Source organism: Sesamum indicum, linkage group LG1, assembly GCF_026168435.1.
Source record: "Sesamum indicum cultivar Baizhima isolate 11 linkage group LG1, ASM2616843v1, whole genome shotgun sequence".
NCBI classification, from domain to species: domain Eukaryota; kingdom Viridiplantae; phylum Streptophyta; class Magnoliopsida; order Lamiales; family Pedaliaceae; genus Sesamum; species Sesamum indicum.
Window position 1 is genome coordinate 6,076,871 of NC_142657.1, and position 57,254 is coordinate 6,134,124.

General features: G+C 36.6%; 2 protein-coding genes and 8 pseudogenes across 2 annotated transcripts; 1 reads left to right on the forward strand and 9 right to left on the reverse strand.

Annotated features, from left to right (window-relative positions):
* Positions 1–2,655: 2,655 nt before the first annotated feature.
* Positions 2,656–3,578, reverse strand: LOC105180052 (adenylate isopentenyltransferase 5, chloroplastic pseudogene; annotated as a pseudogene).
* Positions 3,579–7,672: 4,094 nt separating this feature from the next.
* Positions 7,673–8,536, reverse strand: LOC105180051 (adenylate isopentenyltransferase 5, chloroplastic pseudogene; annotated as a pseudogene).
* A 4,132-nt stretch (positions 8,537–12,668) lies between these two features.
* On the reverse strand, positions 12,669–13,532 carry LOC148789387 (adenylate isopentenyltransferase 5, chloroplastic pseudogene; annotated as a pseudogene).
* A 4,132-nt stretch (positions 13,533–17,664) lies between these two features.
* LOC148789388 (adenylate isopentenyltransferase 5, chloroplastic pseudogene) lies at positions 17,665–18,528 on the reverse strand (annotated as a pseudogene).
* Positions 18,529–22,656: 4,128 nt separating this feature from the next.
* LOC148789389 (adenylate isopentenyltransferase 5, chloroplastic pseudogene) lies at positions 22,657–23,520 on the reverse strand (annotated as a pseudogene).
* A 3,984-nt stretch (positions 23,521–27,504) lies between these two features.
* Positions 27,505–28,276, reverse strand: LOC105180092 (adenylate isopentenyltransferase 5, chloroplastic pseudogene; annotated as a pseudogene).
* A 3,794-nt stretch (positions 28,277–32,070) lies between these two features.
* On the reverse strand, positions 32,071–32,745 carry LOC105180177 (adenylate isopentenyltransferase 5, chloroplastic pseudogene; annotated as a pseudogene).
* Positions 32,746–41,460: 8,715 nt separating this feature from the next.
* Positions 41,461–42,318, reverse strand: LOC105180178 (uncharacterized). The gene has a single exon (XM_011103839.2). It carries the CDS (start codon positions 42,316–42,318, stop codon positions 41,461–41,463), a length of 858 nt encoding a protein of 285 aa, XP_011102141.2.
* A 3,677-nt stretch (positions 42,319–45,995) lies between these two features.
* On the reverse strand, positions 45,996–46,997 carry LOC148789390 (adenylate isopentenyltransferase 5, chloroplastic pseudogene; annotated as a pseudogene).
* Positions 46,998–47,660: 663 nt separating this feature from the next.
* Positions 47,661–50,718, forward strand: LOC148789391 (uncharacterized). The gene is made up of 4 exons (XM_088885330.1): positions 47,661–47,763; positions 47,862–47,906; positions 48,007–49,855; positions 50,011–50,718. Exons 3-4 carry the CDS (start codon positions 49,514–49,516, stop codon positions 50,389–50,391), a joined length of 723 nt encoding a protein of 240 aa, XP_088741456.1. The 5' UTR covers positions 47,661–47,763; positions 47,862–47,906; positions 48,007–49,513; the 3' UTR covers positions 50,392–50,718.
* Positions 50,719–57,254: the final 6,536 nt, after the last annotated feature.

Sequence of the window (57,254 nt, forward strand, 5' to 3'; positions counted from 1 at the left end):
ACAAAAGATGTAATTCCTACTCAAACGAATCTAATACTCACTTCCATATGAGTATAATCAACGAAGGATATAATCCGTACTCAAACTAAATTAATACTTACTTCCATATGAATCTTCTACATATGTACGAACAAAATTTATTATCTCTACTTATACAAATTAAACTAGTGTTTGAACAGTTAATATAAATTACTAAAATTGTCAAAATTACAAATTTTGTTCATGCATATGTAGAAGCATCATATGGAAGTAAGTATAAATTTATTTTGAGTATGGATTACCTCCTTCATTGATCATACTCATATGGAAGTGAGTATAAATTTAGTTTGAGTAGTATAGAGTGGAAATCACTAGAAAATCCTATCCAACTATTACAAAAATTGGAGTACGAAACACCATACGATTATTACAGGCCAATATACAACTTAAATGATAATAACAAATGAAAGAAATAATAAAATAATTAAATCAACAGTATAGTGATTAACATGCTTAAAGCAGCTAGATCCAATATCTCGATAAAGGAATACGGTCACAAGGCACTGTTTCCACAATGAACCGACTCACGGTAACTCCACAAACCAAGAACCCGACCACAACTAGTATCACTCAGATCTCAGTATCACACGGTCATAGAGACCCCTACAAAATATTTCACAAAGAACTTTGGCGAATGGTGAAGGAGATAAACAGCTTGATTCATGTTTTAGCCGAAAGGGAGAATACCCTATTTAAAGGGGTGAAAACAGTGGTAGAGAAGAAAAACCTTGGTGGCTTTCCTAAACCATTAGATTTGTTTATGAAAATGGCCATGGCTTTCGGAGAACAGAAGGCAGAAAATCACAGAGAGGATTCGGAGAGGAGAGGAAGTAGACAGCGCAGAAAAAACAAATAAGAGGGAAACTGAAATTCAGGGCTAGGGGTGTGATATAAGTAGGTGGATTGGATGGGTGGGGTTACCGGGTCGGTTGTGGGCCGCCAAGTGGGTCAGGTAATTGGGCTGCCAAGGTCGGCCTTTTAATAAGTCAATAGGCTACAAATTATAACAAGTAGGGATTACATCTTTTGTTGATCGTACTAAATGTATCGGCAACTTTTAACTAGCTGCAAATATAATTAAATATATTTATTGTAGATCATGCTAATCGCACGGGCATGAGTTTTAATTAGTATAAATGGGATTACATATATATTTCGTTGATCAAAGCATTGAATATTCTTGCTTTCATACTAATTCTACCGCCATGAATTTTAACTCAGTATATAAGTAGAACTACATAATTTTGTTGATCATACTAATTGTTCATATGCAAGAAGGTACATATATATTTTCTTAGTAAAAGCATCACATTATGCTTGTAAACTAATTGTACGAACATTGGTTTTAGACTGGACCAACATAATAACTTCTTTGGTACACCACAATAATTGCACGTACACGATTTTTCACTTGATGATCATAATAAATACACGGAACATGAATTTTCACTTGGTATAAATACGTTCGCACAAGACTATATTATACTTTATTGATACAAACATCAATAATATATTCACATTTATAATTAAGACAATTTGCAACTTTTCTTGACATATTAATTGTACTGACATGAGCTTTAAATTGATATGAGTAGGATTATATTTCAAAATAATTCTATAAATAATGTTTAATTTGGTAACTAGGACTAAATATTTCATTGATGGAAGCACCATAAATATACGTATATGAGTTTTATTAACTTAGATAAATGTTACAAGAATTAATCACAAATCTTATTCCTCGTTCATATTCAAGAATATAGTGATGATTAATACGCTTTTATAGATATCATAAAAATTAACATGCAATCACAATTTGTGTTAGACATATTATACTAATATATCCGTATTACAAATTTATACATCAACCTCAAGTGCAATCGCGAATAATTTGATTTAATTTTCAACTTTCTTCAAGAACTCCAGATATATATGTGTACATATATATCCACCTACTCACCCATAGTATTTTTACTTATATTTTATTGATAACACTAATTATTTTAGTAATTTTAATTCTATTAATTCTATAATTTTTATAATTTTAGTCTTGTAAAAACTAATTATCATAACTTCTGTAGGACAAAAAATGACAGCCCCTCATAAATTACAAGACAGAAACTGTATTTTTATACCTATACAAATAAGTAGGAATTAACATTTTAATAATCACACTAACTGCTCAAACACTAGTTTAATTGGTATAAGTAGAGATAATAAATTTTGTTCATACATATGTAGAAGCATAATATTAAAGTATGTATTAATTTAGTTTGAGTACGGATTACGTCTTTCGTTGATCATACTCATATGGAAGTGAGTATTAATTTAGTTTGAGTAAGGATTACTTCTTTTGTTGATCGTACTAAATGAATCGGCAAGTTTAACTAGACGCAAATAGGATTATATATATTTCTTGTTGATAATGCCAATCGAACAGACATGAGTTTAAATTTGTATAAATTGGATTACATATGTATTTCGTTGATCAAAGCAATGAATATTAATGCTTTCACACTAAATGTACTGTCATGAATTTTAACTCAGTATATCAGTAAAACTACAAAATTTTGCTGAGCATACTAATTGTTCATATGCACGAACGTACATAATTGATCATACCAATTGTTCATATGCAGTAGGTTTCGGATCTATGTTTTCTTTGCAAATGAAACGAGCCACCATGTTCGTACTCGGCTCCAAAACCAATTTCTCCCATGCATCATTGGCATCTCCACCACATCGAAGGAATACCTCTGTGGCGTTTAACCGATAGATCTGCCACCCAAATTCCTCCCTCATCCTCAAGATCTTTTCAACTTGACGGCAAGCTAATTTGCAAGTATTCATCTTAATTTCATCTATAGCTGCCTTAAGAAGCTTAGCCCTAGTTTCACCATCGACTAGACCCTCACTCCTGAAGAATTCATCCATCTCGGGGACCCCGATTGTACGCCTAATCCCATAATCATAGTCACGAATTTTTGGGTCAAAAAATGCCTTGCCCTCCTCCACCAACCCGATATCCACCATCTGATCAACCCTTTTCGACACGTACGAGTGCAAGACCGGGATCGCCACGTCCATCCAGAGAAAGCAACACTCTTACTTGGAGGAAAACTCATTGTTGTCAGTGACAAGTGCCTGTATGAAGGAATTGGACCCTCCAGCAATGATTGGCAACCGATTCATTTGTACGATGGCATCAGTAGCCAGCAATGCGTGATGCACAAAATCATGTACAGTGAAATCCACCTCGGGATCAATGATTCCGAGCAAATGGTGCGGCACGCCATGGCATTCCTCATTGCTCACCTTATTGGTTACTATGTCAAGGCCCTTGTAGACTGAATTTTGTCCGAGTTGATGACCTCTGCCCCGAAACGGGTGGCCAGGTCTATCGCCAGGCGCGATTTGCCTGTGCTAGTGGCACCCAATACCACCACCACCTTATCCTTCCCTTGGTGCTTCTTCATCATGCCCCGAGCTGAAAAGTTTGTCATGCTAGATTGTGCTGGCTTCCAATCGGAGATCGACATTTTAATTGGTAATTACTTTTACTTTTTGTAACACCTGTCAATTTCATCACACAAATAAAAAAAGAAAAAGGACACGTGTTAGAATACTCTAAAACTAAACTTGTACCAAATACAATCTACTATTTTAGAATATCTATCTATCATAGAGTGACAAGCCCTTCTCAACTCTTGGATTAATTTCTCTTCTTCAAAACGATTTGTTTGAAGAAAAACTTCAAACATTTGTATGCTCTAGAGAGAATCACGAACAAGTTTCATTGATGTGAAAGAAATTACCTGGACAATTGTTTGAAACATGAAGAAACATAGGATGTGTAGGGGGGTATTTATACACACATACGTACACATAATGTAGAACAAATCAAGCCATTCATGGTAATAACTACACCCCTATCCCTATCCACTTACTATATAACAATTCAAATAAATCATGAGTAAGGCTCTGTCCAAATTACAGTATTTTTTACTGTATTTACAGAATAGGAAAAGAATCATTAATTATTGCGAAGCTGTCGTAAAAAGATAATACAAATACTAATCATAATTAAGATGTCAAAATCTACACTGTGCAGGTACCATAAGAGATGCAATAAATCCATCGATAATTATTTTTTGTAAAAAATTATTCTTGGGATGTATAATGAGTAATTTTACAATATTGAATGAGAAAAAAATTATGAGAAATTAAAAGATAATGAGAAAGTACGTAGTGATTATCCATATCTTACGTAGGATTTGGTTTTGAGTAAAGTCAAGTGAGTTTACAAAATTGAATTTTGAATCTCAGAAAGTATCCTCATTAATTTGTCAACCTACTATGTATGAAAAAAAGATATATTATAATGACAAAATCGATATTAATTTAACGTTAATAAATGTGTTCTACAGATTTTATCTCTTATTTAGATTTACTGAAATTTAATTGGAGCAAATTCTGAATGTTAATTATACTATTCTTGTAATTGTTACTATATGCAATTGATTCATGTATTTGGACATTTTGTGGTCCATGATTTATATTAAAGTAATTAAGTTGCAGTATCCATCCGTTGATGTTACTGATTGATCCATTTATTTAAGTTTATTTTGTTTTAGTTTTGTAATAACGCTATTGTATGCAGTAGTAATTTAGTTTCCTGAATTATTTTACATGAATTCTTCATTATATGTTACAGGAATTAATCACACAACATATTCCTCGTTAATATTCAGGAATATAGCAATGATTAATATGCTCATATGGATATCATAAATGTTAACATGCGATCACAATTTGTGTTAGTCATCTTATATTAATATATTCACATTATACATTTATTCATCTATCTCAAATGCAATCACGAATAATTTGATTTACTTTATCCCTATGCACATCAAAAAGAAATATACATAATCCTATTTGCGACTAGTTAAAACTTTCCGATACATTTAGTACGATCAACAAAAGATGTAATTCCTACTCAAACGAATCTAATACTCACTTCCATATGAGTATGATCAACGAAGGATATAATCCGTACTCAAACTAAATTAATACTTACTTCCATATGAATCTTCTACATATGTACGAACAAAATTTATTATCTCTACTTATACAAATTAAACTAGTGTTTGAACAGTTAATATAAATTACTAAAATTGTCAAAATTACAAATTTTGTTCATGCATATGTAGAAGCATCATATGGAAGTAAGTATAAATTTATTTTGAGTATGGATTACCTCCTTCATTGATCATACTCATATGGAAGTGAGTATAAATTTAGTTTGAGTAGTATAGAGCGGAAATCACTAGAAAATCCTATCCAACTATTACAAAAATTGGAGTACGAAACACCATACGATTATTACAGGCCAATATAAAACTTAAATGATAATAACAAATGAAAGAAATAATAAAATAATTAAATCAACAGTATAGTGGTTAACATGCTTAAAGCAGCTAGATCCAATATCTCGATAAAGGAATACGGTCACAAGGCACTGTTTCCACAATGAACCGACTCACGGTAACTCCACAAACCAAGAACCCGACCACAACTAGTATCACTCAGATCTCAGTATCACACGGTCATAGAGACCCCTACAAAATATTTCACAAAGAACTTTGGCGAATGGTGAAGGAGATAAACAGCTAGATTCATGTTTTAGCCGAAAGGGAGAATCCCCTATTTAAAGGGGTGAAAACAGTGGTAGAGAAGGAAAACCTTGGTGGCTTTCCTAAACCATTAGATTTGTTTATGAAAATGGCCATGGCTCTCGGAGAACAGAAGGCAGAAAATCACAGAGAGGATTCGGAGAGGAGAGGAAGTAGACAGCGCAGAAAAAACAAATAAGAGGGAAACTGAAATTCAGGGCTAGGGGTGTGATATAAGTAGGTAGATTGGATGGGTGGGGTTACCGGGTCGGTTGTGGGCCGCCAAGTGGGTCAGGTAATTGGGCTGCCAAGGTCGGCCTTTTAATAAGTCAATAGGCTACAAATTATAACAAGTAGGGATTACATCTTTTGTTGATCGTACTAAATGTATCGGCAACTTTTAACTAGCTGCAAATATAATTAAATATATTTATTGTAGATCATGCTAATCGCACGGGCATGAGTTTTAATTAGTATAAATGGGATTACATATATATTTCGTTGATCAAAGCATTGAATATTCTTGCTTTCATACTAATTCTACCGCCATGAATTTTAACTCAGTATATAAGTAGAACTACATAATTTTGTTGATCATACTAATTGTTCATATGCAAGAAGGTACATATATATTTTGTTAGTAAAAGCATCACATTATGCTTGTAAACTAATTGTACGAACATTGGTTTTAGACTGGACCAACATAATAACTTCTTTGGAACACCACAATAATTGCACGTACACGATTTTTCACTTGATGATCATAATAAATACACGGAACATGAATTTTCACTTGGTATAAATACGTTCGCACAAGACTATATTATACTTTATTGATACAAACATCATTAATATATTCACATTTATAATTAAGACAATTTGCAACTTTTCTTGACATATTAATTGTACTGACATGAGCTTTAAATTGATATGAGTAGGATTATATTTCAAAATAATTCTATAAATAATGTTTAATTTGGTAACTAGGACTAAATATTTCATTGATGGAAGCACCATAAATATACGTATATGAGTTTTATTAACTTAGATAAATGTTACAAGAATTAATCACAAATCTTATTCCTCGTTCATATTCAAGAATATAGTGATGATTAATACGCTTTTATAGATATCATAAAAATTAACATGCAATCACAATTTGTGTTAGACATATTATACTAATATATCCGTATTACAAATTTATACATCAACCTCAAGTGCAATCGCGAATAATTTGATTTAATTTTCAACTTTCTTCAAGAACTCCAGATATATATGTGTACATATATATCCACCTACTCACCCATAGTATTTTACTTATATTTTATTGATAACACTAATTATTTTAGTAATTTTAATTCTATTAATTCTATAATTTTTATAATTTTAGTCTTGTAAAAACTAATTATCATAACTTCAGTAGGACAAAAAATGACAGCCCCTCATAAATTACAAGACAGAAACTGTATTTTTATACCTATACAAATAAGTAGGAATTAACATTTTAATAATCACAGTAACTGCTCAAACACTAGTTTAATTGGTATAAGTAGAGATAATAAATTTTGTTCATACATATGTAGAAGCATAATATTAAAGTATGTATTAGTTTAGTTTGAGTACGGATTCCGTCCTTCGTTGATCATACTCATATGGAAGTGAGTATTAATTTAGTTTGAGTAAGGATTACTTCTTTTGTTGATCGTACTAAATGAATCGGCAAGTTTAACTAGACGCAAATAGGATTATATATATTTCTTGTTGATAATGCCAATCGAACAGACATGAGTTTAAATTTGTATAAATTGGATTACATATGTATTTCGTTGATCAAAACATTGAATATTAATGCTTTCACACTAAATTTACTGCCATGAATTTTAACTCAGTATATCAGTAAAACTACAAAATTTTGCTGAGCATACTAATTGTTCATATGCACGAACGTACATAATTGATCATACCAATTGTTCATATGCAGTAGGTTTCGGATCTATGTTTTCTTTGGAAATGAAACGAGCCACCATGTTCGTGCTCGGCTCCAGCACCAATTTCTCCCATGCATCATTGGCATCTCCACCACATCGAAGGAATACCTCTGTGGCGTTTAACCGATAGATCTGCCACCCAAATTCCTCCCTCATCCTCAAGATCTTTTCAACTTGACGGCAAGCTAATTTGCAAGTATTCATCTTAATTTCATCTATAGCTGCCTTAAGAAGCTTAGCCCTAGTTTCACCATCGACTAGACCCTCACTCCTGAAGAATTCATCCATCTCGGGGACCCCGATGGCACGCCTAATCCCATAATCATAGTCACGAATTTTTGGGTCAAAAAATGCCTTGCCCTCCTCCACCAACCCGCTATCCATCATCTGATCAACCCTTTTCGACACGTACGAGTGCAAGACCGGGATCGCCACGTCCATCCAGAGAAAGCAACACTCGTACTTGGAGGAAAACTCAGTGTTGTCAGTGACAAGTGCCTGTATGAAGGAATTGGACCCTCCAGCAATGATTGGTAACCGATTCTTTTGTACGATGGCATCAGCAGCCAGCAATGCATGATGCACAAAATCATGTACAGTGAAATCCACCTCGGGATCAATGATTCCGAGCAAATGGTGCGGCACGCCGTGGCATTCCTCATTGCTCACCTTATTGGTTACTATGTCAAGGCCCTTGTAGACCTGAATTTTGTCCGAGTTGATGACCTCTGCCCCGAAACGGGTGGCCAGGTCTATCGCCAGGCGCGATTTGCCTGTGGCAGTGGCACCCAATACCACCACTACCTTATCCTTCCCTTGGTGCTTGTTCATCATGCCCCGAACTGAAAAGTTTGTCATGCTAGATTGTGCTGGCTTCCAAGCGGAGATCGACATTTTAATTGGTAATTACTTTTACTTTTTGTAACACCTGTCAATTTCATCACACAAATAAAAAAAGAAAAAGGACACGTGTTAGAATACTCTAAAACAAAACTTGTACCAAATACAATCTACTATTTTAGAATTTCTATCTATCATAGAGTGACAAGCCCTTCTCAACTCTTGGATTAATTTCTCTTCTTCAAAACGATTTGTTTGAAGAAAAACTTCAAACATTTGTATGCTCTAGAGAGAATCACGAACAAGTTCCATTGATGTGAAAGAAATTACCTGGACAATTGTTTGAAACATGAAGAAACATAGGATGTGTAGGGGGGTATTTATACACACATACGTACACATAATGTAGAACAAATCAAGCCATTCATGGTAATAACTACACCCCTATCCCTATCCACTTACTATATAACAATTCAAATAAATCATGAGTAAGGCTCTGTCCAAATTACAGTATTTTTTACTGTATTTACGGAATAGGAAAAGAATCATTAATTATTGCGAAGCTGTCGTAAAAAGATAATACAAATACTAATCATAATTAAGATGTCAAAATCTACACCGTGCAGGTACCATAAGAGATGCAATAAATCCATCGATAATTATTTTTTGTAAAAAAAATTCTTGGGATGTATAATGAGTAATTTTACGATATTGAATGAGAAAAAAATTATGAGAAATTAAAAGATAATGACAAAGTACGTAGTCATTTGCTTTTGAGTAAAGTCAAGTGAGTTTACAAAATTGAATTTTGAATCTCAAAAGGTATCCTCATTAATTTGTCAACCTACTATATATGAAAAAAAGATATATTATAATGACAAAATCGATATTAATTTAACGTTAATAAATGTGTTCTACAGATTTTATCTCTTATTTAGATTTACTGAAATTTAATTGGAGCAAATTCTGAATGTTAATTATACTATTCTTGTAATTGTTACTATATGCAATTGATTCATGTATTTGGACATTTTGTGGTCCATGATTTATATGAAAGTAATTAAGTTGCAGTATCCATCCGTTGATGTTACTGATTGATCCATTTATTTTAGTTTATTTTGTTTTAGTTTTGTAATAACGCTATTGTATGCAGTAGTAATTTAGTTTCCTGAATTATTTTACATGAATTCTTCATTATATGTTACAGGAATTAATCACACAACTTATTCCTCGTTAATATTCAGGAATATAGCAATAATTAATATGCTCTTATGGATATCATAAATGTTAACATGCGATCACAATTCGTGTTAGTCATCTTATATTAATATATTCACATTATACATTTATTCATCTATCTCAAATGCAATCACGAATAATTTGATTTACTTTATCCCTATGCACATCAAAAAGAAATATACATAATCCTATTTGCGACTAGTTAAAACTTTCCGATACATTTAGTACGATCAACAAAAGATGTAATTCCTACTCAAACGAATCAAATACTCACTTCCATATGAGTATGATCAACGAAGGATATAATCCGTACTCAAACTAAATTAATACTTACTTCCATATGATGCTTCTACATATGTACGAACAAAATTTATTATCTCTACTTATACAAATTAAACTAGTGTTTGAACAGTTAATATAAATTACTAAAATTGTCAAAATTATAAATTTTGTTCATGCTTATGTGGAAGCTTCATATGGAAGTAAGTATAAATTTATTTTGAGTATGGATTACCTCTTTCATTGATCATACTCATATGGAAGTGAGTATAAATTTAGTTTGAGTAGTATAGAGCGGAAATCACTAGAAAATCCTATCCAACTATTACAAAAATTGGAGTACGAAACACCATCGATTATTACAGGCCAATATACAACTTAAATGATAATAACAAATGAAAGAAATAATGAAATAATTAAATCAACAGTATAGTGATTAACATGCTTAAAGCAGCTAGATCCAATATCTCGATAAAGGAATACGGTCACAAGGCACTGTTTCCACAATGAACCGACTCACGGTAACTCCACAAACCAAGAACCCGACCACAACTCCGATCACTCAGATCTTAGTATCACACGGTCATAGGGACCCCTACAAAATATTTCTCAAAGAACTTTGGCGAATGGTGAAGGAGATAAACAGCTTGATTCATGTTTTAGCCGAAAGGGAGAATCCCCTATTTAAAGGGGTGAAAACAGTGGTAGAGAAGGAAAACCTTGGTGGCTTTCCTAAACCATTAGATTTGTTTATGAAAATGGCCCTGGCTCTCGGAGAACAGAAGGCAGAAAATCACAGAGAGGATTCGGAGAGGAGAGGAAGTAGACAACGCAGAAAAAACAAATAAGAGGGAAACTGAAATTTAGGGCTAGGGGTGTGATATAAGTAGGTAGATTGGATGGGTCGGGTTACCGGGTCGGTTGTGGGCCGCCAAGTGGGTCAGGTAATTGGGCTGCCAAGGTCGGCCTTTTAATAAGTCAATAGGCTACAAATTATAACAAGTAGGGATTACATCTTTTGTTGATCGTACTAAATGTATCGGCAACTTTTAACTAGCTGCAAATAGGATTAAATATATTTATTGTAGATCATGCTAATCGCACGGGCATGAGTTTTAATTAGTATAAATGGGATTACATATATATTTCGTTGATCAAAGCATTGAATATTCTTGCTTTCATACTAATTCTACCGCCATGAATTTTAACTCAGTATATAAGTAGAACTACATAATTTTGTTGATCATACTAATTGTTCATATGCAAGAAGGTACATATATATTTTGTTAGTAAAAGCATCACATTATGCTTGTAAACTAATTGTAAGAACATTGGTTTTAGACTGGACCAACATAATAACTTCTTTGGTACACCACAATAATTGCACGTACACGATTTTTCACTTGATGATCATAATAAATACACGGAACATGAATTTTTACTTGGTATAAATACGTTCGCACAAGACTATATTATACTTTATTGATACAAACATCATTAATATATTCACATTTATAATTAAGACAATTTGCAACTTTTCTTGACATATTAATTGTACTGACATGAGCTTTAAATTGATATGAGTAGGATTATATTTCAAAATAATTCTATAAACAATGTTTAATTTGGTAACTAGGACTAAATATTTCATTGATGGAAGCACCATAAATATACGTATATGAGTTTTATTAACTTAGATAAATGTTACAAGAATTAATCACAAATCTTATTCCTCGTTCATATTCAAGAATATAGCGATGATTAATACGCTTTTATAGATATCATAAAAATTAACATGCAATCACAATTTGTGTTAGTCATATTATACTAATATATCCGTATTACAAATTTATACATCAACCTCAAGTGCAATCGCGAATAATTTGATTTAATTTTCAACTTTCTTCAAGAACTCCAGATATATATGTGTACATATATATCCACCTACTCACCCATAGTATTTTTACTTATATTTTATTGATAACACTAATTATTTTAGTAATTTTAATTCTATTAATTCTATAATTTTTATAATTTTAGTCTTGTAAAAACTAATTATCATAAGTTCTATAGGACAAAAAATGACAGCCCCTCATAAATTACAAGACAGAAACTGTATTTTTATACCTATACAAATAAGTAGGATTTAACATTTTAATAATCACACTAACTGCTCGAACACTAGTTTAATTGGTATAAGTAGAGATAATAAATTTAGTTCATACATATGTAGAAGCATAATATTAAAGTATGTATTAATTTAGTTTGAGTACGGATTACGTCCTTCGTTGATCATACTCATATGGAAGTGAGTATTAATTTAGTTTGAGTAAGGATTACTTCTTTTGTTGATCGTACTAAATGAATCGGCAAGTTTAACTAGACGCAAATAGGATTATATATATTTCTTGTTGATAATGCCAATCGAACAGACATGAGTTTAAATTTGTATAAATTGGATTACATATGTATTTCGTTGATCAAAGCATTGAATATTAATGCTTTCACACTAAATGTACTGCCATGAATTTTAACTCAGTGTATCAGTAAAACTACAAAATTTTGCTGATCATACTAATTGTTCATATGCACGAACGTACATAATTGATCATACTAATTGTTCATATGCAGTAGGTTTCGTATCTATGTTTTCTTTGCAAATGAAACGAGCCACCATGTTCGTACTCGGCTCCAGCACCAATTTGTCCCATGCATCATTGGCATCTCCACCACATTGAAGGAATACCTCTGTGGCGTTTAACCGATAGATCTGCCACCCAAATTCCTCCCTCATCCTCAAGATCTTTTCAACTTGACGGCAAGATAATTTGCAAGTATTCATCTTAATTTCATCTATAGCTGCCTTAAGAAGCTTAGCCCTAGTTTCACCATCGACTAGACCCTCACTCCTGAAGAATTCATCCATCTCGGGGACCCCGATGGCACGCCTAATCCCATAATCATAGTCACGAATTTTTGGGTCAAAAAATGCCTTGCCCTCCTCCACCAACCCGCTATCCACCATCTGATCAACCCTTTTCGACACGTACGAGTGCAAGACCGGGATCGCCACGTCCATCCAGAGAAAGCAACACTCGTACTTGGAGGAAAACTCAGTGTTGTCAGTGACAAGTGCCTGTATGAAGGAATTGGACCCTCCAGCAATGATTGGTAACCGATTCTTTTGTACGATGACATCAGCAGCCAGCAATGCATGATGCACAAAATCATGTACAGTGAAATCCACCTCGGGATCAATGATTCCGAGCAAATGGTGCGGCACGCCGTGGCATTCCTCATTGCTCACCTTATTGGTTACTATGTCAAGGCCCTTGTAGACCTGAATTTTGTCCGAGTTGATGACCTCTGCCCCGAAACGGGTGGCCAGGTCTATCGCCAGGCGCGATTTGCCTGTGGCAGTGGCACCCAATACCACCACCACCTTATCCTTCCCTTGGTGCTTGTTCATCATGCCCCGAACTGAAAAGTTTGTCATGCTAGATTGTGCTGGCTTCCAAGCGGAGATCGACATTTTAATTGGTAATTACTTTTACTTTTTGTAACACCTGTCAATTTCATCACACAAATAAAAAAAGAAAAAGGACACGTGTTAGAATACTCTAAAACAAAACTTGTACCTAATACAATCTACTATTTTAGAATTTCTATCTATCATAGAGTGACAAGCCCTTCTCAACTCTTGGATTAATTTCTCTTCTTCAAAACGATTTGTTTGAAGAAAAACTTCAAACATTTGTATGCTCTAGAGAGAATCACGAACAAGTTCCATTGATGTGAAAGAAATTACCTGGACAATTGTTTGAAACATGAAGAAACATAGGATGTGTAGGGGGGTATTTATACACACATACGTACACATAATGTAGAACAAATCAAGCCATTCATGGTAATAACTACACCCCTATCCCTATCCACTTACTATATAACAATTCAAATAAATCATGAGTAAGGCTCTGTCCAAATTACAGTATTTTTTACTGTATTTACGGAATAGGAAAAGAATCATTAATTATTGCGAAGCTGTCGTAAAAAGATAATACAAATACTAATCATAATTAAGATGTCAAAATCTACACCGTGCAGGTACCATAAGAGATGCAATAAATCCATCGATAATTATTTTTTGTAAAAAAAATTCTTGGGATGTATAATGAGTAATTTTACGATATTGAATGAGAAAAAAATTATGAGAAATTAAAAGATAATGACAAAGTACGTAGTCATTTGCTTTTGAGTAAAGTCAAGTGAGTTTACAAAATTGAATTTTGAATCTCAAAAGGTATCCTCATTAATTTGTCAACCTACTATATATGAAAAAAAGATATATTATAATGACAAAATCGATATTAATTTAACGTTAATAAATGTGTTCTACAGATTTTATCTCTTATTTAGATTTACTGAAATTTAATTGGAGCAAATTCTGAATGTTAATTATACTATTCTTGTAATTGTTACTATATGCAATTGATTCATGTATTTGGACATTTTGTGGTCCATGATTTATATGAAAGTAATTAAGTTGCAGTATCCATCCGTTGATGTTACTGATTGATCCATTTATTTTAGTTTATTTTGTTTTAGTTTTGTAATAACGCTATTGTATGCAGTAGTAATTTAGTTTCCTGAATTATTTTACATGAATTCTTCATTATATGTTACAGGAATTAATCACACAACTTATTCCTCGTTAATATTCAGGAATATAGCAATAATTAATATGCTCTTATGGATATCATAAATGTTAACATGCGATCACAATTCGTGTTAGTCATCTTATATTAATATATTCACATTATACATTTATTCATCTATCTCAAATGCAATCACGAATAATTTGATTTACTTTATCCCTATGCACATCAAAAAGAAATATACATAATCCTATTTGCGACTAGTTAAAACTTTCCGATACATTTAGTACGATCAACAAAAGATGTAATTCCTACTCAAACGAATCAAATACTCACTTCCATATGAGTATGATCAACGAAGGATATAATCCGTACTCAAACTAAATTAATACTTACTTCCATATGATGCTTCTACATATGTACGAACAAAATTTATTATCTCTACTTATACAAATTAAACTAGTGTTTGAACAGTTAATATAAATTACTAAAATTGTCAAAATTATAAATTTTGTTCATGCTTATGTGGAAGCTTCATATGGAAGTAAGTATAAATTTATTTTGAGTATGGATTACCTCTTTCATTGATCATACTCATATGGAAGTGAGTATAAATTTAGTTTGAGTAGTATAGAGCGGAAATCACTAGAAAATCCTATCCAACTATTACAAAAATTGGAGTACGAAACACCATCGATTATTACAGGCCAATATACAACTTAAATGATAATAACAAATGAAAGAAATAATGAACTAATTAAATCAATAGTATAGTGATTAACATGCTTAAAGCAGCTAGATCCAATATCTCGATAAAGGAATACGGTCACAAGGCACTGTTTCCACAATGAACCGACTCACGGTAACTCCACAAACCAAGAACCCGACCACAACTCCGATCACTCAGATCTCAGTATCACACGGTCATAGGGACCCCTACAAAATATTTCACAAAGAACTTTGGCGAATGGTGAAGGAGATAAACAACTTGATTCATGTTTTAGCCGAAAGGGAGAATCCCCTATTTAAAGGGGTGAAAACAGTGGTAGAGAAGGAAAACCTTGGTGGCTTTCCTAAACCATTAGATTTGTTTATGAAAATGGCCCTGGCTGTCGGAGAACAGAAGGCAGAAAATCACAGAGAGGATTCGGAGAGGAGAGGAAGTAGACAGCGCAGAAAAAACAAATAAGAGGGAAACTGAAATTTAGGGCTAGGGGTGTGATATAAGTAGGTAGATTGGATGGGTCGGGTTACCGGGTCGATTGTGGGCCGCCAAGTGGGTCAGGTAATTGGGCTGCCAAGGTCGGCCTTTTAATAAGTCAATAGGCTACAAATTATAACAAGTAGGGATTACATCTTTTGTTGATCGTACTAAATGTATCGGCAACTTTTAACTAGCTGCAAATAGGATTAAATATATTTATTGTAGATCATGCTAATCGCACGGGCATGAGTTTTAATTAGTATAAATGGGATTACATATATATTTCGTTGATCAAAGCATTGAATATTCTTGCTTTCATACTAATTCTACCGCCATGAATTTTAACTCAGTATATAAGTAGAACTACATAATTTTGTTGATCATACTAATTGTTCATATGCAAGAAGGTACATATATATTTTGTTAGTAAAAGCATCACATTATGCTTGTAAACTAATTGTATGAACATTGGTTTTAGACTGGACCAACATAATAACTTCTTTGGTACACCAAAATAATTGCACGTACACGATTTTTCACTTGATGATCATAATAAATACACGGAACATGAATTTTTACTTGGTATAAATACGTTCGCACAAGACTATATTATACTTTATTGATACAAACATCATTAATATATTCACATTTATAATTAAGACAATTTGCAACTTATCTTGACATATTAATTGTACTGACATGAGCTTTAAATTGATATGAGTAGGATTATATTTCAAAATAATTCTATAAATAATGTTTAATTTGGTAACTAGGACTAAATATTTCATTGATGGAAGCACCATAAATATACGTATATGAGTTTTATTAACTTAGATAAATGTTACAAGAATTAATCACAAATCTTATTCCTCGTTCATATTCAAGAATATAGCGATGATTAATACGCTTTTATAGATATCATAAAAATTAACATGCAATCACAATTTGTGTTAGTCATATTATACTAATATATCCGTATTACAAATTTATACATCAACCTCAAGTGCAATCGCGAATAATTTGATTTAATTTTCAACTTTCTTCAAGAACTCCAGATATATATGTGTACATATATATCCACCTACTCATCCATAGTATTTTTACTTATATTTTATTGATAACACTAATTATTTTAGTAATTTTAATTCTATTAATTCTATAATTTTTATAATTTTAGTATTGTAAAAACTAATTATCATAACTTCTATAGGACAAAAAATGACAGCCCCTCATAAATTACAAGACAGAAACTGTATTTTTATACCTATACAAATAAGTAGGATTTAACATTTTAATAATCACACTAACTGCTCGAACACTAGTTTAATTGGTATAAGTAGAGATAATAAATTTTGTTCATACATATGTAGAAGCATAATATTAAAGTATGTATTAATTTAGTTTGAGTACGGATTACGTCCTTCGTTGATCATACTCATATGGAAGTGAGTATTAATTTAGTTTGAGTAAGGATTACTTCTTTTGTTGATCGTACTAAATGAATCGGCAAGTTTAACTAGACGCAAATAGGATTATATATATTTCTTGTTGATAATGCCAATCGAACAGACATGAGTTTAAATTTGTATAAATTGGATTACATATGTATTTCGTTGATCAAAGCATTGAATATTAATGCTTTCACACTAAATGTACTGCCATGAATTTTAACTCAGTATATCAGTAGAACTACAAAATTTTGCTGATCATACTAATTGTTCATATGCACGAACGTACATAATTGATCATACTAATTGTTCATATGCAGTAGGTTTCGGATCTATGTTTTCTTTGCAAATGAAACGAGCCACCATGTTCGTACTCGGCTCCAGCACCAATTTCTCCCATGCATCATTGGCATCTCCACCACATTGAAGGAATACCTCTGTGGCGTTTAACCGATAGATCTGCCACCCAAATTCCTCCCTCATCCTCAAGATCTTTTCAACTTGACGGCAAGCTAATTTGCAAGTATTTATCTTAATTTCATCTATAGCTGCCTTAAGAAGCTTAGCCCTAGTTTCACCATCGACTAGACCCTCACTCCTGAAGAATTCATCCATCTCGGGGACCCCGATGGCACGCCTAATCCCATAATCATAGTCACGAATTTTTGGGTCAAAAAATGCCTTGCCCTCCTCCACCAACCCGCTATCCACCATCTGATCAACCCTTTTCGACACGTACGAGTGCAAGACCGGGATCGCCACGTCCATCCAGAGAAAGCAACACTCGTACTTGGAGGAAAACTCAGTGTTGTCAGTGACAAGTGCCTGTATGAAGGAATTGGACCCTCCAGCAATGATTGGTAACCGATTCTTTTGTACGATGGCATCAGCAGCCAGCAATGCATGATGCACAAAATCATGTACAGTGAAATCCACCTCGGGATCAATGATTCCGAGCAAATGGTGCGGCACGCCGTGGCATTCCTCATTGCTCACCTTATTGGTTACTATGTCAAGGCCCTTGTAGACCTGAATTTTGTCCGAGTTGATGACCTCTGCCCCGAAACGGGTGGCCAGGTCTATCGCCAGGCGCGATTTGCCTGTGCCAGTGGCACCCAATACCACCACCACCTTATCCTTTCCTTGGTGCTTGTTCATCATGCCCTGAACTGAAAAGTTTGTCATGCTAGATTGTGCTGGCTTCCAAGCGGAGATCGAGATTTTAATTGGTAATTACTTTTACTTTTTGTAACACCTGTCAATTTCATCACACAAATAAAAAAAGAAAAAGGACACGTGTTAGAATACTCTAAAACAAAACTTGTACCAAATACAATCTACTATTTTAGAATTTCTATCTATCATAGAGTGACAAGCCCTTCTCAACTCTTGGATTAATTTCTCTTCTTCAAAACGATTTGTGTGAAGAAAAACTTCAAACATTTGTATGCTCTAGAGAGAATCACGAACAAGTTCCATTGATGTGAAAGAAATTACCTGGACAATTGTTTGAAACATGAAGAAACATAGGATGTGTAGGGGGGTATTTATACACACATACGTACACATAATGTAGAACAAATCAAGCCATTCATGGTAATAACTACACCCCTATCCCTATCCACTTACTATATAACAATTCAAATAAATCATGAGTAAGGCTCTGTCCAAATTACAGTATTTTTTACTGTATTTACGGAATAGGAAAAGAATCATTAATTATTGCGAAGCTGTCGTAAAAAGATAATACAAATACTAATCATAATTAAGATGTCAAAATCTACACCGTGCAGGTACCATAAGAGATGCAATAAATCCATCGATAATTATTTTTTGTAAAAAAAATTCTTGGGATGTATAATGAGTAATTTTACGATATTGAATGAGAAAAAAATTATGAGAAATTAAAAGATAATGACAAAGTACGTAGTCATTTGCTTTTGAGTAAAGTCAAGTGAGTTTACAAAATTGAATTTTGAATCTCAAAAGGTATCCTCATTAATTTGTCAACCTACTATATATGAAAAAAAGATATATTATAATGACAAAATCGATATTAATTTAACGTTAATAAATGTGTTCTACAGATTTTATCTCTTATTTAGATTTACTGAAATTTAATTGGAGCAAATTCTGAATGTTAATTATACTATTCTTGTAATTGTTACTATATGCAATTGATTCATGTATTTGGACATTTTGTGGTCCATGATTTATATGAAAGTAATTAAGTTGCAGTATCCATCCGTTGATGTTACTGATTGATCCATTTATTTTAGTTTATTTTGTTTTAGTTTTGTAATAACGCTATTGTATGCAGTAGTAATTTAGTTTCCTGAATTATTTTACATGAATTCTTCATTATATGTTACAGGAATTAATCACACAACTTATTCCTCGTTAATATTCAGGAATATAGCAATAATTAATATGCTCTTATGGATATCATAAATGTTAACATGCGATCACAATTCGTGTTAGTCATCTTATATTAATATATTCACATTATACATTTATTCATCTATCTCAAATGCAATCACGAATAATTTGATTTACTTTATCCCTATGCACATCAAAAAGAAATATACATAATCCTATTTGCGACTAGTTAAAACTTTCCGATACATTTAGTACGATCAACAAAAGATGTCCTACTCAAACGAATCTAATACTCACTTCCATATGAGTATGATCAACGAAGGATATAATCCGTACTCAAACTAAATTAATACTTACTTCCATATGATGCTTCTACATATGTACGAACAAAATTTATTATCTCTACTTATACAAATTAAACTAGTGTTTGAACAGTTAATATAAATTACTAAAATTGTCACAATTATAAATTTTGTTTATGCATATGTGGAAGCATCATATGGAAGTAAGTATAAATTTATTTTGACTATGGATTACCTCCTTCATTGATCATACTCATATGGAAGTGAGTATAAATTTAGTTTGAGTAGTATAGAGCGGAAATCACAAGAAAATCCTATCCAACTATTACAAAAATTGGAGTACGAAACACCATCGATTATTACAGGCCAATATACAACTTAAATGATAATAACAAATGAAAGAAATAATGAAATAATTAAATCAACAGTATAGTGATTAACATGCTTAAAGCAGCTAGATCCAATATCTCGATAAAGGAATACGGTCACAAGGCACTGTTTCCACAATGAACCGACTCACGGTAACTCCACAAACCAAGAACCCGACCACAACTCCGATCACTCAGATCTTAGTATCACACAGTCATAGGGACCCCTACAAAATATTTCACAAAGAACTTTGGCGAATGGTGAAGGAGATAAACAGCTTGATTCATGTTTTAGCCGAAAGGGAGAATCCCCTATTTAAAGGGGTGAAAACAGTGGTAGAGAAGGAAAACCTTGGTGGCTTTCCTAAACCATTAGATTTGTTTATGAAAATGGCCCTGGCTCTCGGAGAACAGAAGGCAGAAAATCACAGAGAGGATTCGGAGAGGAGAGGAAGTAGACAACGCAGAAAAAACAAATAAGAGGGAAACTGAAATTTAGGGCTAGGGGTGTGATATAAGTAGGTAGATTGGATGGGTCGGGTTACCGGGTCGGTTGTGGGCCGCCAAGTGGGTCAGGTAATTGGGCTGCCAAGGTCGGCCTTTTAATAAGTCAATAGGCTACAAATTATAACAAGTAGGGATTACATCTTTTGTTGATCGTACTAAATGTATCGGCAACTTTTAACTAGCTACAAATAGGATTAAATATATTTATTGTAGATCATGCTAATCGCACGGGCATGAGTTTTAATTAGTATAAATGGGATTACATATATATTTCGTTGATCAAAGCATTGAATATTCTTGCTTTCATACTAATTCTACCGCCATGAATTTTAACTCAGTATATAAGTAGAACTACATAATTTTGTTGATCATACTAATTGTTCATATGCAAGAAGGTACATATATATTTTGTTAGTAAAAGCATCACATTATGCTTGTAAACTAATTGTACGAACATTGGTTTTAGACTGGACCAACATAATAACTTCTTTGGTACACCACAATAATTGCACGTACACGATTTTTCACTTGATGATCATAATAAATACACGGAACATGAATTTTTACTTGGTATAAATACGTTCGCACAAGACTATATTATACTTTATTGATACAAACATCATTAATATATTCACATTTATAATTAAGACAATTTGCAACTTTTCTTGACATATTAATTGTACTGACATGAGCTTTAAATTGATATGAGTAGGATTATATTTCAAAATACTTCTATAAATAATGTTTAATTTGGTAACTAGGACTAAATATTTCATTGATGGAAGCACCATAAATATACGTATATGTGTTTTATTAACTTAGATAAATGTTACAAGAATTAATCACAAATCTTATTCCTCGTTCATATTCAAGAATATAGCGATGATTAATACGCTTTTATAGATATCATAAAAATTAACATGCAATCACAATTTGTGTTAGTCATATTATACTAATATATCCGTATTACAAATTTATACATCAACCTCAAGTGCAATCGCGAATAATTTGATTTAATTTTCAACTTTCTTCAAGAACTCCAGATATATATGTGTACATATATATCCACCTACTCACCCATAGTATTTTTACTTATATTTTATTGATAACACTAATTATTTTAGTAATTTTAATTCTATTAATTCTATAATTTTTATAATTTTAGTCTTGTAAAAACTAATTATCATAACTTCTGTAGGACAAAAAATGACAGCCCCTCATAAATTACAAGACAGAAACTGTATTTTTATACCTATACAAATAAGTAGGATTTAACATTTTAATAATCACACTAACTGCTCGAACACTAGTTTAATTGGTATAAGTAGAGATAATAAATTTTGTTCATACATATGTAGAAGCATAATATTAAAGTATGTATTAATTTAGTTTGAGTACGGATTACGTCCTTCGTTGATCATACTCATATGGAAGTGAGTATTAATTTAGTTTGAGTAAGGATTACTTCTTTTGTTGATCGTACTAAATGAATCGGCAAGTTTAACTAGACGCAAATAGGATTATATATATTTCTTGTTGATAATGCCAATCGAACAGACATGAGTTTAAATTTGTATAAATTGGATTACATATGTATTTCGTTGATCAAAGCATTGAATATTAATGCTTTCACACTAAATGTACTGCCATGAATTTTAACTCAGTATATCAGTAGAACTACAAAATTTTGCTGATCATACTAATTGTTCATATGCACGAACGTACATAATTGATCATACTAATTGTTCATATGCAGTAGGTTTCGGATCTATGTTTTCTTTGCAAATGAAACGAGCCACCATGTTCGTACTCGGCTCCAGCACCAATTTCTCCCATGCATCATTGGCATCTCCACCACATTGAAGGAATACCTCTGTGGCGTTTAACCGATAGATCTGCCACCCAAATTCCTCCCTCATCCTCAAGATCTTTTCAACTTGACGGCAAGCTAATTTGCAAGTATTCATCTTAATTTCATCTACAGCTGCCTTAAGAAGCTTAGCCCTAGTTTCACCATCGACTAGACCCTCACTCCTGAAGAATTCATCCATCTCGGGGACCCCGATGGCACGCCTAATCCCATAATCATAGTCACGAATTTTTGGGTCAAAAAATGCCTTGCCCTCCTCCACCAACCCGCTATCCACCATCTGATCAACCCTTTTCGACACGTACGAGTGCAAGACCGGGATCGCCACGTCCATCCAGAGAAAGCAACACTCGTACTTGGAGGAAAACTCAGTGTTGTCAGTGACAAGTGCCTGTATGAAGGAATTGGACCCTCCAGCAATGATTGGTAACCGATTCTTTTGTACGATGGCATCAGCAGCCAGCAATGCATGATGCACAAAATCATGTACAGTGAAATCCACCTCGGGATCAATGATTCCGAGCAAATGGTGCGGCACGCCGTGGCATTCCTCATTGCTCACCTTATTGGTTACTATGTCAAGGCCCTTGTAGACCTGAATTTTGTCCGAGTTGATGACCTCTGCCCCGAAACGGGTGGCCAGGTCTATCGCCAGGCGCGATTTGCCTGTGCCAGTGGCACCCAATACCACCACCACCTTATCCTTTCCTTGGTGCTTGTTCATCATGCCCTGAACTGAAAAGTTTGTCATGCTAGATTGTGCTGGCTTCCAAGCGGAGATCGAGATTTTAATTGGTAATTACTTTTACTTTTTGTAACACCTGTCAATTTCATCACACAAATAAAAAAAGAAAAAGGACACGTGTTAGAATACTCTAAAACAAAACTTGTACCAAATACAATCTACTATTTTAGAATTTCTATCTATCATAGAGTGACAAGCCCTTCTCAACTCTTGGATTAATTTCTCTTCTTCAAAACGATTTGTTTGAAGAAAAACTTCAAACATTTGTATGCTCTAGAGAGAATCACGAACAAGTTCCATTGATGTGAAAGAAATTACCTGGACAATTGTTTGAAACATGAAGAAACATAGGATGTGTAGGGGGGTATTTATACACACATACGTACACATAATGTAGAACAAATCAAGCCATTCATGGTAATAACTACACCCCTATCCCTATCCACTTACTATATAACAATTCAAATAAATCATGAGTAAGGCTCTGTCCAAATTACAGTATTTTTTACTGTATTTACGGAATAGGAAAAGAATCATTAATTATTGCGAAGCTGTCGTAAAAAGATAATACAAATACTAATCATAATTAAGATGTCAAAATCTACACCGTGCAGGTACCATAAGAGATGCAATAAATCCATCGATAATTATTTTTTGTAAAAAAAATTCTTGGGATGTATAATGAGTAATTTTACGATATTGAATGAGAAAAAAATTATGAGAAATTAAAAGATGGATATTCCTCATGCTTCTTCAAGAAAGCATGGAATGTGGTGGGTGATCAAGTATGCAGGGCCGTTCTGGATTTCTTTAGGAATGGACGGATGCTACGACAACTGAACCACACTGTCATTGCTCTCGTGCCCAAATCAGAGCATTCCTCTTCCGTTGCTGACTACCGACCGATTTCGTGCTGCAATGTCATATACAAAGCCATCACGAAAATTATATCGGACAGACTTGCACCTGCATTGGAACACCTAATCGACCATTGCCAATCTGCATTTATTGGAGGTCGCAACATCACCGACAATATCTTCTTGGCGCAAGAAATGGTGCGACAGTACTCGAGGAAACGGATTTCACCTCGATGTACTATCAACATCGATCTTCGCAAGGCATATGACTCGGTCTCGTGGACATTTCTCTCCCGAGTACTTCACGGGTATGGTTTTCCCCCTATGTTTATTGCCTGGATAATGGAGTGCGTCTGCACCTCATCATTTTCTGTATCTTTGAATGGTTCCCTACACGGATTCTTCCCGGGGAAGAAAGGCCTACGGCAAGGGGACCCGATGTCGCCAGCCCTCTTCCTACTTGGCATGGAATACCTGTCCCGCATGATCAAGAGGAAGACTTGCAACTCAGATTTCAACTATCACCCGAAATGTGAAAAGTTGAAAATCACCCACCTCCTCTTTGCTGACGACTTGATGCTTTTCTCTCGAGGAGACCTTCCATCTATCCACATCCTGATGGAATGCCTGAAAGTTTTTAGGGACGCATCCGGCCTTTCCATTAACACCTCCAAATCGTGCATTTTTACGGCAGGCATTCGGAATGAAGAACTTGATGAAATCCTTGCTAGGACATCGTTTGTGAGAGGTGAGATGCCAATCCGATACCTTGGCATCCCATTAGCGGCACAACGACTTTCAGTCAACAACTACTCACCGCTTGTGGACCAAATTGCCAAATGCATTTCGAAGTGGAAGTCGAAATCATTATCTTACGCAGGCCGACTGGAACTCGTCCGTTCGGTTATTCAGGGTGTGGAGTGTTTCTGGCTCCAAGTTTTTCCCCTTCCAGCGGTGGTCATCGAGAAAATTCACCGTCTTTGTAGGAATTTCCTATGGAATTCTAGGAGGGCGCCAGTCGCTTGGGAGGAAATCTGCCATCCCAAGGAAGAAGGGGGACTCGGTATTCGGCACATACAGTCCTGGAACGTGGCTCTACTTGCTCGTGTATTATGGAACATTCACCGCAAGGCAGACACGTTGTGGGTACAGTGGGTCAACGGTGTCTACCTCAGAGATGCATCAATCTGGGACTGGCAACCGAAGAAGGGGGATTCTCCACTCCTTCAACGGCTTGCCGAAATCCGCAACAGGATGATCTCCGAATTTGGGTCTTCAGAGGCAGCGATTGAGCAGATGACGAGATGGTCCACCCTAAAGGGACTCCAGACGTCGAAAGCCTATGAGTACTTCAGGCCAAAACTTGCGAGGCAACCTTGGAAAGCAGCTATTTGGAAGGCTTTCATCCCGCCGAAGTACTCGTTCATCATGTGGCTTGGTCTGCGCAACAGATTGGCTACACGGGACAGACTCGAGTTCCTCCATGAGGAGGACTTATGTTCACTTTGCATCAACACCAAAGAATCGGCCAAACACCTTTTCTTTGAGTGCCCGTTTAGCACCTACGTTTGGTCACATATCCGAGTATGGCTTGGGATCAACCGACGTATGTCCACCTTGCACAGTGCGGTGAAATGGCTCAAGAAGGAGAAAACCGGATCCTCCGTTCATAACAAAGCACGACACCTCGCTTTGTCATGCACAGTCTACACCCTTTGGCGGCATCGTAACGAATTCATTTTTGAGGGTGCAGTACCCAATCCCGAGGGCCTTATTATGTCTATAGGGTCCTCTTGTCACTTTTCCCGCACGGTTTAATTGCTCTTTAAACTTTAGTGTGGGTCTTTTGTACCTCTCCGGGTATGCCCAGAGTACCTTGTAAATATTACGGATGAATGAAAACTTACAATTCACCCAAAAAAAAAAAAGTTTATCATGTTGGATTGTGCTGGCTTCCAGGAGGAGATCGACATTCTAATTGGTAATTACTTTAAGTATTTTTAAAACCTGTCAATTTCATCACACAAATAAAAAAAAAGGAAAAGGCCATGTGTTAGAATTATCTCAAACAAAACAAACAAAACATATACCAAATACAATCTACTATTTTATAATATCTATCTATCATAGAGAGATAAGCCCTTTTCAATTCTTGGATTAATTTCTCTTCTTCAAAAGGATTTGATTCAAGAAAAACTTCAAAAATTTGTGGGCTCTAGAGAGAATCAAGAATAAGTTTCATTGATGTGAAAGAAATTACCTAAGTAATTGTTTGAAACACGAAGAAACATAGGAGGTCTAGGGGGGTCTTTATACATACATACTTACACAGTGTGTGGAACAAATCAAGCCATGTATAGTAATAACTTCAAACCCTATCCACTTACTATATAACATTCAAATAAATCATGAGCAAAGCTCTGTCCAAATTAATGTATTTTAGACTGTATTTACAAAATAGGAAAATAATCATAAATTATTGCGAAGATGTCGTTAAAAGATAATACAAATACTAATCATAATTAAGATGTCAAAAATCTACACCGTGCAGGTACCATAAGAGGTGCTATAAATCCATCGATAATTATTTTTTGTAAAAAAATTATTCTTGGGTTGTATAATGAGTAATTTTACTATATCAAATGAGAACAAATTATGAGAAATTAAAAGATAATGATGAAGTACTTACTGATTATCCGTATCTTACGTAGGATTTGCTTTTGAGTAAAATCGAGTGGTTTAAGTATTCTCATTAATTCGTCAACCTACATATATATGGAAAATATATATTATAAAGACAAAATCTATATTAATTGAACGTTAATAAATCTGGTCTAGAGATTTTATCTGTTCTTTAGATTTACTGAAATTTAATTGGAGCAAATTCTGAATGTTAATTATCCTATTCTTGTAATTGTTACTATATGCAATTGATTCATGTATTCGGACATTTTGTGGTCCATGATTAATATGAAAGTAATTAAATTGCAGTATCCATCCGTTCATGATACTGATTGCATCCATTTATTTTACTTTATTTTGTTTTAGTTTTGCAATAACGCTATTTCATTGTCATCTCCACCACGTAGAAGGAATACCTCTGTGGCGTTCAACTGATGGATTTGCGCTTGAATTCCTTCCTCATCCTCAAAATCTTTTCAACTTGACGGCAAGCTAATTTGCAAGTGTTCATCTTAATTTCATCAATAGCTGCCTTAAGAAGCTTAGCCCTAGTTTGACCATTGACAAGACCCTCACTCCTGAAGAAATCATCCATCTCGGGGACCCCAATGGCATGCCTAATCCCATAATCATAGTCACGAACTTTTGGGTCATAAAAGCCTTACCCTCCTCCACCAACCCGCTATCCACAATCTGATCAATCCTTTTTGACACGTAGGAATGAAAGACCAGGATCGCCACGTCGATCCAGAGAAAGCAACACTCGTACTTGGAGGGAAACTCATGTCGTCATTGACAAGTGCTTGTATGAAGGAATTTGACCCTCCAGTTATGATTGACAACCGATTCTTTTGTACGATGGCATCAGCAGCCAGCACTACATTATGCACAAAATCATGTGCAATGAAATCCACCTCGGGGTCAATGATTCCAAGCAAATGGTGTGGCACGCCGCAGCATTCCTCATTGCTCACCTTATTGGTTACTATATCTAGGCCCTTGTAGACCTGATTTTTGTCCGAGTTGATGACCTCTGCTCCGAAATGGGTGGCCAAGTCTATCGCCAGGCGCGATTTGCCTGTGCCAGTGGCACCCAATACCACCATCACCTTATCCTTTCCTTGGTGCTTGTTCATCATGCCCCCAACTGAAAAGTTTATCATTTTGGATTGTGCTGGCTTCCAGGAGGAGATCGACATTCTAATTGGTAATTACTTTAACTTTTTTTAAAACCTGTCAATTTGATCACACAAATAAAAAAAAAAGGAAAAGGCTATGAGTATTTATACATACATACTTACACATAATGTGCAACAAATCAAGCTATGCATAGTAAAAACTTCACCCCTAACCCTATCTACTTACTATATAACAATTCAAAAAAATCGTGAGCAAGGCTATGTCCAATTACTGTATTTACAAAATAGGAAAAGAATCATTAATTATTGCGAAGCTATCGTCAAAAGATAATACAAATACTAATCATAATTAAGATGTCAAAATCTACACCATGTAGGTATCATAAGAGATGCAATAAATCCATCGATAATTACTTTTTGTAAAAAAATTATTCTTGCAATATATAATGAGTAATTTTACTATATCGATAAGAAAAAAATTATGAGAAATTAAAAGATAATGACGAAGTACTTAGTGATTATCCATATCTTACGTAGGATTTGCTTTTGAGTAAAATCGAGTGAGTTTAAGTATTCTCATTAATTCGTCAACCTACTATATATGAAAAAACATATATTATAATGATAAAATCTATATTAATTTAACGTTAATAAATCTGGTCTACAGATTTTATCTCTTCTTTAGATTTACTGAAATTTAAATGGAGCAAATTCTTAATGTTGATTATACAATTCTTGTAATTGTTACTATATGCAACTGATTCATGTATTTGGACATTTTGTGGTCCATGATTAATATGAAAGTAATTAAGTTGCAGTATCCATCCGTTGAGGATACTGATTGCATCCATTTATTTTATTTTATTTTGTTTTAGTTTTGTGATAACGCTATTGTATGCAGTAGGAAATTAGTTTCCTGAATTATTTTACATGAATTCTTCATTATAAGTTACAGGAATTAATCACACAACTTATTCCTCATTAATATTCAAGATTATAGCAATGATTAATACATTTTTATAGATATCGTAAATGTTAACATGCGATCACAAGTCGTGTTAGTCGTCTTATATTAATATATTCGCACTATACATTTGTTCATCAATCTCAACTGCAATCGCGAACAATTTGATTTAATTTATCCTTATGCACATCAGCAAGAAATATATATAATCCTATTTACAACTAGGTAAAACTTGCCGATACTTTTAGTAATCAACAAAAGATGTAATCCCTACTCAAACTAAATTAATACTCACTTCCATATGAGTATGATCAATGAAGGATGTAATCCGTACTCAAACTATATTAATACTTACTTCCGTATGATGCTTCTACATATGTACGAACAAAATTTATTATCTCTAGTTATACCAATAAACTAGTATCAAGCGGTTAGTATATATTACTAAAATTATCAAAATTATAAATTTTGTTCAGACATATGTAGAAGCATCATATGGTAGTAAGTATAAATTTAGTTTGAGTACGCATTACCTCCTTCGTTGATCATACTCACATGGAAGTGAGTGTTGATTTAGTTTGAGTTGTGTAGAGTGGAAATCACCAGAAAATCCTATCCAACTATTACAAAAATTAGAGTAAGAAACTCCGTAAGATTATTACAGGCTAATATACAACTTAAATGATAATAACAAATGAAGGAAATAATGAAATAATTAAATCAACAGTATAGTGATTAACAGGCTCAGAGTAGCCAAATCCAATATCTCGATAAAGGAATACAGTCACAAGGCACCGTTTCCACAATGAACCGACTCACGATAACTACACAAACCAAGAATCGGACCACAACCCCGATCACCCAGATCTCAGTATCACACGGTCATAGAGACCCCAACTCAATATTTCACGAAGAACTTTGGTTAATGGTGAAGGAGATAAACAACTTCATGTTTTAGCTACAAGGGAGAATCCCTTATTTAAAGGGGTGAAAACTGTGGTAGAGAAGGAAAACCTTGGTGGCTTTCCTAAAACCATTAGATTGGTTTAGGAAAGTGGCCATGGCTCCCGGAGAAGAGAAGGAAGAAAATCATAGAGAGGATTTGGAGAGGAGAGAAAGTAGACGGCGCAGAAAAAAGAGAGAAGAGGGAAAGTGAGATTTTGGGTTTCGGATGTGATATAAGTAGGTAGATAGATGGGTTGGGTTACTGGGTCGGTTGTGGGCTGCCAAGTGTGTCAGGTAATTGGGCTGCCAAGGCCGGCCTTCTAATAAGTCATTAGGCTACAAATTATAACAAGTAGGGAATAAATCTTTTGTTGATCGTACAAAATGTATCGGCAAGTTTTAACTAGTTGCAAATAGGATTATATATATTTCTAGTTGATCATGCTAATTGCACGACATGAGTTTTAATTGGTATGAATAGGATTACATAAATATTTTGTAGATCAAAGCATTGAATATTCATGCTTTCATACTAATTGTACCGCCATGAATTTTAACTCAGTATATCAGTAGGACTACATAATTTTGTTGATCATACTAATAGTTCATATGCAGGAAGGTACATATATATTTTGTTAGTAAAAGCATCACATAATGCTTGTACCCTAATTGTACGGACATTGATTTTAGACTAGATGAACATAATAACTTCTTTGGTAGACCACAATAATTGCAAGTACACGATTTTTCACTTGATGATCATAATAAATACACGGGACATGAATTTTTACATGGTATAAGTAGGATCGCACAAGACTATATTATACTTTATTGATACAACCATCATTAATATATTCACATTTATAATTAAGATAATTTGGAACTATTCTTGATCATATTAATTGTATTGACATGAGCATTAAATTGATATGAGTAGGATTATATTTCAACATAATTCTATAAACAAAGTTTAATTTGGTAACTAGGATTACATATTTCTTTGATGGAAACACCATAAATGTACGTATATGAGTTTTATTAAATTAGATAAATGTTACAAGAATTCATCACACATCTTATTCCTCGTTCATACTCTAGAGTATAGCGATGATTAATACGCTTCTACAGATATTATAAATGTTAATATGCGATCACAATTCGTGTTAGTGTCTTATACTAATATATTCGTATTACACATTTATTCATCAACCTCAAATGCAATCGCGAATAATATTATTTAATTTTCAACTTTATTCAAGAACTCTGGATATATATGTGTTCATATATATCCACCTACACACCCATAGTATTTCTACTTATATTTATTGATAACACTAATTATTTTAGTAATTTTAATTCTATTAATTTTATAATTTTTATAACTTTAGTCTTGTAAAAACTAATTTTCATAATTTGTGTAGGAAAAAAAGTGACACCCCCTCATAATTTACAAGGCAGAAACTTTATTTTTATACCTATAAAAATAAGTAGGATCTAACATTTTAATGATCACACTAACTGCTGGAACACTAGTTTAATTGGTACAAGTAGACATAATAAATTTTGTTCGTACATATGTAGAAGCATCATATTGACGTAAGTATTAATTTAGTTTGAGTACGGATTACATCCTTCGTTGATCATACTCATATGGAAGTGAGTATTAATTTAGTTTGAGTAGGGATTACATCTTTTGTGGATCGTACTAAACGAATCGGCAAGTTTTAACTAGATTCAAATAGGATTATATATGTTTCTTGTTGATAATGCTAATCAAACGGACTAGAGTTTAAATTGATATAAATTGGATTACATATAATGCATATAGGATTGAATATGTTTTCACAATAATTGTACCGCCATGAATTTTAACTAGTATATCAATTGGACTACAAAATTTTGTTGATCATACTAATTGTTCATATGCACGAAAGTACATAATTGATCATACTAATTGTTCATATGCAGTTGGTTTCAGATCTATGTTTTCTTTGCAAATGAAACGAGCCACAATGTTCATACTAGGCTCCAGCACCAATTTCTCCCACGCGTCATTGGCATCTCCACCGTGTTGAAGGAATACCTCTGTGGCGTTCAACCGATGGATCTGCCACCCAAATTCCTCCCTCATCCTTAAAATCTTTAAAACTTGACGGCAAGCTAATTTGCAAGTGTTCATCTTAATTTCATCAATAGCTGCCTTAAGAAGCTTAGTCCTAGTTTCGCCATCGACTAGACCCTCACTCCTGAAGAACTCATCCATCTCGGGGACTCCAATGCTACGCTTAATCCCATTATCATAGTCACGAATTTCTGGATCAAAAAATATCTTAGCCTCCTCCATCAACCCGTTATCCACCATCTGAGCAACCCTTCTCGACATGTACGAATGCAAGAATGGGATCGCCAAGTCCATCCAGAGAAAGCAACACTCGTACTTGGAGGGTAACTCAGTGTCGTTATTGAGAAGTGCCTGTATGAATGAATTGGACCCACCAGCAATGACTGGCAACTGATTCTTTTGTACGATGGCATCAGCAGCCAGCAATGCATGATGCACAAAATTATGTACAGAGAAATCCACCTCGGGATCAATGATTCCAAGCAAATGGTGTGGCATGCTGACGAATTCCTCATTGCTCACCTTATTGGTTACTATGTCTAGGCCCTTGTAGAACTGAATTTTGTCCGAATTGATGACCTCTGCGCCGAAATAGGAGGCCAGGTCTATCGCCAAGCGCGATTTTCCTGTGCCAGTGGCACCCAATACCACCCCACCTTATCCTTCACTTGGTGCTTATCTATCATGCCCCCAACTGAAAAGTTCATCATGCTGGATTGTGTTGGCTTCCAGGATGAGACCGACATTCTAATTGGTAATTACTTTTACTTTTTTTTAACACCTGTCAATTTCATCATACAAATTTAAAAAAGAAAAAGGCCATGTCTTAGAATTCTCTAAAAATTCAATCTAGTATTTTAGAATATCGATCTATCATAGAGAGACAAGCCTTTTTCGATTCTGGGATTAATTTATCTTCTTCAAAAGGATTTGTTTGAAGAAAAACTTCATACATTTGTGGGGTCTAGAGAGAATCATGAACAAGTTTCATTTATGTGAAACAAATTACCTAGACAATTGTTTGAAACATGAAGAAACATAGGATGTGTAGGGGGATATATACATACTTACACACAATGTGGAACAAATCAAGCCATGCATAGTAATAACTTCACCCCTAACCCTATCCACTTACTATATAACAATTCAAATAAATCATGAGCAAGGCTCTGCCCAAATTACTGTAGTTTTACATAATAGGAAAATAATCATTAATTATTGCAAAGCTGTAGTTAAAAGACAATTGAAATACTAATCATAATTAAGATGTCAAAATCTACACTGTGCAGGTACCATAAGAGATGCAATAAATCCATCGATAATTGTATTTTGTAAAAAAATTATTCTTGGGATGTATAATGAGTAATTTTACTATATCGAGTGAGAAAAAAATTAAGAGAAATTGAAAGATAATGACGAAGTACTTTGTGATTATCCATATCTTACGTAGGATTTGCTTTTGAGTAAAATCGAGTGAGTTTAAGTATTCTCATTAATTCGTCAACCTACTATATATGAGAAAACATATATTATAATGAAAAAATCTATATTAATTGAACATTAATAAATATGGTCTTCATATGTTATCTCTTATTTAGATTTACTAAAATTTAATTGGATCAAATTCTGAATGTTAATTATACTATTCTTGTAATTGTTACTATATGCAATTGATTCAAGTATTTGGACATTTTCTGGTCCATGATTAATATGAAAGTAATTAAGTTGCAGTATCCATCCGTTGATGATACTGATTGCATCCATTTATTTTATTTTATTTTATTTTAGTTTTGTAATAACACTATTATATGCATCAGTATCAGTTTCCTTAATTATTTTGCATGAATTTTTCATTATATGTTACAATAATTACTCACACAACGTATTCCTCGTTAATATTCAAGAATATAGCAATGAGTAATATGCTTATATAGATATCCTAAAGGTTAACATGCTATCACAATTCGTGTTAGTCGTCTTATATTAATATATTCGCATAATACATTTATTCATCAATCTCAAATACAATCGCGAATATTTGATTTAATTTATCCCTATGCACATCAACAAGAAATATATATAATCCTATTTGCGACTAGTTAAAACGTGTCGATACATTTAGTATGATCAACAAAAAGATGTAATCTCTACTCAAACTAAATTAATACTCACTTCCATATGAGTATGATCAACGAAGGATGTAATCCGTGCTCAAACTAAATTAATAGTTACTTCCATATGATGATTCTACATATGTACGAAAAAAAATTTACTACCTCTACTTATACCAATTAAACTAGTGTTCGAGCAGTTAGTATAAATAACTAAAATTATAAAAATTATAAATTCTGTTCATACATATGCAGAAGCACCATATGGAAGTAAGTATAAACTTAGTTTGAGTACGGATTACCTCCTTCGTTGATCATTCTCTTATGGAAGTGAGTGTTAATTTCGTTTGAGTAGTGTGGAGTGGAAATCACGAGAAAATCCTATCCAACTGATCCGCCTCGAAGAATATTAAATTCGACCTTGAGCATTATCTTCCAATATGTGGGAGTTGTCGAATAGACCAATAGTACATGAGAACCACAAAAGATCGTTAGGTTAGTCGGGTTCGTCCCTGACGATGACACTCCGATGCCTAAGTCAAACTTTGAGATAGAGAATATAGATTATCAGTTTCTAAGAACAGAATCACATTACCTTGTTAATGACTTCCTTTCTCTCATTTATAAGAAAACTGAATTTATGGTAAGTGCTCGTTTATGAGGGTTATATGCAATGTTAATCAGTGTTTCCCATTGATCATGCTCACAGATTGCACGCCATTTAATCCTCCTAGATTAAAGCTGGATATCTTGTCTGAAGATCTTATCTGGCGGATTATTGCCATAATGAAATGCTTATTAACCAAAATAACCACTTTACCCTTAAGAATGGGTCATTTCGTCTTTTCATATTTTTCCCTTATCATTAGTCTCCCAGTTTTGTGTGTATGACCTTTCATGCTTACAGAAGTTGAATAGCCATCTTTCTGAAGCCACTGCCTCGATTCGAGTGAGACATGTGTTGTCCGATTGTGGTTTCCATGGGCATTGTGCCCATACGGGTCATCCCCGGAGTGGTTCTTCCTTTTCTTGTTATCCCTTCCAGTTCTCTATATATATAGAGGTTCTATTCAAATAAATTCTTTGCCACTCTTGTAATGTCAAGGTCGTTGTTATCCTTATATCGATCCCAATACTCGCTGCTCGACCTCGTCCTTGGCATTCAAGGTACTATGTCTTCTTCCCAATCTAATTCTAATTCTAATTCTGCTACTCTTTTCAATAGAATAGAGTCCCCCATTCCCAATGAGGGTCCGTCAAAGGTTAGGTCATGTCGCGATAGGCGAGCTGACGAGTCTACCTCAGATGATAATCCTACTTATGAAAAATACAAAGCTATGTTAGAGCATAGTCATTGGGCTGGTATAGTTAGCACTGTAAAGCAACAAATTCACCGCATAAAGGAGAATATATTCCCAATAGCTTTGAAGTTGTTATTCCAAGGTCGTTTAACCGTATGCAGCGTCCACCCAAGGGTTTCTGCGCCTTCTTGCTTCATCACTTTAATGCTAGGTTATGACTCCCTTTAGCTCCTTATGTAGCTCAGATCGTTAGTCGTCTTGAATTATGCCCCATGCAGCTATCCCCCAATTCCATTCGTCAGATAATCCTCTTTATAATTATAATGAGAGTTCACCATTTCGAACTTAATTTTGATAACTTCTGGACCTTGTATTCTTTTACCACTTCTGGTAGATCAGCCAATACGGGCTTCTTTTATCTGTCTACATGTAGGGATTGTAGATATTTAGATCCCCTTACTTCAGACGTAGGCCCTTGGAAAGAGAAGTTTATCTTCATCCTAGCTCCTCCAGGTCGAGAGTGGCCTGTCAAATGTGATTGGGTTGTAGACATACCTAAACCTGTAATCGAATGAGAGGGATTGGAAGGAGACCAAATAAACAGCCTTACTTCCTACCGATATGATCCGAAGAAGATCTTGGTAGAAGAAGTCCTCTGGCTCGCACATCTTACTCTAGCACACCTTCAAGTGGAGGGTTCCTTAGGTGAAAGATTTATCTACTTCGATTTGTAACTCTGTTGTAAGTAATCATATTCTAACAGAAATCTCCTTTTGCAGACGACATGGTTATCCAGGATCGCATTACCCAAGGGATTAGGGCGGCACAAGCCAGGGCTATAGTTGCACAAGTATCTTCTCCGGCTGCTCAAGTCGCACCTTCTCCAGCTGTTTCAACTCGACCTATGGTGGAAGGTTCCTCTGCTCCTGAGGGTATCCCAAGGGATGCTACTCCTATTGTGGTCAGGAGCGAGGACACGCAGTCTAGGGGTTTGGGTCCGGATCCCAAATGTTGAGAGGTCGCCTGATGGTTCTCGTACTGGTGAATATAGCCTTGGTAGCTAAGTCAGTCGTCGCAGGAGGAGGAGTAAGAGCCTCATGCGATCAAACCCAAGAAGTCGATCCCAATCCCTTAGGACGAATTATCCATCGGAGTCCGCTAGGGCAGAAGAACTAAGGAACATGGAGCTTTTGAATGATGTCACCGAATGTCGGAAGAAAGCTCGTGAAGATTTGAGAACTCCCCATCATTTGACAGCTCAATTAGAGGGTGAAAAGTTGGCTCCAGATTGGAAAATTTTTTTCCAGCAGCACAGTTCTCGGTACTCAGTCGGGCTAGGACTCCTGGGAATTCTGTAATGTGAGCTGCCTTCCACACGATCAAGAAACTCTGCTTCAAACTTCATTCACCCATCTTGAAGAACACTGTGCCCATTCTTTAGTCCAGGTTCATTTTCTATCATTTTTACTTTGATTCGTTCCCTTTTCCCTTCACTGATAACCTCTTTTTAGGCTGCCAACTTCGTTCGCGGGCTTTCGTTGAAGTGTGCTGGGTTTCGTCGAAACCAGATTATAATAAAGCGAAGGAATCGCGAAGCAGAATCTCTAAGACCTCAGCTCGCGAGTAGGATCTTGAAAATCAACGAGCCGCTTTGGAAGCTCGTAATAAAGAGTTGGAAGAAGAGTTGGTCTCTGAGGTGGCTAAGGCGATGGAGGCAGGGAAGGAAGAGGGCTTTTCTGCTAGTCATGCTGCTGGGAAGGTCGCAGGAGCAATTGAAGGCCGGGATAATTATCTCAAGTCAAATGACTTTTCTGCTCGCATCAAAGAAGCTCGTATCCAAGATGCTCGCGACTTCATGAAAGCTCCTACCTTTGAATCTGCCTTGGAGATTAAAGCTGCAGATTATCTAATGCAAGGATTTGATAGATGTAAGAGGCAGGTGACTACTTTAGGAGGATTTGCTCCGGGTTTTGACGTGTCACAATTAGACCCTGGTCTCGATGGCAGGTTCCAACCATTTGCCGATGAAGAAGTTCCTTTGCCTACTGAAGATGAGTTCGCGACCCTCCTAGATAAGATCGAAGAGGATTGATGACTTATAATTGTGTTTTGAACTCATGGTTGTAATATTTTTTATGATATTCATGTTTTCTGTCTTGTATGTGCTACTTGAGTTTTGCCTTACCCAAGGAATTTCTTGATCACTTAGTCTTTTTCAGATTCGTACATAATCACCCCTTTTTAGTTTATCTTTTTCAGATTGCGCTAATAGTGCTTTAATATTTATAAGTTACCACAAAACAAATTTTTTTCAGACTACCTATCTCGTCCTTCTGAAGCTGGAGCTTTTTCAGATCACTATTATTTCGACCTTTTACCGGTTTAACAGGGGGATCTTTTTCGGATCGTTTACATTGTTGCGACCTTTTTCAGGTTCTCAAAAATTAAAACTAGGATCTTTTTCAGGTTGTTTGTATTATTGCGACCTTTTTCACGGTCTCAAGCATAAGACTTCCTAAGATTGTGTATATTCCACGGTCGGGGGAGGACCTGTCCATTTGCGTCTTAGAGTTTGTATGATCCCTTTCTTCTTATCTCGATTACTTTATACGGTCCTTCCCATGCCGGGTCCAATTTTCCCACATGTTTTGAAACCTCAACCTTTTTTAGGACTAGATTACCAACCTGTAATTCCCTTGGCCTCAGTTTCTTGTTGTAATTCTTTCTGATCAATCCCTTGTGATGGAGTATTTTTGCATACGTTGCGTCTCTTTTTTCCTCCACCATGGTGAGATCGAATGGTCTTTCTTCCTCGTTGGTCATCGCATCGTAGCTCGCTATCGTCTGAGTCTCTTCACTAATTTCTGCAGGAATGACAACTTCAGAACCAGAAATGAAACAAAACGGGGTTTCACTTGAAGCGGTTCGTGTGGTCGTTCGATAAGCCCATAATACTCCTGGGAACTCCTCGTCCCACGACCCTTTGGACTTTATCCTGGTTTTTAGGTGTTGGAAGATGGTTCTGTTCCTCACTTCTGTCTGTCCATTCGCTTGAGGATGGTCGACCGATTTGAAATTTTTTTGAATTTTTTAATTCCTTCAGCCAAGTAGTAATTTGCTTGCCTTGGAATTGTATACCATTATCTGATATTAGGATCCTTGGCACTCCAAATCTGCAGACTATATTTTTCCAAATGAAGTTGATCTCCCTTTCAGATATTTTTGACACAGCTTCTGCTTCGACCCATTGGAGAAATATTCAATCGTGACCACTATGTACTTCTTCTAAGTTTTGGCTGGGGGGAATGGCCCTAAAATGTCAATTCCCCATTGGTCGAATGGCCATGCGGTTTGTATCAGTTTCATCGGAGTAGCTGGTACATGCGTCTGTAAGGCATATCTTTGACAGCTTTCACATTTTGGAACTAACTCTTTACCATCTTTCATCATGGTAGGCCAAAAATACCCCTGCCTTGCAAACTTTTGTGCTAGCGATCTAGCACCAGAATGATTGCCACAGCTCACTTCATGAATCTCCCTCATCACATATTTTGCTCGGTCGTCATCTAGGCATTGCAACAATGGTCTTTCTATGGATCATTTGTACAGATCGGATCCGATCACCACAAATTTGAGTGCCCTGAATTTTAATCTCCTAGCTTGTACTGGGTCTTTAGGTAGCATTCCTTCTTTAAGACAGCGCACGATTTCATCCTTCCACGGATATGCTGGTTCAACTGTTTTGATCTCCAACGGTTCTGAGATCGTTGGCCGATCCTTTATGATGACTGTAATTTTTCGATCTTTTATTCATGATAAGAGAGCTCCGAATTTCGAAAGTGAATCAGCTTTATCATTCTCGCATCTCGGAATTTGTTGGATCTAGCATTTTTTTAATTTTTCCATCATGGATTTTGCCCTTCTGTAATACATCATCATAGATTTCTCTTTCTTTTATTAAGTACCCTCGATCTGCATTGCCACTAGCTGTGAATCTGTATATACTTCCAACATTTCCACTCCAGCATCATGGGCCAACTATAGCCCCAATATCAGGGCCTCATACTCAGCCTCTTTATTAGTCGTCGAGAACGATAACCTCGCAGCGACCTCTACCTCAATTCCCTTTGACCCTTGAAGCAAGGTTCCCGCCCCTCCATTATTAGCGTTTGATGAACCATCCACGTGTAACATCCATGTTTCGATCTCCAGAGTTGGTTCGTTCTTTGAGGCCTGGTCTCCTGCTAGTTTCATTATAAAATTTGCCAAAATTTGTCCTTTTTCTACCGTCCTCCCCTGGTATTCAATATCGTATTCGTTGAGCTCGACCGTCCATTTAACTAATCTCCCAGAGGCTTCTGGTCGCGACAGTATGCTTTTGAGCGATTGATTTGTTAATACTACGACCTTGTGAGATTGGAAGTAGGGTCGTAATCTTCGAACAGTTACTACTAGGGCCAAGACAAATTTCTCGATCACAATATATCTATGTTCAACACCTTGCAACATCTTGCTGATGTAATAAATTGGGTTCTGGATCCTCTTCTCCCTTCTCACCAACACTAAACTTACCGCATTTTCTGACACTGCTAAGTGCAGATACAATATATCGCCTTCCCTTGGGTTCGCTAGCAAAGGTGGCGACCTCAAGTAATCTTTGAACTCTTGGAATGCTCGTTCACATTTCTCCGCATTTAAACACTTTTGCTTTTCTCAAAATTTTAAAGAAATGCAAATTCCTATCTGCTGAGAAATAAATCGATTAAGTGAAGCGATCTTACCAGTCAGTTTTTGGACGTCTTTAACTGAGGTCGGTGATTTCAGCTGCAGGATCGCCTCAATATTTTCCGGGTTAGCTTCTATTCCTTGGTTGCTCACCATGTATCGCAGGAACTTGCTGCCTCCGACGCTGAATGTGCACTTCGTTGGGTTGAGTTTCATCCCATATGCTCTCATAATGGCGAAGGTTGCCTTTAGGTGTGATAAGTGGGTTTTTGGTCGCTGACTTTTGGCCAGCATGTCATCCACGTAAACGTCCATTGCTTTTCCAATTTGGTCTTTAAGCATCTTGTTCACCAGCCTAGCTAGGTGGCACCTGTATTTTTAGTGCAAAAGGTATTACATTGTAGCAAAAAATACCTTGCTCGGTTACAAATGATGTTTTACTGCAATCTTTCTTTGCCATCGATATCTGATGATAACCCTGGTATACATCCATCATTGAGAAGAGTTCATAGCCTGCTGTCGAATCCACTAACAAATCAATATAGGTTCTTCGGGCATACTTTGTTTAAGTCGGTAAAACTAGTGCACATTCTCCATTTTCCGGAAGACTTAGGTACTACCACCACATTTGATAGCCAATCCGTATATTGGATTTGTGAAATATATCCTGCTTTTAACAACTTTTCGATCTCGTCGTTGATAATGCAATTCTTTTCCAACTCGAACGTTCTTTTTCTCTGCTGCACTGGTCGTATGGTCGGGTCGACATTGAGCATGTGGACTATTACTTCAGGACTTATCCCTCTAAAATCTGAAGGGCTCCATGTGAACATGTCCGCATTACTACGAAGGAATGCTATCATCATCATTTCCAGTCCTTTTTCCATTCTCGGCACAATTTTAGTCATGTGAGTAGTATCTCCTTGTAGAAATTCAATCTCTCTATGTTCCTCGATCAGCTCTATCCTCTCCATTCTATATTCCCATCCATTCTCGTTGGGTTTGGAGAATTTCCTCTTTCTTTTGACATTCTCTCCTCTTTTTAAGGATAGGTTATAACATCTCTTGGCCTCTGCCTAGTCGCACATTACCTCACCCACTCCATTTGGAGTTGGGAACTTCATTTTGAGATGATAAGTGGACACTATCGCCCTGAAAGAATTAAGGCCAGGTCTACCCAATATAACATTATATGCAAACGAGGTATCAACATCCAAAAATTTTACCATTAGCTTCTTTCTCCTTGGTTCCTCGCCTATAGAGACTGGAAGTTCGATCGTCCCCAAAGATTCGACTTCGCTCCCACCAAATCCGACCAAGGGAGCCTTTATTGGTGCCAGACTTGCGTTGTCTATCCCTATCTTTACTAATACCTCCATCAAGATGATGTCTGCTGAGCTGCCATTGTTAACCAGCACCTTATGGATAGTGAAGTTGGCGATATCCATTTTGATAACCATAGGATCGTTGTCTTCTCCTATCCTTTCTCTTGCATCAAGAGCTCCGAAGGTAATTTTCGGTTCAGGTGCCACATTCAAGATTTGTCTATTTTCGAGCGAACACCTCTTTCTTTCGACCTTTTCCTCGATCTCCTCGAATACCCATCTGCGGAGCCTCCTACTATTGGTATGGATGATGCCTTTCACCTGTAGATCTCTCCTTACCTCGCCTCCAGGTCCTCTTTTCGGACACCTAGATCTGGTACGACGATCTCCCCTACTATGTTTCCTAGTTACTTGATTTCTAAAATAGCCTTGGCGCACCAGCCTCTCGATCTCATTTTTGAGCTGATAACAGTCTTCCGTGCCGTGACCCTTCTCCTTGTGGAAACGACAATACTTGTTAGAATATTTTTTTGCAGGTGTAAACCTCGTGTGCTTAGGCCATTTTAAGACATCCTCTTTCTCCACCATCAGTAATGCTTTTGCTCGCATCGTATATAATGGAGTGTACTTTGTGTTGGTAAGGCAGTTCCTTGCCCCTGTCGTGTTTTGGCCGTTTATGCTCTTCTTTGTAATAGCGACCTAGATCTCTTCCTCGTTCGACATTAATTTTCCACTCTTCGTCTTTCATTGCGTTCATCTCTTCTTCATCTTTGTATTTCTACGTCAGGTTTCATCAATTGTTCTATGCCTGTTGGTGGGTCTCTTACTAATGCAGACGCAAGGGGTCCCTTCTTCAAACTGTGAATGAGGATGTTGACCATCATGTCTATCCTCAAATCTTGCACCTCCACGGTCTCGTTACTAAACCTCCCCAAAAAGTTTTTTAAAGTCTCATTGTCATGTTGCCTTATGGTGAACAAGTGCGTGGCAAATTACTTTTGCTTCCTATTACTGGCGAAGTGAAAAGTAAACTTTTGCATTAGCTATTCATGGGATTCGATACTACCAGGTGGTAGGTTGGTAAACCACTCTTGAGCTTTACTTGGCAAAGTTGTGACCAGCTCACCATCTCCGTCAGGATCTGGTTACTGAAAGGTGAGTTCCGATGCTGAGCGACCAGTTCGCCTCGTTTCTTGAGCTTGTCTATCTGTTTGCCCAGCTGGGCAATTTATTTGGACACGTTATCAACTTCTGCTCGTGAAATGGCGGGTCCCTAAGACGGCTTTTGTCTCGACTGCTCAATCCAAGCTCAAAGGGTGGGCGTCGACTTTTATCCGCTGCCCTTCCACTTGCTCCTGGCATCTTCTCCTGGTCTCCCTCTCCAAATAACTTTCTTTTGGTGGCTTCTTTATTTATGCGGGTGGTGGTTCTACGTTCGTAGGCTACGATCACATTTCGTCCTGCTTCCTCGATCATTTGTTGAAGCTCCATCCATGTTAATTGAATATTACTTTCCGCAGTTCCCATCGTAATTTATAATCCTGCTATATTCCCTCTTAAATCTCCTTCCATGTTTCTCAGGCTATATGAGAACTCGATTCCCACAGACGGCGCCAATTGATCCGCCTCGAAGAATATTAAATTCGAACTCGAGCGTTATCTTCCAATGTGTGGGAGCTGTCGCAACGAACCAATAGTACTTGAGAACCACAAAAGATCGTTAGGCTAGTCGGGTTCGTCCCCGACGACGACACTCCGATGCCTAAGTCAAACTTTGATATAAAGAATATAGATAATTGGTTTCTAAGAACAGAATCACGTTACCTTGTTAATGACTTCATTTCTCTCATTTATAAGAAAACTGCATTTATGGTAAGTGCTCGTTTATGGGGTTATATGCAGTATCAATCAATTTCCCATTGATCATGCTCATAGATCGCACGCCATTTAATCCTCCTAGATTAAAGCAGCATATCTTATCTAAAGATCTTATCTGGAGGATACTTGCCATAATGAAATGCTTATTGACCGAAATACCCACTTTACTCTTAAGAATGGGTAATTTTGTGTTTTCATATTTTTCCGTTATCACCAACTATTACAAAAATTTGACTACGAAACTCCTTAAGATTATTACAGGCCAATATACAACTTAAATGATAATAACAAATGAAAGAAATAATGAAATAATTAAATGAACAATATAGTGATTAACAGGCTAAGAGTAGCCAAATCCAATATCTCGATAAAGGAATACGGTCACAAGGCACCATTTCCATAATGAACCGACTCCCGGTAACTCCACAAACCAAGAACCCGAGCACAACTCTGATCACTCACATCTCAGTATCACACGGTCACAAAGACCCTAACTCAATATTTCACAAATAACTTTGGTGAATGATGAAGGAGATAAACAGCTTGATTCATGTTTTAGCCGAAAGAGAGAATCCCCTATTTAAAGCGGTGAAAACTGTGGTAGAGAAGGAAAACCTTGGTGGCTTTCCTGTGTCCATGGCTCCCGGAAAAGAGAAGGAAGAAAATCACAGAGAGGATTTGGAGAGGAAAGGAAGTACACGGCGCAGAAAAAATAGAGAAGAGGGAAAGTGAGATTTAGGGTTACCGATATGATATAAGTAGTTAGATAGGATGGGTCGGGTTACCGGGTCGGTTGTGGGCTACCAAGTGGGTTAGGTAATTAGGCTGCCAAGGTCGGCCTTTTAATAAGTCATTGGGCTACAAATTATAACAAGTAAGGATTACATCATTTGTAGATCGTATTAAATGTATCGACAAGTTTTTAACTAGCTGCAAATCAGATTAAATATGTTTCTTGTAGATCATACTAATCGCACGGACATGAGTTTTAATTGGTATAAATAGGATTGCGTATATATTTCGTTGATCAAAGCATTGAATATTTCTTGCTTTCATACTAATTGTACCGCCATGAATTTTAACTCAGTATATCAGTAGGATTACATAATTTTGTTGATCATACTAATTGTTCTTATGCAAGAAGGTACATATATATTTTATTAGTAAAAACATCACATTATGCTCGTAAAATGAATGCACGGACATTGATTTTAGACTGGATCAACATAATAACTTCTTTGGTACACCACAGTAATTGGACGTAGACGATTTTTCACTTGATGATCATAATAAATACACGGAACATGAATTTTTATTTGGTATAAGTACGTTCGCACAAGACTATATTATACTTTATTGACACAAACATCATTAATATATTCACATTTATAATTAAGTTAATTTGCAACTATTCTTGATCGTATTAATTGTACTGACATGAGCTTTAAATTGATATTAGTAGGATGATATTTCAAAATAATTCTATAAACAATGTTTAATTTGGTAACTAGGACTAAATATTTCATTGATGGAAGCACCGTAAATGTACGTGACTTAGATAAATATTACAACAATTAATCACACATCTTATTCCTCGTTCATATTCAAGAATATATATATCATAAATGTTAACATGCAATCCCAATTCGTGTTAGTCATCTTATACTAATATATTCATATTACAAATTTATACATCAACCTTAAATGCAATCGCGAATAATTTCATTTAATTTTCAACTTTCTTCAAGAACTCTGGATATATATCTGTACATATATATCCACCTACTCACCCATAGTATTTTTACTTATATTTTATTGATAACACTAATTATTTTAGTAATTTTAATTCTATTAATTTTATAATTTTTATAATTTTAGTCTTGTAAAAACTAATTTTCATAACTTCTGTATGACAAAAAATGACAGCCCCTCATAAATTACAAGACAAAAACTGTATTTTAATACCTATACAAATAAGTAGGATTTAACATTTTAATGATCACACTAACTGCTCGAACACTAGTTTAATTGGTATAAGTAGAGATAATAAATTTTGTTCATACATATGTAGAAGCATAATATTAAAGTATGTATTAATTTAGTTTGAGTACGGATTACATCCTTCGTTGATCATACTCATATGGAAGTGAGTATTAATTTAGTTTGAGTAGGGATTACTTCTTTTGTTGATCGTACTAAATGAATCGGCAAGTTTAACTAGACGCAAATAGGATTATATATATTTCTTGTTGACAATGCTAATCAACCAGACATGATTTTAAATTTGTATAAATTGGATTACATATGTATTCCGTTGATCAAAAGCATTGAATATTAATGCTTTCACACTAAATGTAATGCCATGAATTTTAACTCAGTATATCAATAGGACTACAAAATTTTGCTGATCATACGAATTGTTCATATGTACGAAGGTACATAATTGATAATACTAATTGTTCATATGTACGAAGGTACATAATTGATAATACTAATTGTTCATATGCAGTAGGTTTCGGATCTATGTTTTCTTTGCAAATGAAACTAGCCACCATGTTCGTACTCGGCTTCAGCACCAATTTCTCCCATGCTTCATTGGCATCTCCTCCACATCGAAGGAATACCTCTGTGGCGTTCAACCGGTAGATCTGCCACCCAAATTCCTCCCTCATCCTCAAAATCTTTTCAACTTGACGGCAAGCAAATTTGCAAGTATTCATCTTAATTTCATCAATAGCTGCCTTAAGAAGCTTAGCCCTAGTATCACCATCGACAAGACCCTGACTGCTGAAGAATTCATCCATCTTGGTGACCCCGATGGCACGCCTAATCCAATAATCATAGTCACGAATTTTTGGGTCAAAAAATGCCTTGCCCTCCTCCACCAACCCGCTATCCACCATCTGATCAACCCTTTTCGACACGTACGAGTGCAAGACCGGGATCGCCACGTCCAACTAGAGAAAGCAACATTCGTACTTTGAGGAAAACTCAGTGTTGTAATTGACAAGTGCCTGTATGAAGGAATTGGACCCTCCAGCAATGATTGGCAACCGATTCTTTTGTACGATGGCATCAGTAGCCAGTAATGCATGATGCACAAAATCATGTACAGTGAAATCCACCTCGGGATCAATGATTCCAAGCAAATGGTGTGGCACGCCGCGGCATTCCTCATTGCTCACCTTATTAGTTACTATGTCAAGCCCCTTGTAGACCTGAATTTTGTCTGAGTTGATCACCTCTGCCCCGAAACGGGTGGCGAGGTCTATCGCCAAGCGCGATTTGCCTGTGCCAGTGGCACCCAATACCACCACCACCTTATCCTTCTCTTGGTGCTTGTTCATCATGCCCCGAACTGAAAAGTTTGTCAAGCTAGATTGTGCTGGCTTCCAAGTGGAGATCGACATTTTAATTGGTAATTACTTTTATTTTTTTGAACACCTGTCAATTTCATCAAACAAATAAAAAAAGAAAAAGGCCACGTGTTAGAATACTCTAAAACAAAATTTGTACCAAATACAATCTACTATTTTAGAATATCTATCTATCATAGAGTGACAAGCCCTTCTCAACTCTTGGATTAATTTCTCTTCTTCAGAAGGATTTGTTTGAAGAAAACTTCAAACATTTGTGGGCTCTAGAGAGAATCATGAACAAGTTTCTTTGATGTGAAAGAAATTACTTGGACAATTGTTTGAAACGTGAAGAAATATAGGATGTGTAAGGGGGTATTTATACATACATACGTACACACAATGTGGAACAAATCAAGCTATTCATGGTAATAACTACACCCCTATCCCTATCCCCTTAGGTCATGTTCACTTTCCCCCACTTCGCATCCCCCCCTCCGAATTAATTTTGGATTGCTAGTTGGATTGGTTGAGGTGGGATAGATAGCCCAATGTTTACCTATAGGGATTAATTTCGCAATCTATCCTTTTTCTTCTATTTACCTACATGTATTATTTCCACGATGTACTTGTTCTATTACGTTAATGCCCCCTTCTATTTGAACAATTTATATTACGCATATTCCCACCGCTCCTGCCCCTCGCCTCGTCATTTCCCTTCCCTCTCTTTCCCCAATTTCTGTTTTAAGCTGTTTCTTTGCCGAAAGAGGGTCCTCCCACCGATCCGTTGTACTGGACGAATTCATCCATTATCTTCACGGTAAGCTTATCTTTATCCAAACATTCTCCGTAACGAAAAATCCCCTGATATATGTAACGGGTTGTAATTTTGCCCTGAACAATTATCTCCATTTTTAGGGTTTATGTAATTTCAGTTTTCCGCACTCCCATCCGACGACGTCGGTGAGTTTGTAATCCTCTCTGGACAAAATTTAAAGCAATTTCTGATTATCCCCGTCGTTTTTATGAGATGACTCCCCATCCCTCCACCATTACTGTCTAGATCATCGTTCATGGATACCGCTCCTTTCCAAAACGATTTCTGTAGTACCAATGATGAAGGCAGAATGGGTAGTAAGCAACATTCTTCTGCTTCAACCGAATCTGTTTTTCGTGTTTGCCGTTGCGGTAGGGATGTTCACTTACGCACATCATGGACTACCCTTAATTCGGGACGGAGGTTACGCGGGTGCCCTGGCAACGCGGTTCGTTCTTTCAGTAAACTCCTGTTCACAGCTATAAAATATTTTTTTTGAAATGTGGTACATGCTATTCTGAGCATGTACGATTTACTCATTCGATGTTGCTTATTTCGTATATGTAAGACACGTTTACTCACCTCATACCTGTCTTTACAATTAGGGTCATTACTGCGGCACGTTTGAATGGGTCGACCCGTCCATGTGCCGCAGGTCAAAAGAGATTATTCCTAGGCTGTTCAATCGTATATCAGGCTACGAGACTCAGATAAAATGTTTGAATGATCGTCTACATGTAGAGAATAGGAGTCATACACGGTTACACAATTACTTGATCGTCTTATTACTTCTTTTGCTTATTACTCTTGCATACTCGCTCAATATTTAAGCTTGCTTAATCACTCCGACTGTATATACTTTTTTTTCAATCTCAGCACTTCTTCCTTGTTTTACGTTATGCAATTTTGACTTGACCCAATGAGTGCTCTGACAAGTAAGTTTTCTCCAATCGTGTGCCATTTAAAACTTTGTAAACTACTTCCATTATAATGTATGCAATCATTCTATTATTTTCTTATGCTTGTTACGTCTCTCCTGCCTTACTAAAGTTGCTGGTGACAAGTTGAGCAATTTAATCTTACTGTGTCTTACCCTCTCACGTGCTTAATTTTCAATACAGCTTACTTGAATTCCATACATCCTTTTACAAATAATATATTATCCTCAGTTCCAACTACTGCATTCATTCTGAAGTCGCAATTCCATCACTTCACTTTCGAGTTCTGCATTAATTCATACAAACTACCTATCCCCCCAACTACTTCATTCATTATCACACAACTTCCAGCATTCAATGTCCACCTGCTGCAGATAATAAATTTGATATCATTGTCTGAAAATGGCTACATACTGCATTTCTTTATACATCCAACGCCTCTGCATTTATTGGGCACATGCTGCATAGAATAAACATTGTGCCATTCTTCCTAAATGGCAGCAGCCTGCACTTCACTCTACATCCCCTGCATATGCAATTAATGCTTAGACACGTCCATTCTTACACAACTGCCATATCTTTCCATTAATTACAATCACCTACCTTAATGTTATGCAACTGGCATTTTAATTACTACAGACTATTCTCTCTTACTTCAGACACAATTTTCGCCTGAATTCTGTTTATTGTCCATAAAATGCAAAAATATTCCCCATGTTACCACTATAAATGCGACTGAATGTTCCTTTTGTGTTCTGCAACTTCCTTTCCTTTTTTTGTACATTCCCTCAACATACTATTTGTGGAAATACCCTATGATGTGGCCCGATGGGTTCTATAATCAGCATTATATGTTCTATTGTTCCAAATGGACCAAGGATATGGAGCGAACTTTTGTCAGTAAACTGCTGAAACATGCCAAAAACGGACGTTTCCATCCTGATAAGGAGAACACCTTAGCCATAACTGATGCGTTGGCAGCGGTTCGTAAACATCATGAGCTTAAGATTGACATTCGTTGGGGAAAGTATGTCGTCAAGTTCCTACGTGAGAGACATGATGCTTTCGGGAGGCTCATTGCCCGCAGGGATGTTGTCTGCAACACTATGCTACGTTTTGTCACCGCGCATGACTCTACTTCGAAGGAATTCTGCAAGGTACTTTTTTCTTTTATATTCTGTGGGAATGTTGTTATATGCATTTTATAATGGTAACACGTATGACAATGTGCATTAATGTTGGTTGTCTCGTACGGCTTTGTTTTTTTTGTGGGAATCTCGCATCGGAAAATGCTATGTTAATGCCTATGAAGACATGTGGGATGATCTATATATGCTCTTTGCCCAGCCGGTTGACTCTGACTCCGCTTCAGTTGACAATGGCAGATTCGAAGGATCATTTTGATCCTATTGTCCCGATTCAACTATCCGATCCAGTGGTTGTTGTCCATAAAGATCCTTGCCCCTACGGCTCTATCTCGGGTAGCCCTACTTCGGGCTCATCTCTTTGGAATTTTCGTGATGATTTCTATGGGTTCGAGGATGATGCAGACTCCATGCAGCCACTTCCTCATGTTCCAAGTGTCGGGCAGAAATGCGAAGATACCAACTGTGGCAGCCCCAGTGGTGTAAGGTCTGAAGGACAAGCCAGCTCCTCCGCTTCGAATCATACACCCGTGAAGAAGGTTGATTGATGTTTGCAACATTTCAGTGCTGTCTGTTGGAGGTTCGTCGGTGATGGAGAAGGGGGTCCGTTTCCGTGCTTTGTGTTGGCCATGATTGCATGGGATCATATATATAATATTATGTATGTGTACTATTTGTCTGTGTATGTACAAATATATATATATATGTATATTTTGCAGATTTTCCTCCGGAGCCATGTTGCCTGTTCACAACATTTCTCCTTCCGCCGTAACTTATCTAGCGGCTACCTTTAGTACGTCTATAAATGCTTTTCAGGTGTATATTTTGTATGTCTTTTAGTAGAACTGTTGTACGAGGCAGAGAATGTTTCCTCAGTGCTGTGGCAGGTGGTCCATTTTTGTCTCATATGCATTTTCAACATGGTTGTATATGTTTTGTGGACCACCACCCTATGTTCCCTGTACCAAAACATCAGTCTAATTAATGAATTTACAGATGGTTTAATGTTTTTATCTATATTATAATATTTGAACTTTCCGTATTGTATAATAATCTTCTGACAACATTGTTTTTTGTTGCGAGTAATTTGCAATGTCCACCCATGAGTCCCTGACATATGGGTTTCATATACGTCAGAAAATAAGTGGTTTTCTATTGGTTGATGTAGTAATTTCTGTAGGACGTTCAATCTACTTTGTAAGCACTTCCAACCGGAACGGCGTATACCAATTTCTCTGCAGTATGAACACTCTCCTCCTTATATCAAAACTGAACCGTGCGGAGATGGAAAAAGAAAAGCCTACAACCATCTACGCTTCAATACATGCGTGTCGCTTCAAATACCCCGTCCAGATACGACAGTTCTCCCCCTTACATAACCGAGTGTCTTGCATCTCCTCACAAATCCTATTCATCTTCGTCTTCTATTCTCTGTATTCTCCCACCACCGTAATCTTCTATAGCCCCCGAAATGCCTCGCCGCAAGTACCCCATGGGTCAATCGCGGTACTTTTACACACCTACCTAGACGAAGAGAGTCGACAACGCCTTCTATGTCTTTCTTCAAGTCAACGTGCTCATGGGCAGTCCACAGCCCAACCCCTTTCCGCCCGGTAACCATGCCTTCACATTCTCTGCCAAGGTTGTGAATGCGTATGCCGGTCGCGTGTGGTCTGAATCTTTCTTCAGATCCAGATTGAGCCTTCTGCGGTTGTGATACGAAACTTTCAGTAAGTTGCTTTAGGAACCCAACATACGATGGAACAGACGGTCGAATAGGATGTGCTGTACGAAGGAACATTGGCGGCGGATCATACGAGTAAGAGTTTTCCCATATGCTTCTCCAAATTTGTGTCTGTTATTGAGTTGTACACTCCGGCTTCAAAAACTTTAACCTTTCGCAGGAAATCCCATTTGCTAAGGCCTACTACTACTTCGGCGAGCCGCAGTGGGATGAGCTGCAAGATATTTTCAGTGGACCCGAAGTTGCGCCTATGACTTGACACATGGATGACGTTGATTCATTTAGTTTGGATAGCTCCGCCCGATCAGAGGTGGAATAGTTGGGGATCAAAGCTGGTTATGAGCCAGATAATGAACTATTTATTTTTGTTTACTCTTTGTCGTGTTTGGCCTACAATGATGCTATCTTTGTATTCCGGTGTGTAGGCCGGTGTTAAACATTATTTTTGGGTATATTGACGCATATTTTAATTGTTTTCGGTACTCTGTTTTTGCCGCTTAATATTCTTTCGTTGTAGTGGTGTCGACGGTCATTGTGTGCTTCCCTGAACTTTGTATGCATTAAGCCAAACCCCTCTGTTATGTTTTAGTGTGCAGATTGCATTTAAGTTCTTTCTACCCTTTAACTCGAAAAAGGTAACTGATTTTCTGGTTTTGTATTTGTTTATGATGAATTTGTACAATCCACCAGCCATCCACCTTTGGTTTTGTTTGATTTGTGGTGATTCTATATGCTGGAAATAATACTGCAAAATCTGGATTCCATCAAGCTAAATAAGGTGTAGGGCTCTGCTGCTGCTGTTTGTGTTGCTTCTCTATGGAGCTAGAACACAGGTGTTTTTTATATTGCGTTTTTTCCTTTCTTTTCTGATTACGTCTTTGTTAGTTTAGTAGCTGATCACGTGTATTAGTGGTTTGCTCCATTAGTCAGAGTCTGTTACATTTTCTGTTCATCCTCTTCTTCGTTTTGTATTGAAAGGGAGTTGTACGTTGCATCTACAAATATGATAGAGATTTCTTTCACTACGAGAATGCCATTAAAGTTCAGTAAATTGCTTCTTTCTTCAGCTCAATACCTCAACACTATATCTGGATATTGGTGGGACGATGATGAATGTTCACTGCATGACTGCAGCCCTACCTTTGATTGCGGTCTTACCAAGAACAAAGCAGCTGCAGTTTGAAGATGTTGTCGTGTTCATCCTTTTTAAGTTAAAGTTTTTTTTTATGTTCTATTTAACGTTCTTTGTAGTTTAACACTTCTATTAGTTATAAACACGTCTTTTCTTTGTTAGTTTGTTATGGTTAGTTTATAGAGTCGTTCTTCTGGTAGCCTTCTTCTCTCTGTACATAAGAACTCCGTATAGCAACATTGAATATATGAATGAATACAAGTTCAGATACATTTCATATTTCTCCTCCAAACTTGAAGAATGATTGTTGATTTTTCCATACATACTCTGTTTTCACAGTCCAAATACACTTTACGTGAGCGCCGCCTGGTTTGCAACTACAATTATGTAATGAATAATTCTTCATGTAATGCACCGCCACCCTGTTTCCAATGCACTGCCTTCCCATAATAATCAGAAGGAGTAATACTGGTTACCCCAATAAACTCAATTAAGTGGTTCGATTTCAATGCATCTGAACACATGAAACAACGGTCCTCAAAAAGGCAAGGCATTATTGCCTCACTCTCTTCCATGCCTAAAAGTATCCGAACAGTCATGTAAGCACTTGCTCTAAATACCCTCGAATCATCACAATTTTCTGTCATTCATTACTTCCCACGCCTTTCCCTCCGCCCAAATTTCTGGACACACAACCTCCCGCAACACTCGCGCATAGCGAGAGTCCCCCATGCCTCAACGAAAAATCCCCATGGCTCAGTGCCGGTACTTGTACACTCAGACCTGGACGAAAGAGGTCGACGAAACATTTTGTAATTATTTGTACTATCACGCTCTATGCGGCAGAGACCATACCGACCCGTGGAACCCGGATTACGGCTCATTGTGCACCGCTGCCCAGGGGATCCGGTACTTAACTGGTCGTTGGATTTCTTCCGAGACAGGCTGAACATCCTGCGCCTGCGGTACGATACTTTTAGGCATGTGCTCGAAGAGCCTAGCATAACCTGGAACCGACAAAGCAACAGAATGACCGGCGGGATAGCCGGGTGGAGGAGTCTCATACGGGTATTGTTTTAACAGCTGCTTTGTCATACGCATTGTGCAATTACCCGGACATCTAATTTTATTTCAACTTTTATCGGTGTACTGCATTCTTTCGCAAAGGCGTACTTCTACTTCGGGGAACCCAAGTGGGAGCAGCTGGAGAAAATTTTCAATGGCTGTGCAGTCACCCTTTTGCCAAGCAGTTCAATGGATATTGTTCCATACGACCCCAGTGTTAGCAAACCAGATGTGCTCTTCCTCGGGGAGAAATCAAGAGTCGAGCCGGATGTGATAGAGTTGGTGACAAGTGATGACGAAATTTGAAGGGGGAACCTGGTTGTAGCGAGTGCTTGTTTGTGGTCGGCGTGTTCGTTAGTTCTACGTTTTTTGGGATTTGTCATAAATGAATTGAGAACATTATGTGTAATCTGATATGGAGCGAGTTGGGGACTCGTTGCTGTTTTACATTTTCATGTGCATTTCAGCCCGTTTGCCTGTAACCGCTTGCTTTTTAAATCATATGTAATGTATGATCCATTTTGATACTTCTGTTTGACAAAGACTTGTAAATTGCTCTGCTTCACTCAAGATCTCATGTCATACCATATGATATGCAACTACAATACAAGGATATAGAACATTATCTTCTTCTGTTATGCACGCCCTTCACGCTTTCATAGAATTTGAACACTTCCTCATTGATTTGAGTTGGCACAAACTGAATAGTAAAAGTCAAAACATCTTTTCTTTTTTTAACGAGTACTAAACTTAAATTACTTAAACGAGAACATCGAATTGGTGACTTCTTTGTTGTCGTATACGTGCTTTCACTAATGCCGAAACCAAGTGTGGGCAGCCTTAGCATTAAGGCTGCCCGCATGTCAGGTACTCAATTGGCTTATATACAACACGCCAAATGAGTAATGCTGGAACAGTCTTTGCGTGAACACAAGCGGCTATAGCCTTAGCAGGTCTTCTGTGCGAGGTGAGTGATGGGTCGTCAACGTGGCACATCACTTTATGTGTAAGCAGTAAAGTTGAAAATAAATTGAATACATGACGATACAAGTTAATTGGGGACCCAGAGGTCATTCAGCCAATGCCTAGTGTTGAGGACAAGTGAAGATGGAGGGCGGTGTTTCATATACGATTATTTATAAATAAAACCAACGCTCATTGTAACGTTTGTTTATGCCGATATGGTAAGGAGGTTTAGTCTGTACGAACTTGGAATGGTTGAATGAGAGTGCAATGAATATGGCAAGAGTCGAAGTTGGAAAGTATAACATGCATGGAATACGGTGTTGTTTTATATGTTAATTGCATGATTGGGGCAAATTCATCAAACTTTAATACAGCCGTCCGTCCATCTTCAACAGATGGACCCGCCGTTCCAAAATTTGGAATGAAATGTCGGACGCATTGATGCACAAAAATTGCACGCAGTACCGATGCACATAATCATATTGTGCAAAGAATTTGTAGAGGCGGCTCCTCAGTAATAACTCCTCAGCATTGTTTCTTTTATGTAGTAAAGTGGGCCATACCTATAGTAAATATGGTAGTGCTTTCCATACTAATAAATGGAGGAACACCGACCTATGTAAAGAATAAAGTGGTTGGATTTTGAAGAAATTACTACTAACTCTTTGAACCACCATTACCGCGAACAAAATGCCGAGGCGAGAGCGTACAGGCCAGAGCCGTTACTTCTTCAGTTCAAATTGGACGACAACGTTTTCATCGATGCACTGGCCTACCAGGCTTTTACTAGTGGGCCCCAGTCGGACCGGAGGCAGACGAATATGATTTTTTGACCTACGCGGCCTGGTAGGTGAACAGGTTAGTCGGAAGAGAATGGCCAATGCATTTTTACAAAAGAAAACTTCGCCACGCAAGGTTGCGGTACGATACGTTCAGAAAAGTGATTGCAGATCGAGCTGTCACATGGGACGAGAACACAAATCTAATAAGTGGCAGCTACGATGAGTGTTGGAGAATTTTCAAGGTATGTGTTGCAAGTTTCGATTTTTGTTTCATTATCGCAGGACTACCATAGTAATAACATTGTCACATTTCCTAGTGTCGGCCAACGTCGTCGGCAAACTATGCCACCCCATTCGCTAGGGTATACTGCTCCCAAGGCGAAATGCGGTGGTGGGAGTTGAAGGAGATATTCGGTGGAGATGAGATAACTGCATCTGACGAAACCAAAGATGAAGACGTCGATGAGGGAAGCGAAGACCAATCTGGGTCACATCACAGGACAGAGCAAGTGGAAGGTGGGAATGAGGTTATAGATGTGACAACAACTTTGGAGGACGAATGACGGTGGGTGATGAAGGGCGGATGGCTGACGATGGCCGCTTCATTAGGAAGAAGGAAAATGTTGTAACCCATTTCAATTACTGATACCGAAGTCTGTGAACACTCATTTTGTCCTATACTAAGGTTTGTAGTAGTTTAGACATTTTAATTCGACAAAATCAGCAGTTGTAGGTGTCTGTATGTTTTTTGGAATACAATTGCTGCGCATGATGAATTTTGATTGTACTGATCTATTACGTTGCTTAAATTTTAAAATGTAATTAGTCAATATAGAAATGGATGGTTGTACCGTGTTAGTTCGATGATGTATCCGTCATCCCGGACATTACATTCGCCATCCCGCACATTGCATTCATGGGTTTCATCAATCTCCTCGTCTTGGACGTCGTTGGCCTCCTTAAATGGATCGGCACTTCGTTTTACAGTAGCACGATCCCGACCTAAAATTTTCCTCCAAGAAGGAAAAAAAGGCCATGTTTAATGCCTCATCCCCTTTGCGGATGGGTCCATCTGTAAAAGCGTTAGTATTGGAGGTCACTAAAAGAGAGAATACAAAGTATGTTAAATAATGTGCACAAACGACCGAGTTAGGTGCATACTTTCACGTAATCATCCCAGACGGAATCATCTTCAACCGTTACCATGTTCCGGTTCTTGTACCAACCAAAATTAGACCGTGTAAGCATGGTGGTCAGTGTGGAGTAATTTTTTTTCCAGACGTGTAGTTTGGAAGTGATGTGTGGTTCGGCCTCAATATTGGAATGTGGGAAATGCTTTAGAATGTAGGCCTCCAACTGTCCCAGATACCCATTCCTGTACCCATTCTCGCATTTCCTAGTTACCACCAAATTCTGTAGTGCTGCAATAAGGCATTCTTTCTCCATTATTGTCCACATTCGGCGCCCAATAGGCCTATCGGGATTCCCACCACGACGGTGCGTAATCCTGTTACCTTCATCAGATCCCACATCCATATTCTGATTAAAGATAAAGCAGAAAAATGTGACTAGATAGACAGCATGATACGTAAAAGTAATAACCGAAATTAATGAAAACAGTACAAGATGACACAAATGAATTTCGAATCAGACGAGTGCGAAAACTCTGAAGAACTCTATGTACGAGTAACAACGTAAGGAGAAAAATGAAGCAACTTGTAC

Bases quoted from the DNA above. Each gene is read 5' to 3' on its own strand.
- LOC105180178 (XM_011103839.2), bottom strand. From the start codon at position 42,318: ATGCGAGCAAAAGCATTACTGATGGTGGAGAAAGAGGATGTCTTAAAA.
- LOC148789391 (XM_088885330.1), top strand. From the start codon at position 49,514: ATGATGTGGCCCGATGGGTTCTATAATCAGCATTATATGTTCTATTGT. The intron at 49,856-50,010 runs GTACTTTTTTCT...ATGCCTATGAAG, and splicing joins CTTCGAAGGAATTCTGCAAG to ACATGTGGGATGATCTATAT.